This window comes from Pyrgilauda ruficollis, unplaced genomic scaffold (assembly GCF_017590135.1).
Source record: "Pyrgilauda ruficollis isolate IOZ18807 unplaced genomic scaffold, ASM1759013v1 scaffold39, whole genome shotgun sequence".
NCBI lineage: Eukaryota > Metazoa > Chordata > Aves > Passeriformes > Passeridae > Pyrgilauda > Pyrgilauda ruficollis.
In genome coordinates this window covers 709-72,797 of record NW_024525378.1, presented here as the reverse complement: position 1 = coordinate 72,797, position 72,089 = coordinate 709, and the positions used below count along the sequence as shown (strand labels likewise).

At 43.0% G+C, this 72,089-nt stretch overlaps 1 protein-coding gene across 1 annotated transcript; it reads right to left on the bottom strand.

The window, feature by feature from the left end:
• Positions 1 to 35,327: 35,327 nt before the first annotated feature.
• SCGN (secretagogin, EF-hand calcium binding protein) lies at positions 35,328 to 62,116 on the bottom strand. Its single transcript, XM_041476720.1, has 11 exons — positions 61,813 to 62,116; positions 61,428 to 61,498; positions 52,075 to 52,167; positions 51,427 to 51,516; positions 50,481 to 50,537; positions 49,536 to 49,613; positions 39,904 to 39,959; positions 38,398 to 38,443; positions 38,227 to 38,286; positions 37,284 to 37,352; positions 35,328 to 35,930 (listed from the first exon to the last, which is right to left on the bottom strand). The coding sequence occupies exons 1-11, from the start codon at positions 62,114 to 62,116 to the stop codon at positions 35,802 to 35,804; spliced, it is 1,053 nt and encodes a 350-aa protein (XP_041332654.1). The 3' UTR covers positions 35,328 to 35,801.
• Between the last annotated feature and the right edge of the window lie 9,973 nt (positions 62,117 to 72,089).

The following is a 72,089-nucleotide window of genomic DNA, read 5'->3' as shown; positions in this document are numbered from 1 at the left end:
CAGCAGATAGTGCAACTTTCTGGATTATTTGTATGAAGGCTGATATAGAACCACAAAAGACTTTGTCTTGCCAATGGCTCTATTGAACCTAAACACTAAATAACTTTGGCTCTGCTAATGTCCCTTTTGTCGTTCTGATTTATTCTTCCCATTTGAAAATTACAGTAAAAAAGCAAAGTTATTTGCAATTTCTTTTTACTTGCTCTCAAGCAACCTGACTCTCAAAATCTCTTGGTGGAGTTGCTGCTCTTAAAACACTTTCATCACCAAAAAGAATTGATGTTTAATTCAAACCCTGCTCCCCCCCAAAAAAATTGAAGAAGTCAGGCCACTAGGTCTGAAAGCCAGATTTAGAGGTGCAAGATAAGCATCCAGTGCTGATACCTACTTGTGTCTTGATAAACAAAACCAGACTGTGTGAGATGAAGAGAACACAAGTGTTTTCACCTCTGCAGCAATGTATGCTACATCAGATTTTTTTAGGTTCATATCTGTCTATGACTATGCACAAAGCACAGAGTGAAGCAAGTGCAGTTTGCTCATTAACTATTTTTATCTCATGCATTTACTATTGGTATCCCAGCCTTTGTCTCAGGATGTATCATATGCTATCAAGTGCTATTGTGCAGGATGGCAGTGGATAGAAAGGGCCTTGAAAATTTTTTTCATCTTAAGGACAAATTGCTTCCACCAAAGGTCTTAGAGCCACATTTTCAATAAGCACCCAGCGCTGCAAAAATGCTAAGGCATATTCAATGGGACCAAAAAACTCCCTAAGATGGTTCCTCTGCTTTTGCTAAGCATAAAGTATTTGTCCCTGATCTGTAAGAGCTACACACACAGTTTCCACAGCAGAAACTGTGAGCAAAGGCATTGAACAACACCATATTGACCACAACTGCATTGAAGCACAAGGACCCACCACCTCCTCAAGGTTCACAATCCGCCATGCACATGTGCACCAGGGGAAGACAGAGGAGTGAAGGAGGATTTAGCTATCTATGCTACACAAGTATGGCAGGAAAGCCATTTGCAGGGTGTGATGCTCTGTACTCATGGCTCTTCCATACTGGGTGAAATCCTCCCATACACCGCTGTATTTGGGAAATGAAGGGGTTAACCAAAGCGGTGACACTTGTCACCCAGCCATGCTTCCCAACCAATACTGATTGCTGACTGCCATCTGGGTAAGGGCACCCCTTAGGTGGTCCATGCTGAGTAAAACAAGGAGTTTCTCTTGGCTTCCCACTGCCCATGTTTGGGGACACAAGTGTGGAGCCAATGCACACCAAAGACAGGGGTCATTTTCCCCTCCTGAGGATATCACGGGGACAGCAAAGTGTGGGAAAGCTTTTCCTTAAGGCAGGTTTCTGTCCAGCTCAGGTGAGCCTTGTGGGGGTGTGTAAACCCCAAAAGGCTGGAAAGGAGGCTGGAAATACTTAGTCAATGGGGACAAACTGATAACACTCAATGTCACAGAGGAGTTTTCTGTCCTTTTACCTAGGTGGCGAGGTTGGATTTTGAATACCAAGACTACATACCTAACGAACAATTCACAGGCTGCAATATTTTTATTATTTGATTCTAAACTCTGAATAGTTTTAAATGCTTCACTAAACTCAAGTAAAAACTAGATGCAACAATGGCCAAGCAGCACAAGCTTGCACAAAAATTTAGCTGTCTACCTTGCTCTGCAGTTCTGAAATGCTTTAGATGGATGTTCTTGTGCAACACTAGCCCCGGCTTCCACGGTGTGCATTAGGACTGTAATAAATAAATTGTGAGTTACGTGGGACTGACATGGTATTTATGAAAAGATCATATTTACTCCTTTGAAACAGCCACCCTGTAGAAAGTCTGGCACTTGTACAAAGGCATTTATTCAGTGCATCCCCTTTAAAGGTCAGGAAAGAAAACTGAGAAGACGGGTAATTGCAAAACTGATTCTGAAAATGTGCTCTTATCTGCTGGACAAGAGGGGAATGTCAAGAAGGCAGGGAGGTGAGCTAAAGCAGGCTCAGGGAAGATGCAAATTCCAGGACCCTCACGTAGGCAGATGTTACAAAAGGAATTCCTCCTGCTTTTGCCATCTGAGGAGTGCTGTGCTGTCTTCAGTCAGCAGCAGAGATATCCAAGGGAGGAAAGAGTCATGTGTTGTTTACCCCGCTTACCAATTTTTTGCAAGGGTGGGAACAGGGAGGAAAAAAAATTCTATTTAACAAAGCATTTAACATGGCATTTGGGCTTCCCTGTATTGGTATGGAATGCCCTTTTAAATCCCAAATCTACCTTCCTATTCAGACATGAAATTTTCATCTGGCAGACATTTCAGTGACAAACCCTCTTTTCTATTGACTTAAGCAGATTTAAGTAAATTTTTTTATTAATGCTGGTCTTAATTTCAAATAGACATGTGTCCTATTTGGTAAATATCGACTTAGAAAACAACCTAGTATCATCCTAGTCCTGCTTTCTTAGAACTTGTTCCCTGAGACTGACATTGCCCTGTTTTGCCTTCTCTGGTATTTTCTATCCATGTTTTCACTGCTCCCAGGTTATGTCCATTAAACACTTGCTGCACTTTGTTACATGAGAGTGAAGATTGGTGTTTCACTATGAAATGTATGTAAGCACATGCCTTGACTTTGTTTGGATTTCAGTCTCTGATGAGTAGAGTTACTGCCCACCTGGAGCACAAGCCTTAATCCTTTTTCTTTGTCTGGGCTTACAGTGGTATGTTGAAGGTCTCAGAGTGGTCCATCCTCAAGCACAGTGCAAGCTTTTAAACCAGGATTTCTGGGGCAAGTTCAAATCAGGTACTACAGTGCAGGAAGGAAGGACAGGCAGGCTGATCGCCTTGCACAGTGAAAAGTCTCTTACACAGGAGCAGGTGTTCTTGTTGCAGGCAATGCTTGTTCTAGTAGGCATAAATTACCATTTCTGAGTTTCTGGCACTGGTAAAACTCACTGAGCAGACAGAAAGCCCAGCATGCAGCAGGAGCAGAGAGGCACCGGGTGTCACTCAGTTTTCACCGAGACTCAAATGGAAGAAGTCCAAGGACTCCTGAAGCAGCAAAACTTCTTCTCCAAAAAGACCATATGAAAATGTTGTTCTTTTGAAATCACAAGATATGTAATTTCTCTATACGCATCAGCTGTTTCTTCTGTTTTGTTAATCTAGAAATAACAAAAGGAGATGTCAGAGCTTGTCTGGAGTTAAGTGACAAGTACCATGTGATGGAGGTCCACTTTTCTGGACTGTAAAATGAGACAGGCAGCGTGCCAGTGAGACCACGAAGCAAAGTAAAATAAATAACCACTTGTGGTAGCAGCCTAAAACCCCCTCAGTTTCATGTCTCCCTTTTATTTATAGTATTGATGTGTTGGAAGTGCTGAATCTGAACCAGTGAAAGAAAGCAGAATTAAACCCCAAAGTTCTTGTTTGTAAACCAAGGTGGCCGTGTCACAAAGAGCAGCACGTACCCTGTGCTCTGGTCAGTGGGAGCAGTGCTGAGCCAGGGCAGAGGTGACTGAAGCCAAGTCCTGGAAGGGAGAGCCATAGGCTTTGTCACTGGCATTGCCCTGACCCGTTGTGACCTTGGGAAGCCTCTTGGTCCCACCACCATTACTTCTTTTATCACCCTCATGAAGGTGTTAATTGCTTCACGGTTCCAAGGGATGCTCTTTTAGTAAGCTCTTTTAGTGGCTTCATTCACTCTGCCAGCTGGAAACACTGGGTTTTGCTGGTGTTTGTGCCAATGTAGCGGAAGAAGAGAGCCAGCCACAAACAGAGGAACAAAACATGGTGTGGGGTGTGCAGCTGTCTCCTGCCAAGTGAAGGAAATATTAACTTTATGCTCCCCATCCTAAGCCCAAAAACACAAGGTAAAGACAAAACATGTATTTAAAGCTTTGTACAACAGCCACCAGGCCATAATGAGATTTATTCTGTGGTCTCATAGATATTTTGGACTGATAGGCCCAGCAGCTCACAGCATGCGGTTTATGCATATCAGACTTAGGGCATGCATCTGGAAGAATGCACTTATGGTGGGTAAAGGTGAGACACTATGTCTCCAAACTAAGATTCTAGTCTAATCTAGACTAGTCTATTTTTCTGCCTTCCTGTGTCCTACCAAAAAGCACGCAGGCATGATCAGGTCTCGTTTTTGTCCTTGGAAAGGTTACAGTAATTACTAAATTATGAATTTCCTCTCCTCTCCTGTTTTTAAACAAACCCATAGGAAAAACAATGGAATTAAGCAAAAGGAAACCTAAATGCTGGGATGGCTACTTCAAAAATGTTTTGGAAAAATGTTCATTTGTGGATGAAAAGATAGGTACTTCTACTCATCCCTCTGCACCTGGCATAATAATGTAACCATCACTTGCAGCAACCACACAGGTTTGAAAAGCAGAACTCTGACTGAACTACCTGTTCCATCTAACAAACTGCAAATAATGAACAGGAAACTGGGGCTGATGTATATGCCATCTGTTTTCCCACTTAATTCTGGACTTCTGCATAAGCACACATTGGTGCTTCACTTCACACAAACCTTATAATACTGTGACACCAGCAGTGGTGTGTCCGTGTTGTTTCAAGATAAATGCACAGCTCTCAAGAAACAGGTCTGAGCTCCACCAACAGAGCACTAGCAACTGCTGTGATAGATCCTCACACCCTCCAGGCATTCACTTTCTCCTATGAGTTACACTCAATGGAGAAAGAGGAGCAGGGAAGACATACAGCTTGCGCTGCTCAGAGCAGTGTCCCCCACAGTAATTTCTAGAGCTCCTTGTGGAGCTATGTGATGAGGAAGACCAGTGGTATTCATCTGAGTACAGTTAGCAACTATCACTTTATTCTTTTAGATTTTTAACTTACAAGTAGACACCCACAGTCCTCTCTGCCCATCACTGAAGGTCTCCAAGGGTCCTGTCTTTATCCAAAAGGGGAGACTGGATCCTTATTTTACTTATGAAGGGCTTTGAAAGTATTTTGAAAGTATAGGAAAGCCTGTATTTGATGCTGTCAAGAAGTGGGATCAGTGGTAGGGATGCAAAGAAAGTAACACAAGCCTGGAGGAGAACTTTAGGAGTTTAGAGAAAGATGAATATTTAGATACGTGTATGAGCTGAGCAAGAAGCTGTGCAGAAAATTGGCATGATTTAGACGCTGCCAGTGTCTGAGGATATGAAAAAAGAGTAGCAGGTCAAAGTAGCAGTTCATGAATAAGCTGTAGATGTATGAGAGGAGCATTACAGCCATGGTGTCTGCAGCAAGCAAGAGAATTGATATCACACTCTGCTGAAGAACACTTTTATTCAGAAACAATCAAATGAGAATGCAGAGCAGCTGCTCCATCTAGATTAGCTTACTGTCTATAGAAACTACTCACACATCTTTAAAACTTTCTCCTTTCAGCCTTGTCATTCTCTTTAATGAGTATAATTGAGTTGGTCACTATTTCTCAAGGCCGCTAACCTCAAAATAACATCGCTGAAGGCATAACCAAGAACCACCTGGAGGCTGACTGAGAAGAATATCTGGGCTTTGCAACACTCCTGCTCTGAGGGGGCATGTAGTGAACCACACCAACACATCAGTGAAAGTCAGCCTTACTCAAGAAGGTGGCAGCAGATTTAATTCAGAGATTGCTTATGCCTGTGGTGTGAGCAGCTTCAGTGTCTCTGGACAGAGGTCTTTTTCTTTGCTTATTCTTAGTGTCCACTGTAAAATGCCTGCTAGTGTCTGTCTCTTGATTAGGTTGCCTTTTCTACTGCATGCCCTTTGTAATATTTTTCAGGAAATAGATTCTGAGCACTATCCCCATGAGAATTTGGGGACTTTTGCTCTGGGAACAACCTTTCTGGCCATTGATGAACAAACAGGTTTACACAGGTTTAACACAAACTCAGCACAAAGCAACAGGATCATTCTAGGAAAGACTTGGCTTGACATGCAGCTGACAGCCAACTTCTGAGGAGGAAGTAACTGCTGTCCTCTTTGGCTTAAATGTCTAGAATATTTAAAAAACAAAGTTTCTTTCTCTTAAAAGATGCTGGATGGACAATGTCCCTTCATTTGTCAAAATATGCTAAATATATATCTATGGGTCTGCACCAAAGACTCCAAATTCGAAAGTGCTGGCTGATATTGTTGTCTCACTGAGTTAATTCCTGCTGGCCATGACTTAAAATGGGACATAAACCTCTTTTCACTCCTCTCAGTCCCTGACGTGTCTGGTTCTATAAGCACGTGTAACAAAGAGCAGAATTTGCACCACCGGGTGGTGAGGGAAAGTTAAGCCCTTGCCACAGGTTGTGCTTGTTTATAATGAGTGTCCCTGTGCATGCTCTAAGGTCAAGATAAATTTCAGGGAATTTGAGTTGATCAGCTAACTGTCTCTCATTGAGGGGTAATTCAATCAACCTTGGGCTAAAGAATGCACATGAGTAATTACCACAAATTACATGGAGCAATGACTACTTTGGGTACCTTGGATCCTCTGTTCTCCTCCAGTGTGTCACTGAAGGACTGAAGTGTGTCACACCATGGACTAGGGCTGGATTCTGGCTCCACTGAAACACTGGAGCAGCTTCAGTGTGAAAAACAGTGAATCCAGCCTCATGAATAAGAATATTAGTCTTGTCCCTTCCTAAGTACCTCTCACTGCTGCTGAGGTTTGGTTACATGCCGAGATGTCTCACGATTTGTCATGCTGTGCATTTTCATGACAAGCTTTCTTTGCTCAGTTCCCTGTTAGATCTATCCAAAGTTTTCACCTTGCAGCCTTTTATTGACTGAAATGATGTCTCACTTAAAAAGATGCTAAATAGGGCAAATGAGCCTTATTTTTTTCCCAAATATGTCTTTGATAGGAGTAATAGAAAGTCCAGCTCTGGTGTTAGACAACCATAGGCTGGCTCAGAAGCTGGGACTTTGGTAAGAGCTGTGTGAAGTAAGACATTAATTTCTATCTTACTGAAAAAAAAAACCCCAACCAGACACCAAAGCAACAGGAGAGTTTTGTTCCATCTGTTTCTCCTTCCTGTCACCACTGTAAAGTGCTATTGAATCAGACATGATCAGTATCCAGTTCCTAACAGGAAGCACTTTTGTGGCCAGGCAGGTTTATATTTAGGATGGGAGTGGTTTAAGATGAGGGATGGGAGTTGTCTCCAAACATTGCCATTACTTCTTTAATGGAATATACAGCTTGCCTCCCTCTTTAAATAGCAAAACAGGCCTCTGTAACCAATTGTTAGAGCTTGCAAGCCTTCCTCAGGCCCATAGATGGCATATTTCAACTATTTGTGTTCTGTGAAACCAGCAGTGGGCCGGAGAGCAGAACAACCTAAAAGGCAAGATTGAAACCGAAATGTTTCTTCACAGGCAAAAGAGCATAGCAGAGTTTTTTATCTCTGGAATTCAAAAACAGAGAAGTGAGGAGCTCAGAGAAGACTCTGTGAATGCTCACAGTGGATTCTCACCATTTACCCTTTGTCTAACTATAGACAAAAAATGCAATGATGGCACAAATTGTTTCTGTTTTCCTGAAAACAAAAGCAACTGGGAAATGAGGCACTAAATGTAATGCAGATGGGAACTATGAAAAAAAGCACACCGCCAATGAATTTGGGAAGAGTCACAGACTCTCTTCCATGCCTACTTTATAGTGATCTCAGCCCTTAAATTGTCCTTGTCACACTGGTGAAGCTGTCAAAAGCTGATCCAGTGTTACACCAGTGAGTGGCCTTCCTACACAAAAAAGGCAACACGAGGGAAAGACAAAGGACTCAAGTGTGTTCTTTGAGAGAGATATCTGTTAAAAAGCCTGAAGAGGATAAAAGATGTGCAAATTAAGTCCGACCACAGTTGACCCTTCTGGGACTTTGGTTTTGAGCTTCCTATGCCAAAGTCACATCCAAGAGTTTGAGTAAAACTAAAATTGTGTCTTCCTCTCCCATCTCAAATTCATGCAAATTATGCATGCAGATTCTGTATAAAGGGTTAGGTAGCTGGTGACAAATAGTGAAGTCATTTGGGAATTAGTAATGGATTAGTAAGTTGATTTGTGTGAAGAGAAAGAAAGGATTATCTCCAAGCATTTTACAAGCAGACCTAATTAGCCCACTGTGACCATCAGTGCTGTGTTCTGGTACTGAGAGGCTCACATGTAAACATGGGATAAACCAACCCAGCCTCCAGCAGGAGCAGCCTGGAGAAGAAGGAATAAGGAGGATGCCCAGAACATTTATTTTTACCCGTGTGCCCATCATAAAAGCCCAATTCACTTCTAGCCCAGCAAAACTGATACTCAGGGATGTTGTGTACTTCACCATGCAGTAAGAAGGAATAATGCTTCTTGTCATCACTGGTGGAGAAGTTTTCAATGTCTTCAGATACATCCCTGCAGCCACAACATCTATGGCAGGACTTGTGTGGCCAGGCCAAGTGGCACAGAAAAGGTCTTATCCATGCTGCTCGTGGCAGCCACCCCCAGGGCAGCCTAGTTCCACCTGCCCTGCAAATTACGTGACCTGGTTCTATTGTGCCCAATGTGGCACCCCAAAAATACCTTTGTTTTTTATTCCAGTGCATCTGAAATGGATGTATTGCAGCCAGAGTGGGGGTTTTAATGGCAGGAAGCTGAAGTTTGCACGTTGCATACTAACCTGGGGCACAGGGAGCAGCCTGAGAGTACAACCTTTTGTGTCAGTGAGTGGGACTAAAACCTATGTAGTTCCAGTGCTGTTCTTTAGAACACTAATCATTTAGTCCTTTAGAAGATGAACTCCAAACATTGTCCTAAAAGAAATCAAACAACTTAGTAAAAAGGGATCCCAAGAACGTCAGTGTCTCCAGTGCAGTGCAAATGGCTAAAAGTTGCAGGCCAGGCAACAAAATTACCTGGCATTTTAAATTTACTCTGACCATTATTGGTTCATAGGTTACTCAGACCAGAGTCAAATAATCTTTTGGCTCCATGCTTTTGAGGAAAATACTCCAGAGATCTGCCTGTACACTTCTTGGAACATATCTGTTAGCAGAGAGCTCAGCAGTATCCCATTTTAGTAAATGTATGCTTGTGTGCTATGCTGAGGACCTTTATTGAGGTTTGTCACACTTTCTTTTGTGTGTGTGTGTGTATTTTGGCACCCCTGCACCATAAACAAAAGAAAAACTTATGTTTTACAGAGAAAAGTTTGCTGTTGCAGAATTAAAAGTACGTTTGTAATCCAAACTGCAATCCATGTGCAGCAAACCTCACCAAAACCTAATAAAATAAACAGTGGATGGAAAAAGTTTATTTTGGAAATTATATGAATAACAGCATTAGAAAAGCAGGCCATATTCAAGAGTGCTGAGAATTCATCAGAAATTGTTCTGATGATCCTCAAATAACAAAGGCATATTCTTCTTTGTTTTTGTAACACATGCTATGGTGAATTTTTCAGTGTCCTTGAAGTCTGCCAAGAATGGGGGAAAGCAAAAGAAAATTAAGGAAAGAGAGGGGAATGTACTGCAAATATGGGATGACAGAGGGCAGAAAAATGTGGAATGAACTTTGATGTGGAGCAGATGTACCCCTGCATTCCATAGGCAAAACCAGTGCTGAGGTCACTCTGAAGATAATGAGGAGAGAAACATCTCCTGTCTCCATTTAGCTTTAGCACAGAACCATTTCAAAGATGGGTAACAGAAATGTTTCTAATAACCCCCCCCCCCCCATTTTTTTCCTGTGGAAGAAAAGGAGCAGAAAGCAGGCAGAAAGAGAATTACACCCTGCAGCAGCACTTCTCCAAATTGTTTCTGGATTCAGACACTTTGCAAAGTGCCCTATACTACCCTCAACCTGGGGATATTTGCTCTGTCTCCTGGAGATAAAGCTAGAAGGACATATTCAATGTGTTGTATAAAAGTGCTCAATTGACATAATATGCAAATACAGAAATAGATCTTTTTATTTTTATATTGCAACAGCAGAAAATGTAAGACAAACACATAAGCAACAGCAAATTGCATTATTCAAATATTTTCTTTTTCTAGTAACATTAGAGATGATCCTTTCAAGCTGCTAACAGCACTCAGAAAGGGAGGGGGGAGGGGGTCTCACAGATTATTTGATATTTGCGCTGAATCTAAACGCATGTGGAAAGCTTGTGATGTTAACGTTTCTGTTAATTTGATCTGGGCAGAGATTGGAGTGCAGTGCTGGCCCTACAAGGAATGAGTGGCAGAAGCCACACTGACTTCAACAGAACTAATGTTTAACTCTTTGCATCGTTCTGTTTTATTAGAAACATCTGTCAAAGACCCAAAGAGCTGTCAAGGAAATGAGAGGATTTTCCTTGTGGTTTTGCTTTTAGAAGTATATTGAAATATGTATTTATATGTGTGTTATAACAGATGAACTTACTGTATATGAGGGTGTACATATACATATATACGTTTATATGTAAAGATATGGTGCTTTGAGGTGCCTTTTCCGTGGGTCAGAACGAGACTTTCAAAATTAGTAGTAAGATGCAAGAAACCCCATTGAATTAGATTATTAAGAAAACTAAGTAAGAGCCCCAAATTATGCAGCATCAGTTGTTTTTTTTTAAACAGAGGCGGCTTTTTCAGATAATGAGTTGTGTGTCATACATTACTCTCTTTTTGTTATTTATATGGTTGCAAGCTAGAAGTGTTTGCAATCTTGTATGCAAAATACTCTTCCCTTTCTTCAGCCTAGTCTGTTCAATGGGAACAAAAGAAGTGTTCCAGTAATACAGCAAATTTGTGTATATTTCTTGCAATATTTAATAATTTCTATTGGGTGTGTTAAATAAGAGTCAAAAAAACCACCAAAATGTAAGAGAACAATAAGGATGAAAATAGTTATTGTGTCAAAAAATGCTCCCTACATTTGGGGCTCCAGTGCAATGTGCTGTTACCTTTCTGTGCCCTGGTGCACAAGGAGTCACACAGGACAGAGATTTTGCGAAGAGGACATGTTGGCTAGGCTGGACTCACACAAGAGAATGTTTGATGAATCAAGCAGCCAAGAATGGGCCACAAGCATTCTTGTATTAGCATACAATACAAAGCATGCAGCACCCTCAGAAACTTCCTCTCTTGGGAACAGGCAGCATGTTGTTTACTTCCATCTGAAACTCCTGATGGTGCCTACAGTCAGGAAAAAAAGTGTGGGACTTTGCACTGGCTACATTGTGGTTGTGCTCTGGAGCCCCAGTCAAACAGCTCAGAGGGCACAAGAGGCTGGTGGCATTTTTCCCTTCAGCTTTTTTGCTAGCATCAGCTCCTGGAGACCAGGAGTGAAGCTGTGGGTGAGTCTGCACAGAAGGAGCTGAAAAGATCCCTGTATCAATGGAAGAAACCATGCTGGGACAGTGGGCTGTAATGGAGAAGTTCCCAGCAGACCTGTGGAGGAGGTCTTTTAGGTTCTGGGCAGAAGGGTTTTGTTGGATGAGTGCACAGAGATCCACCAGGCTTTTGCAGCCTGCTCTGGAAAATATTTCCTTCACAGGAGCACGGGTGGGGAGCAGGATTGGCCTGAGAACATCAGTTAAGGATTAAGCTGAAATAAAACCTGCCCTATGGCAGTAAGCAAAGTATGATCTTTTATTTCACACTTGCTGGGGTATGCACAGAAAGGGGCTCTTTGGAGTCCCCAGTGGCCCAATGAAAGTGATTGAAGTGCAAAAAAAAGGTGAGTATCAAAAAATCACTGATAGCAAAGTAGTTGCTTCCAGATGTTTTAAAATTGCGTTCAGAAATGAACAATCAAATCCTACGCAAGTAAGACACAATAACAGAGGCAGGGAGAGTCAGGAATATTTATGAAGAAGACAGTAGACACCTCTTCTTTCAGCAGGGACATAAAAGACTTAGCAGTCAACAGCACCCAAAAATCTGTGTTTTGGATGGTGGCCTGCTATGGACTTTCAGACTGGCAGCCAGTTAAGTGGACTGGATTGACATGGCTAATTACAAATGAACACAGCCATGACAAGTGTTGCTGGCCACAAGTTTTTCAGGCCTTAATTAAACGTGATAAGACACACAAAGCCTTGGTTTATCGAACTGTCAGCATGAGGCCACTGCCTGTCATTCATCTTTGTATGTGGTTTTATGACAAACAGGAAGGTGAACTTAGAGCCTTATTTCACTTTTGTTTGATTCTGTACATGAACTATTGGGTATCCTCTCACTCTAATTCAAAATTAAGATTTATTTCTGAAGTCCATCCACATATACATTTTTTTAAACTCTAAATCCTGCACATCTTCATTGTACTTTAAACTCTTACATGTCATGGCAGAGACCTTGGTCTGATGCCTGCAAGCCATCCTCCACCTCCTGACCTTTGGAATAGGTCCCAGGCTCAGGTACCAGAGCTCTCCTCTGTGCCTTTAGTCACACACTTGGTGTAAAAACTGAATTGTCCAACAGTACATATTAAAAAAGCCCTAAAAGCTGTTCAATTTACTAATTAGGATATTTGAGGGACAGTGCCCCCACTCAGCATACAGGAGCCTGAACTGAGTAGAACTGAGTACCGGAGAGTACTGTCTTTACATCTGCTGTTCAAATGAAATTAAACAGAGCTGTTTTTCAAAACAGAGCTGGTTTTTTTCAAGCTGTTTTCCAAGAAAGCTGCACCCACTATGAATGAACAATTTAAAACATTAATCCATATCCGTACCAGCAGGTACCATACTGACTTGCGTGCAGTATGTAAATAAATTAATGGAGTATTGAAGGAAATCGAAAAGATATGGCTACAGGAAAAATATCAAATACAGATTTTTTAAAATAACATTTACACAATCTGTTTTTTTGTGTTGTGATTGTTTGGTTTGGTTTGTTTTCGTTTTTTTAATGAGGTGCTGTATCTAAGTATTCTTCAGCTTAAAAGACAAGCAGAAAACAGAAGGCAGTATAGTTGAATGTGGTTTCTGTACAGGGATCAATGTGATTGAGCACAGCTAGCTCTTCCACTCTAAAATGGGGTTGGAAAGGTAATCTGCCTCCCTCTGGGGTAGATGTTTGTAATTAAGACAACATGCCTCATCAGCACACAGCATAAAGAAAAGGTGCTTTGTTCTCTGTGGTTCCAATAGGCAGCTGAGGAAAGGAAGCGAGAGATTAAACCAAGCTGAACTGCCAGAGGAATTGTTTCTGAGGTTGGACCTTGCACTTGCCCACCCTGGAGCTCAGCAGCAGGTTCCTCTGCACAGCAGGGAACTCCCTGAGCAGCAGTGAGGGGAAGGGGGTGGGGGTGAGGGGTGAGGACACGAAACATCTCCAAGCTCTTGCTCTGTGTCTTCACTGAACTGTTCCCCTTTAGCACCACCCCGAAGCTGGTGTGAGGCTGTTCCCTGGTACTGCACTCGCATATTGGCATGCTGCAGCCGCACCACTGGGAGGTGCAGCACAGCAGATCTGCAGAAAGGAGAACAGAGTGGAGGGGCTGTGCCAAGAACTCCTTTATTGAGCTCACAGATCCAGGTCTCTACCATTCTGTCCACCTTAGGGTCATTACTTCTGATACAGGTTATGTACAAGATATTCTAGGTCTATTTTTTAGCATGTTGCTTCTCTTATAACAACGTGAATGACTACTGCAAATGATGAAGCTAAAATGTAGACCCTGGTCATGCCAGGCAGTTTTGTCCCAAAAGCTCAGAAAATTGCTTGTTCCTCCACCTGCCAATTCAGTCTTTGCTATGAGTGGGGAAAAAGAACTTGCGTTTAAGTAACTCACATTTCTATAGATTATCTGAAGCAAAAGGAATTTTTTCTAAATGTCTTTATGACAAAACTACTACAATTAATTTTTAAGAAAAAAATAATGGCCCAGCTTCTCTTTTACTGGCCATGAATTCATTAAGATAATGAATCTAAATTTGTTGACATCATCTGTATCATTTTGTAAAGGATCCTTACATCTGACATGTCAAGGAGCAGCCAGGACATGTCCATCACACTAAATTCACAGCTACACTGTTGGTATCTGTCCAGTGCTGAGTATGGTGCTTCCTGATGAGACTGAAAGGTGACCAAATTCTGCAGAAGTTGCCCCCATGGTTGGCTAATGATACTTATGGTGGTCTACAAAAGCCAAATCCTCCAGGGTAAGAGACTCCTAATTCCTAGAAGGTGGTTTTTCTCTATGGGAAAAAGATGTAGTCTGGGAGCAGCTTGGTCTGTGGCACTGCGTGTTCATGCTGAGGATAAGGTGCCTTGGTTTTGGGCAGCCCTAGCCCAACCGTCACCTACAGAGCTACCCAGCCTCTTGTTTTTGGCAGTCTGATGATGCTGGCATTACATCCCCTACTAAGAAAGGGGAGCAAAATCAGACATCAGTTTTCCCTCCTCATCTTTAAAGTTTCATGTCTTCCTGTCACCAGATTCCTCTCTGTACCTTTCCCTGACCAGAAGGACACAGGTTTCAGGCTCACAGCCACCAGGTTGTCCCTGGCTCTCAGCTCCTCACTCAGCCCTTTACACCAGTTCCCCATCCCATCACAAAGCACTGAATGCAGGTGCTTGGCCTGGGCATTTGTGGTCACTTGTGGTGGAGAGAAGGGCAGTGACTTGGCCCGTTTGTCCCAGGGAGGAAGACTTCTGCTTTGAGAAGGCTCATGCTGAGTGGATAAGTAAAACTTTCAAGTGACAGAAGCCCAGTGTGTTATCTGATTTAGCAGAATAGCTGACATAAGACAAAAACTAGAGGACCCCAAAATTTAACAGACACCATTCTCTCCAGAGGAATTAAAGCTGATTCCAGGCTTTTCCCTATACCTCACCCTCTGGCATTCTGTCAATACTCCTGAGACTAACCACAGCAAAGTCAGCTCCATCATGATCTGCTTTCAGACATGCTCAGGGGTACCCCACTGGTTGACAGCCTCTGCAGTTCTCGATTTCCCCCCACTTCTATTAACATAACCTGTGACTGTCATGTGTTTTCCAACTAGTTTTGTGTTATATCAAATAAATCATGCCAGAAGCAACCATTTCATTGGCCTTTGCCTCCCTGTTATGTTGCAGGCAAAGTGCCTGGGATCCTTCCATCCAGAGCCAAAGGCTTTGACCTTCTCCCACCAGCAGTCAGCACTAATGCAATTGTGTGTCTGCAGCAGCTGTGTCACAGGAGAAAAGGAGGACTGAAAACACCCTGTAACTGAGCTTGCTCCTGCCTCTTTGATGAGTTTTTCAATCTTTGTGATACAAATTCTCTCTCAAATAAAATGTTGCTCTTTTAAACGGCTCATGCTACACTCTTAAAAGCAACATTTGAAAGCAGAGGCCAGGGAGATGTACAGCCGGGCTTCCCCTTTAATTGTTCAGAGTTTATTTCATGTCTCATCTATGCTTGGACAGTCTCATGCCTTCAAAGGCACTTAGGAGAGCCAGGACTGATAGCAAGAGGAAGGGCAAAGCTTAATATTGCTACAAAGCAGATAAACACTTCATTTTCCCTGTCTGAACAGCTCTCCTGATGTCAATTGGAATAAAATCTAGAGCACGGTTAAATATAATGTTACATGTTTGCAGGATTCAGACCTTAAGCAAGTGATGGTTGTTCCACCTAGAAGGAATTATTCTTGTTAGTCTTTCAGGGATGGCAGGCAGCATTGAGCAACACAAGATAAAGGTTTTGTGCAGTGAGATACAAGCCATTATCAGCACAGAATTATCTGGAAAAATGATAAAGATAACAGTGATTTTTCTGGACTCAGGATTGACTAAATTTCTATGAATCCTGCACAACAACTCTTTTGACAGATTAATTAGTGTGAAGATGTCTGCACAAACAAAGAATATTGATAAAATGAAGACATAACCCATACAAGAAGTAAAATTTACCCTTTCTCCTTAGAATAATTTTGCTGCCTCTCAGATGCAGAGCTCCCTGTGCATTAGTCTGTTAATTGTAATATAATATTTTGTTTTTCTCTCCAGATCACAGTGTATAAGAGCAGAAAGAATTTCCACCAACACCCTGGTTGATCAAAATGCTTTTTCACCATAAACAGTGTAAAAGAAGGACCACAGGGAAACATACATGAAAAAGAAAAATAAACCCCCAAACCTCACTTAGATTTACTTTTCATAGGGGTACTTCCACTGTTTAAAGATTAGGTGCCACAACCACGTGCAAACTGAATTTTTCAAGGAACTTTGCTGTTCTAGAACTGTGGCCTAATGTTTCCATAAAATACCTTATTACACAGTATAGAGAAAGCATAAAAGATGACAGAAGCAAAAAATACATGATATAAACCTCCATTCTTTCAAATAACTACTATTTATTAATGTAGATGGTCCCAGTTAGTTATCTGGAAGAGATAAACAAGAGAAGAAGGTATATAACTAAGGAAAGGGGAAAAGTCTGCCAGAAAATTATTTTCCTCATTCCTGCAATGAGCACATGTAACACTAAGAAAATCCCCCCAGGAAAGGAGATTGATTTACTCCTAAAGCCTGTAAAGAGTAAGTCTGCAAAACAAAAACCAAAACCCAGGGAGAGAAACAGCATGACTTCCAGCTGTTCAGTGCCTTCACCAATCTTTGAGACAGTTGTAAAGACAGAAAAGCCTTTTCACAAGACAGCAGAACAAGGTCACTTTGCTTTAATCTAAGAGAATTGCTGATCTCCTGATGACACTAAATGATGAGCAGAAAGGAATAATTAGACTGGTCATTCCTGCAAGCTTTGCTGTTTGCTGTCACTGTCCAAATTTCTCATGTGGTATAGCTGAGGACACCTGATGTCCTCCTGCTACTTTGAAGTCAACAACCAGCAGCTGCTGAATCACCAGCAGCTCCATCTGGACCTCTTCTGATGATTAATCTCCAAACTCCTTGAGAGGTCCATGTTATCCAGTTAATCTGTTTTGAACTTCATCTCTTTCAGGTGAGTTGAAGCCTTGTTTTTTGTAGAAAAAGCTCTTATCTATAACTCTTCCTTCCTTTTGTGGATATTTTTCCTGTTGCCCAGGTGCAGAATATCCTGGGCATGGTTCCTGCCAATTCTTTATTCTAGTCTAGGTTTACTCTACTCTCCATATGCTCCTGTGGTGCTGCATATTGATCAGCTGTTTCCTGGTAACAACTGTAATTTTTTATTTACATCAGCTGTGCTTTGCAGTTTGAAATGCCTTGTTTTCAGTGTACACAACATGAGAAACAATGGCACAAATACAATGTTGTCAGCAGTTAGACTGTGGTATCCAAGGCATGATTAAAGGATACCCCTAGGCTAGAATATTAGTTGGCAAAGGCTGAGTTGTCAGCCTCAGCCTTAAATACTAAGGAAAACTGCATCATCTGCGTGCCACTGGAAGCCTAATTATGCATCTCCTACACATTTATCACAGCAAGAACCTTATCTCTATTTTACAGCCAAGAAATAAAATTAAGAGGTATAGTGACTTCTAGACCAGCAATATTCAACTGATAACCCCATGTGGCATTCGCAGCCTCACCAAGGGGCTCCTTGGAAGTGACATACTCCAGCTTGCCCTCCTTCCCAGGAGTGTCTCAAGACCGGGCAGGCTTTCCCAGCAGCTATCCTGGCCATGAGTGTGAGCAGACAGTCAAGAATGCCTAAATTGCTACTGCTTTTTCTGCCTGTGTCTGGCTTAAAATATTTGTCTTGAAAAGGGATACTGGAAGCTTCTTGAACCAGCTGACACCAGTTACTCACACTTAAGTATGTTAAACATCCACATTGGCATTAAGGCAGCAACAACATTATAATCTGTTTATTTATCAGTGTACCTCATTAAAAGTAAGCAAATAATTCTTTCTAAGGGTGTATTGCAGTCATTTACATACAAGGTGTGTTAATGACACCAGAGAGAGAGCTCATATGGACCAGGGAAAGGAGCTGTCTGGAAGCCACAATGAGCCTGAGCAGCGTAACCAGGTTACACAGCAAACCTACACTTATCAGCAAGGGTGCATTTGCTTCTGCTCAGGTGCTGGGGCAAACAGCCTGGCAAAGGCCTCACAGGCTTCTGCCTCAGTGAGGTTGCTTGGCAAGTTTTGACATGTGTATTCTGCTCTTGAAGGCTACCTGGCTGCGAGGAACCAAAATAGTTCTGAATGCAAATGATCTCCTTTAAATATCATTCTTGCTGTCCTTCCTTCAGAGGACTTCCAATAGCTGAAGCAGCACGTTAAGTCCGTCATACTGCCCAGAATAACTGAAGTTAGGAAAGCAATGCTGGCTTCATTAACTTTCTCGGTGAATTCATAGCTAGGTGAACAGCTTAGAACAGAGCTCAGAGAACTGGTGCCCTGCCCTACAGGTATGTATTCTAGGAGCAAAGCTATGACCATGTATGGAAACCTTCTCTTACAGGTTTTCTTCTTATAGGGATACCAACTTTTTGCTATGAACACCATATGTAGCCTGGATAGCTTATCATGGCCTCAACTTTAGTTGCCAGAACTGGGATGTCAGGGTGAGGGATTTTCTGCAGGAGGCCTGGATACAGCTCTTCCCATGAAAGGCAAGGACCAGGGACTTTGATAGAACTTGAATTTCGCCATATGATTTCACCCCTTCCTTTGCACATCTAAACATATTCCTGATGGCAGGGCAGTTTCAGAGTGTAGCTTAACTGAGAAATGTGAGTAACTGAAACTTAATACAATCCTGTCTTCTCAGCTGACACCACACAGCAGGAAAAGCACCTCAGCTCCTCTAAGAATATAGATAATGTGCATTCATAAATCCCTAAGTTAATAAAAAAATAACAGAATTGAAATGAGCAATAAATTACTTTAGAGCATTACCACGACCTGGGATTTAGGATGAAGTACAAATATTATCAAGGAAGACAAGCTCACACCGTCTTAAAATCTGGCTTAGGACCAGTGACTACAGTTATCTGTAAAAACAGTAATTGCAGTTAACATCTGTCACTTTTTCCTCCCCTGAGCCTTCTGCTCAGTGCAGTTTTATTCAGAGAGGAGACAAATTTTGTAAACTAAACTTTGATGCTATAGAGCCACTCACCTGCCATAGAGTACCTAGATCCAGGGCACCCTTTGCAGGGGGCCATTTTCAAGTAGAACAAATTTGTATGCCCAGCTCTCTCCTTTCCCTATATAGAAAGTGGGTTGTCACAGCTGTTTTCCGGGCATCCTTCTACAGGGAATTAACTTCAAAGCTACAAGGTTGGTAAGGAGTTCTCCCCACTATTACCCCACAAGGATTAATAGCATTCAAAGGGTAGGTATTAAAACTCCGTGGTGAATTCCTGCATTTGGAAACCTCTCATCACAGAGATAGCCCAGATAAAGAGGAAGAGATTTAGTATTTTGATTTTTGTACTCTGCACTGGGTATGTCTTTGTATTAGAGGAAAATCTGCACAGTGCAAACTGAAGGAAGCAGATCAACTTGCCTCCTTATCTCAGCAGTAACAGACAATAGATTAGTCCATGGATGATGTACAAATTATGCCTACTAATGTCCTCAAGAATTTCTCTTACCAACTCAGGAATAACAGTCTTCCATAATACTGTGGGAAAGGACCCCAGTGCATTAACATGTTTGGTAGCATGAAGAAGATCAAGAGTATAAAAAGGCATTTGCTCAGAGGACAAGAATGCTCTGTGCATAGAGGGACAGAGGACATTTCTTCTGGCCTAACGAATTTCCACTTGATATTTTATGAAGAGAAGTTGCATCATAACAGATGGAATTTCTGGTGCTGTGGCTGATGCTGTCAGACGGAGCTGACATCACTCTGTGTCCATCTTCTCTCCTCAGCAGACAGGGCTCTCTGCACTGTTTTAGTTGTGCCCTTAAAACAGGTTTATTTGACCTTCCTGGTAGTGGCTCTGGTCAGGCTAAGGTTGAATTTTTAAAGTGATGAACCATATGTGGCCAAAGGGAGTTTCTACCTCCTTAAAGCACCATGCAATTTTTCCCACCCTGTGGTCAGTCAGACACTGACAGTACCTACCACAGTCATCATCAGGTTTCAACAAAGTGTCTGAAGGTCTGGTAGGAAGAGGCTGAGAGAAAAAGGGTCCTCTGAGCCACACATCTATTTCTGTGCATGCACAGTGCCTGGCACGGCAGTGACCCTGATCTAATTTGGCCTCCCTGTGACAATACCTTCTAAATGTCATTACTTTGAAAATAAGGTTATTGATGTTTAATGAACAAATGATCCCAGGCAAAATAGGACAGTAGATTTCATAAGGTAATGGAAAGCTTTAAGGGAACAAGCCTGACATGGGTGTTTCTTCAGGGCAGAGGGTACTGGGACCTGCTGGGACCCTGTTTGTCTGGTTTGCTTCTGCTCAGGTGGGATTTCACAACTGCCCAACAAACACGCATCTCAGGAGGATTTGCCTTTTTATGATCTTTACTTGAAATTAAGGACTCAGAAGAGAAAGAGATCCTGATGCTAAAAGGAAAACGTTACCCGCTCTGCAAATGGCCAGCAGTACAGCAACCAGAGTGAGGACCACTCCAGCCCCAAAATGAGCTGCTGTCTATCCCAGTGGTGGTAGGATATGTTCTTTACTTAAAAATTTTAGTGGTGCTTTCTGTGATGAGAAAACATATCTAGACAGAAACAGATTAAAATCCTTTTCCTATTTTACACTGTACACTGCAATGATTATATGAAGATAAATTTGAATAACTAGTCCCCTGGGACCATGATACTGTGTTATCCAAATCCTGTCTTTAATTCACTCTGCAACTGCACAGAAAGAATTCCAATCAGGCTAAAGGCAGTGAAATGATGATTTTCATCTCTATGTCATCACTTAGTCTTGCTATATTTTGCTGCTATTTAATGCTTTGCACACTTTCTTTCAAAATGTTGGATGTGCTTATCCCTCTCCAGGCAGCTTTCCAGCCACTCTTTCCCAAGTCTGTAGCACTGCATGGGGTTGTTGTAACACTAGTGCAGGACTTGTGTGTATCTTGGTGGAGTAGAGCATTTCTGCTTGGATTGCAGATGCTTCATTCTGCTCCCCATCCTTGTCTTCCAGCTCAGGGGGCTGTGTACCCCTAGGAAAACTGGTCTTACTTAAACACTGAGGTAAAGGGGAATTAGGTACCTCTGGAGTTAAATCCAGTTTGTGGTCAGTCACAAGGGGTGTCCCCTAGGGCTCTACACTGGGGCCAGTCCTGTATATTATCTTTGCTGATGACCTGACAAGGAGATCGAGCATGCCCTCAGTCATTTTGCAGATGACACCAAGTTGAGTGGGAGTGCTGCTATGCTGCAGGGCAGGAAGGCTCTGCAGAGGGATCTGGACTGGCTGGATTAATTGGCTGAGGCCAAATGTATGACATTGTGTGCCAAGTTCTGCCCTTGGGTCACAACAACCCCAGGCAGCACTACAGGCTGGGGGCAGAGTGGCTGGAAAGCTCCTGGTGGAAAAGGATCTGGGGATGCTGGCCAACAGCAGCTGAATGTGCCAGCATGTGCCCAGGTGGCCAAGAAGGCCAGGGGCATCCTGGCCTGTATGAGCAAGAGTGAGGCCAGCAGGACCAGAGGAAGGATCATCCCTCTGTACTCAGCACTGGTGACGCCTCAACTAAAATCTGGTGGTCAGTTTTTGGTCCCTAACAACAGAACGGACATTGAGGTGCTGGAGTGTGTCCAGAGAAGTGCAACAGAACTGCTGAAGGGTCTGGATCACAAGTCTTCCGAGGAACAGCTAAGGGAGCTGGGGGTGTTTATCCTGGAGCACAGGAGGCTCAGGAGTGGTACTGTTTTGCTTTCTGCAACTTCCTGAAGGGAGGTTGCAGAAGGTGGGGGTTGATCTCTTATCCCAGGAAACAAGTGCAAGGATGAGAGGAAATGGCCTCAAGTTGCACCAGGGGAACCTTAGGTTAGATATCAGGAAAAATTTGTTCACTGGAAGGATGGCCAGCCATTTGAACAGGCTGCCCGGGAAGTGGTGAAGTCTCCATTCCTGGAGGTATTTAAAAAATGTGTAGGTGTGGCTTGAGGACATGATTTAGTGGTGGATTTGGCAGTGCTGGGTTAATGGTTGAACTCAATGATCTTAAAGGTCTTTTCAAACCTAAAATATTCTATGACTCTATGCCATAATGTGGAATGCTGCCTCAAGATTTTTTTTGTAAGGCTTTTTGCAAACTTCTTTCTACCAGCTCACCTTTGTGAGTCATGATACCCAGTGCCTGAGTGGCACATAGTATTTGCAAGTGCTTAGTACAGAACTTCCCCATAACCACAAAGTTCAAAACATATTTTGTGGTTTGTTTTCTTCTTCTGGCCACACCCTGGGAACAGTCACCAAACAAGGCTTTAAGAACTCAGGGCAGGGACGTTCTTCCTCAGATGTATTTATTCAGAAGCTGGCACAACAAGGTTTTCAAGTGTAAGTTAATAATTGCTTGTTACTAATAATTACCATCTGTGCACTAATCATTATGTAGGAAAACTTCAACAATTGGTTAGTCCAAAAGATGCTGTTAATGTCAGGCACTCTGGTTACTCAGGGACTCTACCTAGCAGCCCTATGGAGCTCCCTGGCCATGTGGCTGACGGATGCATGCTGGCTATCCTGCAGTTGGGGAGAAGCCTTCTTTCCCTGGCAACAGCAGAAATTGGCTGCTGGAGCATGCTGGACCAGACTCAGTGGCAGCCAGCTATTCCCAGCTTTGCAGTGGCTCCACAGTTCCAAACCATTGAAATTAAATGTCAGTCTGGCTGAGTTGCTTACACCAGAAATGTTAAATTACAGTGTAAAGCAAACTTCCAGAAGACTTGAATTGCTTAGAGGGTAATTTTACTGTCTCTGGCATCCCATGCATGCTTCCATCATGGTTTTCCTAATAAGACATCCCTGTTGTTTTTTGTTTGATTGAAAAGTACATGCAGCCTCCAAATAAAATAAATATGCACGTGTATAGTTCCTGTACAGGAATTCTGGCATTTAATCTGTCTACGTTTGTTAATATGGACATGCGTATGCATGTTTGCATATACATGGCCATTATGTGTAGCTATGTGTGGCTGATACATGTTGACTTCTGAAATTTCGGATTGTTTAATTCAAGTTACAGCTGCATTTTGGATTCCTGTCTGTGAAGCCCTGTTGCACACCAAAGCTGCTACCAGCACTAATGTCTCCTTGGTACACAGGGCTTCAAGTCAGAGGCAAGGTGCTCTCAGCCCAAACTGTGCCTGCTGGAAAGTCTTCCTAAACTGAGCAAGGCTGGCAAACCTTCAGGTTGTGACTTGTCCTCATACCAATGTGAGCAGAAATATTAATTTGTTTAAGGAAAACAGGCTAAATAAGAGAAAAGAAACCATGAAAAATTCTGGAGTGCATAATTAATTTTGACACTACAGTTGGAGTAAAGCACATCTCGACTTTTCCACATTTTCTCCAAGACTACAAATTAGGATTTATCTACAGTGATGCTTAAGTGTCTTATATAAAATATTTACTCTGAGTTTGATCAGTTATGAGTGACTGGAAGGTATTCATGTGGCATTTGTAGCATTGAGTGAACATTCCAGCCCCAGTCCAGAAAAGAGCTTAAGGCTCATGCCACTGAGCTGTGATCTCTGGCCAGCCTGATATAAGATTTTTAACTTGTTTTGTGCCAAAAAATTGCTGAGCAGCCTCTGAGCTGAGGATGCAGCACTAAGGCTGCTGCTGTGCTCCCCATCACCCACAACTCCTTCGAGTGCCCATGCACCTCCCTTCCCTGTCAGGCAAGTGGTTGGGAGCACTCTGGGCAAGAGCTTTTTTGTGGGGAGCAGGATAAGCAGGTTAAAACAGTAAGCCTTGATAATTCTTCTCAAGCTCTCTATTGGTTTAACACTGGCTCCCAGTGTTCATGCAAGGTGGGACAGGAGCAATGAAAGCCTCCTGACCAAGACCTAATTCTTCACCTGCTGTAATTACCTGAACTCATCTCCTGGCTTTCACTGCTCCTTTTCCTCTGGTCATGAATAAAACAAACCCTTGCTATGGTTGCTAAGCAAAACTGCCATAAACACAGTTTTGTTATCCTTCAGCATAGTTTACAAATAGGAAACAAAGTACCTATTCTTACAGGAGAGAAGTACAGAAAAAAAAGGATGGGATGAGAAGGGACAACCTGTGACCTCAGAAATTAGGTTGAAGATGGAATACAGGGATTCCCTCCCTGGTGGGAGACTGGCATATTAGACTGAGATGAGGGAAGAGCCTGACTGGGCTCTGTGAGATTCCAGCTTTGTGCTAACTCTGCGTCTCACTGGGAGATATTCAGCCAAGTGCCATGGGCTGGAGGTACAAGCGTCAACTGATACTGTAGTCAAAATCATAAAAATATCACTCCTGGACAGAAACCTTCCTAGGTTGGTATTAGCAAAAAAGTGCACAGTGCCTGTAAAATAAAGGTTAAGAGAAGCTTAAGCTGATGCTTAGAAGTAGTTGTGGGCCATACCCTTCTTGGAAGACCTGCACTCCGACTGATACCTCAAAAACTCTGCTTTTCTTTATTCAAAGAACCCAGAAAAAAAAAAATCCTTGGAAAGTTATGGAAAGCTCCATGAGCACCACAGGCTGGAAATCTGGCTGAAGTTAAATATACTACATTTAACCCTAACTGGAAATCATAAAGGGATGCTTGTGCAGCCCACTGGAGGTACAGCAATAAATAGAAAATGTCCAAGAGTTTGCACAAGCCAGTCTGGGTGCTGTGTGCATGGGTTCTGCAAGTGACATTTTCAGCCCATCTTCCTCCGTGTTGTTCTGTGTGTTCATTTTGGCAAAACCTCTAATTTGTGCATGAAGTGGCCATTTCCTTGAATGCCATGAGACAATTGAATCTAATGTTCTAATTTGTAGTTTCAAATGCTTGTTTGCCTGAGGAGTCATGTCTGTGGGCAAGGGGGCTCAACCATGCAAGCACAGACTGCTGCACATCTGGACTGTGGGATTTGAGAAACACCAGCAAAACAACAAACCTCACAAAAAGGCTTATGAAAATAACATGACCTTTAAATGGCAATATTAGTAATAGAAAAAAACAAAGGGAAGGAAAGAGGAGTAATTTAATTCAAGTGGATTTTCAAATATAATGTAGTTCATTTAAAATTAATTTCATTTAATGTTAATTTTAATTAGCTCACATCTGTTGTAGATATCCAGAGGACTGATTTAACCTGTGAACTGAGGCTGCTTTTCCTTGCAGTCCTTTACTTCAATTACAAAATCCTACCACACTGTAATGCTACACACATATTTGCTTCCTTTGGAAAGGAGCAGGGAGAGGATGAACTGCACAAAATGGACACCGGTCATGTTGGTTAATGTACAGCAAAAAAGACCTATAGATTCTGCGCTGACAAGAAAACAGCTCTGACATTAAAAAAAAAAAAAAAAAGCCAACCCAAGGCTCTAATTTGTCTTAATATTAGCCTGTCCAAAACTTTCAGTAGAAATGTGAAAGCCAGAAGTACTGGCTGAACAATCATGGACCACTGATCTCTGTTCTTTCCTTCTTTGTATGCTTGAGACTAACTGAAATCTGCCTTTCACATCGGTTTGTGGTAAGCAAATTTTAAGACTGTGAAATAGTCCCAACTGGAAAATTACACTGAGAACCCAAAAAAGGGAGACTAAGATGATTTTTTGAAACCAGTTGTATTTTTCAAAGCTGATGTTCTGCATTGTGATGAGTTTATATGGATGTAGTATTGCAATTTTCAGAAATGTTAGAAGAACTGAGACCTGGATACACTGAGTACTATTAACTCTCAAGTGGAATGTGCAGCAATTTAAATTAATGAAACACTAATTTCCTGCTCTTTCAAAGAACTCCCTTTACTGCCATAAGACTCACAGAAACAAGTGCATGCATGCCTGCTTATTTAGTGGTGTGGCCTAAAAGTTTCTAATAGGACTGTTAAACAGACAAGAACAAATATCTGATGCATTTGTCCCAGTGATGAGCTTTGTTATCTCTGCACCCAAGTGCTGCATTTTGTATGCACTCATTTTTCAAAGCAGAGCACCTAGGCAGACTTACATGGCCGTTAAAGGGAAGGCTTTGACATGTAAGAGATTTCCATTTCTTCCTACACTGAAATCTAAGCCTGACAGACTCATGGGCTAAATTAATTCCTTAAGCCCTTGGCCCAGCGATAAAACTTATCTGAAGCAGAAAATGGAAATGTACAGCATGCTTTATAGAGCTGATCAAAGATCCCCCAGAAAGTGCTGAAGCAATCAGAAATGAATGATCTGCTCTCATGGATAGGAAAAGTGGATGTTTTAATTGCATCAATTATTCACCACCAATTATTTGTGAGAAGTCTTTTATGTCTGGGTGGTTCAGGAGCCTATCTACGCATGTTAAAATCAGCTGAGTTTCCTATTATTTTTCTGTGAAAACCAAGTTAGCTGTGCTGATGGTTCAAATCAGAGATGGAGGAGCCTGCTGAAATTTGGAGCTGACAGCTACTGTGTGACTCCTTCCCTACTGAAACTCAAAAGAAACCAATATTGTGGTAGGAAATTGATCCTTACTGAAATGGTCTTTAAAACAAGGAAAACCAGACAATCTCCTGAAGGAGACGATGTACAGATATATACTATATTTTAACTTACTAATGCATTATTATGCATCAGAAAATAACACACAGAGGATGCTAACACAAGACACTTCTTTTTGTTATTCTTCCACTAACGTAAGAAATGTCTTTATCACTGACTAACCCATCAGCCTTTCCTGATCCATTTCTACCCACACATGACATGGTTTTGTGGACCTGTGTTTTTGTTTAACCATTCATTGCTGCTGAGGAAAAGCAGTGCCTATCAAGTTAACAGAAAGGGAGCTCATCTCTCCTCAGTGCTTCTCCACCCTGTGGGGATGCCTGTGTAAGTCCTATGCTGCTGATTAGTTTTAAATGGCTCAGGAGGGGACTTTGTAGGCTGTTGCATTTGTGGTGCCCCTTACTGACTTGAGGCTGAATTTCTTCTTAGTTAACATTGATGGGCTTGCATGTGTTGACACGAGGACAGGATTTGACCTGGGAAATGTCCAAGTATGCGACCTAAAGGATGAATGGTGGTTTTGATCAGACAGCCAGCTTGATGACACTGTTGGCCATTAGTGAACCTGAGATATTTATGTGACATCTAGGAAGAGTCCCTGCTTGGCGGCTGCTTGCCTGGCAGGGACCATCTGCATTACTTCATATGGAGCTGATTCCTTCAGTGCATCCTACCTTGTGAAGCAGCCTGGACAGACCCAGTATCTCCAGAAAAAGCAAGATGTCCTTTTCCCAAGCTGTTTCCTGAAATAACCTGTATTTCCTGCAATGCTGCTGTCAGCCTGCTGTCCTAAAGAGGTGTTATCACACGTAACCCATGTCTGAACCCCAAATCCCCCTCAGACACAGTTGCCACGCAGTGATTTAAGACTCCTTAAGCAGAGCAGGAAGAGATCAGAAAAACAAGGAAAGCCTATTTGCAAATCTAAAGAAAGACATGGTGTAGCTGTGGAAGGAAAAGCAACAGCTGAGCAGCACCTGGAGGCACTGCCAGGCACAGGCACAGGACAAGTAAAGTGATAAAAAGTCCCAAGAGCAGAGGAGCTCTGGACCTCTGCAAACACTTTAAGGCTTGTCAGCCCTGCCAGGTGCCCCTGACCAAGGGATGTCCTTCCAACAGTGGGATCCAGGGAGAGGGCCTACATACAACGGCACTGCCTCAGTGCTGGCTGTTGGCACTAAAACGTCTCCACAAAGTTACAAGACTTTGTCTCAGTTTCTGCTTCCTTTCCTAATTTATCACTTTGGGAAAATCACTGACATTGTCCTATGCCAAAGTGATACATGTATCTGTGTGTTTGCTATGGCATTAGAGATGAATTGTAATGGGTTTTTTTGTATTAAAAGCTGCAGTTGGACTTGATGATCTGAAAGGTCTTTTCCAACCTAGATTATTCTATGATGAAATGGCAAAAATTGGCATCAACAAATAGATTTGTTGTGAATGAATTTTTGCTGCCATTTTAATGGAAAAAAAAATTAAATGCAGGGGAAAGCTTGAAGTTCAAGAAAGGAGAAATATCCCACTGATGTGAGCTGTCTCCTCGCTTTGAAGGGTTTTGGTGTTGGGCCATCAGTTGTGTACTACTGGTGCTCCTCTGTAAGGTACTGGATGTAAGGAAGTGTATTACAGAAAAGCTGCGTGACAGATGCCAGGGATTTTTGGCTCCTCAGCTACCTGCTCCAGCTGGGGCCACAGCATCTTTCCAGGCAGCCCTTGGGGACTCTGTACTTTGGGATGACGCATTTTGCATCTTCCTTTCCAAACACTCTCCAGCTGAGAGGCAATGCCTTCCCCACTCTTGGAGAATTTTCCCTGGATTGCTTTGAAATGCCAGAGGTATACAGAATTTCCTCAGCTCATATGCTGCAGCTCCTCACACATAGCTTTTGGGGATCTCGTGTGGCCAGGAGTAGCCTCAGCAATGTCATTTCCCATGACTGAGTCCAAGCAACTTCCACTCCTGCTTCCAAAGGCCCAGCAGGATCAGGAGGACTTTTAAAAATTAGGAACATGACAAACAGAATATATACTTAAGGTTGCAAAAGAAGACACCCCCAGCACCAGCAACCTCAAAGGCAGTGGAAAGAAGTTGAGGGGAAAGCCTCAGGCATCTGTCAGGAGCGTGCTTGATGCCATCCCTCACGCCCCTCTCTGTTGGACTGAAAAGCCATACAGCTCCCTGCTTCATTGAGCTTGAGCTCTGATGGCAGCTTGGTGAGATTTTACCCAACATCTCAGCAGCTCTGAGACATCTCCTCAGTACAGGGGAAGAACAGCAGTTCGTGACTCAGGTGCCTAAAAGTGTGAATTCAGGCAAGGATGCATGTTTGTGACAGCATGGCATATCCCTTGGCCTTGAACTGGCATACTCTCACCTTTCTTTTCTTCTTTCCACCTACCTAACTGGACTTCTCTGTCTCCCAGAACAGTAAATCAAGGAAGAGCAAAGCTTGTAGATGTGGCAGCCAAGAGGTTTCAGAAACAGAAGACAGGATAGAAAGAGTCCCACAGGTTCCTTTAAAAAGGAAAAACAAGGCAAAGATGCAGGGGGGCAATGAAAGAAGAAAAAACTAGAGATTTTACAGCTTTAAAGCCAGCTGCTCAGTCTGGTGCGGCCTGATTCATGCCCTCTGTTGGCAACAGCACTTTGGGATCCCGTCAGCCAGAGAGTGGAAGTGGTGGCCAGGGCAAATGTATGCTAAATTTCTTAGTCAGAAAGTCAGAAGGCAGAACATGCATGATAATTTATTGGAACCTAAAAATAACACCGACAAGACCCTTTAACATCAGGCAATTTCTAGTTCTTAAAAACTTCAAGACAGCTTTCTGTACATCGTTAATGGCAAGCCCATAGAATCTTCCATTGTTTAGACATGAAAAGAAATCTTTATTGTAAAGACAGAGATGCTTAAAGAAATTCTAGAATGAGTCTCTTAAATGCCATCTTGTCATTGTATCAATCATTTAAGGTCCTTGTAATATGCCACCTATATTAGCATTCCGTGCCTTATGATAAACGTATAGATAAGAAGTATCTATTGATTTGTTTAGAATCTCCTACACAGCCTAAACCCAAGCAGATCACTCTCAGTTTAGTGATCAGAAAGTGTCCCAGACTCATGTCCATGCTCCTATGCACATTTACTTATCAGGAAAACAGAAACAGTTGCCTTCTATGATCTCATTAATAGGTCTTAGGCAAAAAATCAAGTTATTGTGGCACCTTGGCAAGATCTGCGTAACTGTATCTAAGCCATCATGTGTGTTTTCTCTGCTTGCAGGAGGAACTGAAAAAAGAATGGGTTGGCCTGAATTTCATGTGCATTTGTGGGTTTCCTAATGATCTGGTCAGTGTGCCTGAAAAGGCACTGATCTTCCCCTAATCTGCAGCAACCAGCTGCCCTTGCTCTGTCTCTCAGCTAAATCAAGGATCATTTAAAAACCAGAGATTCCATGTTCCTCCAAGCTCTGCCACTCAGCTGCTGCCTGGATCCTCATCTAAAACCAAAAATTTTCCAGGCTTCTCCTTGACCCTGGCACAGAACACCCCTACATCCTGGCTCCTAATTTTAATATACTGGACAAATGAACCCTTTTCCTACATATTATCAATAATAAATGAAAACTTCTTGTTCACACCATCAAAGTAAAGACATATTGGCCAAAGTGACAGGAATCTGTCACTATTAGATAGGAATCTATTCAAACAGCCACCTAAACAAGACAGCTGAGCGCATCTCTATCCTCCTCTCTATGAGGCACTGGGAGTAATATTTGACATGAGACTTGGCAGGGAATCAAAAATTGAGAACGTGTTCTCCTTAGCTCTATCAGCTGCTAGAAGTCCCTTGACAACTCTGTAACAGCCCTCTATCTGTGTAAAGCAGACAACAGAGCAGGAGGTATTTCACTGAGGTGTCAACCTGCACAAGCCTTCATGCTGCCACTTCATACCATAGTCACTATTTAAGTTAGAAGCCTTCACCTTCAAAAGCTTTAGGCTATGTCTGGAAACAGAGCCACAGCCATTTCTCCTGCCATCCTGAGCTGGTCTTACTCCATTGGAGATAAGGGAGATCTGCAGGCTGGCAGCTAGGGGAAGCAGCTTGTGGCTGCCCCATGCAGCTTCTGTCACTAAAGCCCATCTCCAGCCTCACAGAGAGATGCAGGAAGGGTGATTTCTTCACACCATGTCAGCAGTGACCCTTTTCTCTCTCTTTACATTCTAGTGTTGATTACAAAACAGAACCATGGAAGAGATGGAACAAACATTACTGTGCAGGGATGCAAGCCATAGCTGAATTGAAAATAAATTTAGGGCTTAAATTCCCTGTATTTCCTCTGGAGATCCTTCCCTGAGTTTTGAATCCAGGGTGCAGTGCAGGAAGATTTCAAAGGGGTGACCAGGTTCAGAGTAAAGTGCAACCCGTGCAGTCCCTGACACTGCCTGTGGGCACTGGAACCGTCAGCTCTCCTTTGGTGGGAACATGATAGCTCTTATAATGAATGCATCCCTTGAAATTACACTTTCAAACCAAAATGACTCCTTTGAAATAGTCGTTATGTGCTTTCATCATCCAAAACAGAAGCCCTCTCCTGGTAAGCCTGAGCAGGTTGAAAACATTTCAGATTCACAGCCACGATGCTGGGGAGAGCAGAAACCCCAAACCAGGTCTCTCTGAGCCTGGAGCAGACACCCATTCTCCAGACATGTTGCCTAATGATATTATCTCTCATGGGCTGTGGTGCCTCCCTAAAATCCACTCAAACTAATTTTTTTCCTGAAACAGCTCATCTAAAGAGACGCCAGATGTCAGAGATGCAGCCTGAACATTTGTCCACACTGTGTGTGCTACTGCGCTGAGCATTTTTTCTGGGCAGTGACATCCTCTCTGGTTCTGTCATCATATGCAAGGTGTCCAGCACACCTGCAGGGTGTATTTTTATGGATGAGAACAACTTTGAAGGAGTGAATTGAAGTGCCTGAAGCCAGTGTAAAGGCTAAGCATATGGCAGGCAGCAAGCAGCATGCTTTGCCAATGGAACAAGTTTGTGAAAATCAGTGATTTCAAGCTATGAAAGAGAGGACAGGGAAATGTTTTTACCTCTGGAAACCAATTGGAGCTCCTTGTAGATGTCTCTTGTCATTAACAAACAGTTCCCTTATTTTCTCTCATAGTAGTCATAACTGCATTCTTTACTCCCCTTTTCCCGTGTGAAAATGTTACCTAAAATGAGACTCAAATCTCCATGGAAATACTGATAATACAGGTGCCAGAAAATGAGATCTTTTCATTAGCTGTCAGTGTAGCCCTCATACAAAATCCACTTTCATAGTTACTTTACCCCATGTAATTGCACAGCAAGGCCCTGTTTAACATCTCACTACATAATGGAAACTTTCTATTTCAAATCAGACTAATTTTAAGAGTTACTCAGACATTTCAAGAGACAATAGCTGTAATTAAAGTGTTTCTAGTGATGGGTTCCTATTATAACGTGGCGGAAGATTCTCTGATAGTCTTGCTGACTGCATTAATCACAATTGTTTTCATTAATATTGACACTATTCTCTTACCAGACAAACAGAAAAGGAGATTAATCAAAATACTGTGCTGGTTTCCTTTGCTCTGAACCCCTCTTTTGGACTGATGCTCAATTCTAAGCTTTCAGTTGGAATAAAGAGTAGTTTTTGTAAGATGTGCAGGCAGCTTCACACTTGTTATTTAAAGCAAAATTGTGAGAACAAAGAGAGATAATTTTTTTTTTTAATCTGAAAATAAAGCACTGATGAAATTTAAATGCTACGATTCCTAAACATCTAATTTGTTTCCAATTTGTGTGTCAGTGACGTGAGATTGCTGGAATGTGTTCAGACTGGGGAATGAGGTAAGCATGTATATGTGGGTTCATTTTTTTGGGGGAAAATTGCACAGACCAAGGCACAACTGGCACACGAGCCATTTGGGGTTGTGAGGCTGACTCAGGAAAATGGAGGCCTCCAGTGGCAAGTCCCCATGATGATGGTTTGGAACAAGCAAAGAGTGTGTTGAGTTTCACAATGATGGAAAACCATGAAAATACCAAGGGAAAACTATATTTTCAAATTCACTTTCTGATTTCAAATACTAGTTATGATGATGTAGCCTCCTAAAAACTGAGTGATAACCACAGAAATTGTTGCTGCTTTCATATATCTAATGCAAAACAAGTATTTTTTGTGTAACCCTTTAAATGTGAAATATTATCTTGTATTTTGTACATAGGAGTACATAGAAGTACCCTTCAAATTTGCAAAATGAAAACAGGTATACTTTATCAGATGCATTGCCCAGCTTTAAATCTACAGGAACCTAAAAGGTTGATATTACCAGAGCCTGAGACCAAAGGACCTGGTAGATAATTTGTTATTGAAGTGAAAATAATTTAAAAAATAAAAAAGCAAAACAAAAAAAAAAAGCTCTGCAATGAACAGAGCAAGAAGTCTGCAAGAAGTCTTAAAATGTCTGTGTCCTGCCTTAATGTTGACTTTCAGAGGCTACAGGTTTATAAAATGATGTCTCACTAGTGATTGCCTTGCTGACCTTTGCAATGTGGGCTCAAATCCCATTGCACCTCACATTCTGTTTTGCTTAGAGGGGATCTGCAGCTCACCGAGACTATAGTCCCACTGGGACACGGCGCTCCCTTATGGTCCTTGCAAAAAGACAGCAGGTGGGTCTGTCTTCCTGCTCTCTGGTTTCTGGCCAGGACACAATAAAAAACCAAACTTTTGCGGGAATGGAAAACTAACTAACTAACTAAAAAAAAAAAAAAAATAATCTCATTCTCTGAGTTCTATATATAACCTTGTAATCTATGATTACAAATTACTTCTTGCTAATGTTTTGTAAAATGCTCTTTTAAACTCACCTACTGGAGCCTATGCACTCGCTTATTAAAAACTAGTAAAACTAGTTGTGTGAAGCCTGTGTCAAAATCAGTATTTTAAAAAAATAAGTCCCAGACTTGTACAAAAGAAGCAAAGTACATTGCAACACTGACATCACAAATTCATTACTGCTCAGTGTCTGTTGAATAAAAACTATTAACTGTAGAGGATGTGAAAAGCATAGGGTTTTAATAAAGAGGAAGTGTTTTATAATTCTTGAAATGAGACCTGTGATTGTATCTAGTCTTTAAAAATAAATTTTCCCTTTAGGTTAAGAGTTGCTGTAGTTTTGGTGAGGCAGGACAGGATATGCTTCAATTTATACTTCAATAAATAAGAAACAGTTCTACTCATATAAATAGGATTAAACAGAGGGGGGAAAAAATAGACCTGCCATCACTGGGAAATACAAAGAGAAAAAAGAACCTACATCTGTATATGGAAATATATCAAAGGGGATGGTACACAAATATCTCCCACGTCCAAAGGAATAAAAACTGTAGTTTAAGAAAAGAAGAATAACAATTAGAATTACATAGACTGAAGGAAGAGAGAAAAGAAGAATATACTTAAAGGCATAACTTTTTATGCTGATCAGTCACATCCTATTTGAGGTACAATAAAACAATAGTTGTTTTACTCTGCTAGATTTGTTACAAGCTGTTCAAAGACTGTGATAAAGCATGAACAGCAGTGTGGGAGACTTCTCTGCTGGTGGTCCTGCACTCCTGACCACAGCTCTTCCCTTAGAGAGGTGTGAGCATCCACGAGTAAAACTGCAACCCTGCTGGCTTGAGGAGTTAATGCTAAGGCCTGATTCCTTGTTTATGGTTTTTTTGAACCATTGTAAAGCTCTGTTATTGTGGTTGTGATTTGTGTTGCTGCCAGGGTGATAAAAAGCAGTTTCAGAATTTAAAGGCCAAGCTCTGTGCTGGGGTTAAACAAGCATTTAGCACTTATTTGGTCTGTGAGATTATCATCAATCAAAATAGAAAATAAGCATAATTTGAATATGTTCTTAAGAGCTTTATATAATCCATGTTAACACCTCTATTCATGTTGATTGAAGGCAATCTCTGATTAATTTTTACAAAACTGAATATAATGGGAATGTTTCATTGTGCTTCCTGGCACAAAAAACATAACCAGAAAGGCCCTAGTAGTGTCAAGTGTGGGTCTGTCCTATGTTAGAGACAGAAATTGTGAAATGTGAGGAATTTTTGCCAACAATCCCTCCTTCACAATTTTCTCGTGGGAAATGAAGAAAGAACTATTTGGGCATGATAACGTAGGCATGACACTTTCTGAATATTCAGACAAAGCCTTTGGAGTAGGGAAATATGTGGCACAAAGGATGCTGTTGCCATTGGGCTCTGGGACTACACTCATGGTCCAGGAGTGATAGGAAGCTTTAGGTTCAAAAAGGGTGACAAGCATCTACCAACTCCAACAGATTTGAAAAGAAAAATATGCACATGTAGGAGCTTTGCTCTCATTCAGTTTTCCAGTTTATTGAAACCTTGTAGGTTATTTCAGTTTCGGTCAGAAGTGTCCTCCAGAAGTGATGTTACTCTGTGGCTTCATCCTGAGGGATACACACAAACCACACATGGTGTGTCTGGTATTCCCATGGAAAGGATCTACCACGTTTCATTGCAGATTTAAACCCCACAACTGACAGGTATCACAAAACCTCTTGCCATTTGATGCATGTTATATAAAAGGCTACTGTGTACAGTCTGCCAGCCTGTGGCAGATGGCTTTCTGTACATAACACAAACTTTGATGTTACTGAATTTTTGTAATTGCCATTTTATTTCTGCACAAATACACTGTCATCCATCCAATATTTTAAATGCACAAGGCACAATGTTCACCAAAGTAATGACTTCAACATATAAAGTGACCATCAGAAACACCTAGTAGCTGCACTCTGAAAGCACTGAGGGGATGTTTTTGAGGAGATGCTTTTTCCTATCCTAGGAGAATGGGCAGAGCAGCATTTCATGAGGCCAGAATAACAGCAACCTGTCCTCTGAGCAGCTCATCTGCTGGTGGGCAGACATTGCTTAGGGGACCCACAAGAGGCAGCAGCAAGCAAACATCACAAAGGAGTTGGTGGAATGAGGAGGCCACCGTGCAAATCCCGCTCTCCAGCCTGGCAGCATGGTGCCTCAGCTGCCCACCACTCCCACAGCAGCACAGAACACACTTCTACGAGGAGCAGCAGGCAAATCTTTAAAGGGAAACACAACCACAAGCACTTTCCCAGCTATGGGTTAATTTTCAGCCCGAGACACAAAGCTAGTTCAGATTTCTGAATTTTCCCATCCTTGTTCACATCGCAGTGGTTGAGCAGGATCTGGCGGAACTTGTCCAGGTCTACCCCACTAATGCTGGGCTGCAGGCAAAGAGAAAAAGAATGCTGAGAGAGAAAATTACTCTGGATTTCCCCAGCTAGTAAAGCAGCCCACCATGCAGCAACTGGGAAATTCACCCAAGGAAGAGTGACCAAAAGGCCCCACATCTCATATGTCATGGGGAAGTGAAGAGAAGATGGGGAAAGGGTGCCCTGAAAAAGCAGAAGGTGCATGGAACTGTAAGTGACTGTATGGAAATACACCATGACTTTTGTGCTCAGCCAAGGCCATCAGTATCTGATCCATAAAAAAGAAAACTTCAGAAAGTTGTGCAATGCAGATCCCTGCTCTCCCAGACCTGTGCTTTCATCTGGTTTCCTCTCTCAAACCTGCTGTGTAAGGACTAATGTGACATTACTGTCAGCTTACTGTTAGCCTTTTACAGGCTAGTCAGCAATGAAAAAATACCTTTTGTGGATCAAGTCCATGTTGAAGACACATTTTACAGGCTACACAGTTTCTGTATGCTCCTAATGCTGTACTGCTTGCTCTGCTTCCCACATTCTCAAGAGGGGATCAAATTCACATGCACAGCTTGTGGTGTCCAAGGGCAATGCTGATGAAGGCCCTTAGGCAAAGTACAAATTTCCCTTCTTTACACACACTCAGACATAGCCACACAAATCCAGCATCCTGCCTATCCCCACACCCTTTCCTGCACACTGCATGGCCAGAACACACACACACACAGCCATCAGCACAGAGCTGCCATTCTCTGCTCTCTCCTGAATAGACGTGGCAGCACAGATATCCCACACTGTGTGGAAATGCAACAGTTCAGGCTCAGAGGAAGCTAAAGATCAGATTCTGTTTGGGTCAAAAGCTCTATCTTGGACTGCATCTGGAAACTCGAGATAATCCAATGAAGACAGACTCTTCTGTCCATCAGGAGCTGAAGAGACACACCAGGTATGGTATTCTTGATTGCAGACAGACCTCAAGTAATTTTCAATTGTAGCCCTGAGATGAACTAATGAACCACGAGGTCATTCTGGTGAGAACCACATTCACAAGGAAAACAGAAGAAAGAAATTGTGATGACCCATCCATATCATGTCATGTTGTAACGCCTGCCTAATTCAAAGTATGAACTAGAATGGACCTTTTAAAAACAGAGTTCCTGCGGGAAGCTGTATTGATTTGTGAGGTAGAATTTCTGTGGTATGGTGAAATGCTTTACAGTATACATACTGACCTGGTGACATTGCCTTCTGCTGATGATCAAACTAAAATTTGTCTCTATGTTCTTACTACTGTCTCTGTGAACACAGCCTCTCCAAAAGCACTGATCTTTAAGAAATACAGAGTATTAACAAACAGAGCCATGAAGATACCTTGACCAGTTCCATCATGTCTTTGACAAACCCATCCACTTCTGGGCCTTCAAGCGCTCCTGTTTTACTCTGAAAGAAGGAATAGACATCAAAACTCCCCAGTGAGTCAAAACCACTACAGTGTTTACTGGTGAGCACCAATACCTTGTCACCATGCTTTCTACCATAAAGTTCACAAAATCATGAAATGGTTTGGGTTGTAAGGAACATTAAAGATCATCCAATTTCAACCATTCCACCATGGCCAGGGACACCTTCTACTAGCCCAGGTTGCTCAAAGCCCCATCCAACCTGGCCTCAAACACTTCCAGGGTTGGGAAATCCACAGCTTCTCTGGGCAAACCCGTTTCAGCACTTCAAGACCCTCACAGTAAAAAATTTCTTCCCAATATCTAAGATCCCATTGTTTTTCCCAAACCATCTCTTCCCACCAAGTGGGAGCAATGTATCCCACCATCCTGAGGGAGTTGTGACTGCCAGAAGCAGCACTGAATTCCTGATGTCTAACACGCAGTTAAGTGGTTACATCTGTCCTGAGCCAGACTCCCTAAACAACCATGGATTTCATATGGGAAGGGGGTTTATTTTTCAACATGGTGGTGATGCAGGTCCTGAATTGCCAGAGACTGTGAGCGCTAAAGCCACCACCTTCCTCTTCTTCCCTTGCATCTCCTGCAGGGAAACTGCTAAATCAGCAGCAATGGCCACAGCAGTGGAGAAAGTCAAAATGGGTCCTTGACACAAGATCTCTGAGCATTGCTCCTCTCTGTCCCTACCTTACCCCTCCCAGTCTGGCATCTGGGCTCATGGGCCATGGGCTTGGGCACAACTGCTGCTCCTCAGTGACTCCAGCAGCACCCAGCAGGAGGAAGAAGTCTCAGCAGCACATGCTAACTCTGTCATTTACAAACCGCAAGGGAATGAACTGACTCATGGGACTCACAACGTCATAGTGTGAAAAGATCTTCTCAAAATCTCTTCTCCTTTCTTCTGTGCTGCAAGCCTGCATACAGAGAGGACAAACAAAGAAAAATTAAAGCAAAAATTTCAAGTTTGGGCCCAGGTCATCTTAGCTGGAGACAGGATCAATGTATCAAAAATTAGTGCTACTTACATCCATCTTGAATTGTAGAAGGAAATTTTCCTGGAGTGCCAGAATCCTGAATGGAGAGATTTTAATTACGATCTTTTCGCTTTATCATCTGCACATGACCTATTCTGAGCTCTCCTTGTTTGCAAAGCAAAGGGATGTTAGATTAAAGGCCTATAAAAGAGAAAATTGCCTGTGGGGTTATTTACAGAGGGCTGTTGTGGGAACACACACCTTCCTCCCTGTCTGATGGGGCACAGAGGGTGCCCTTTGGTTCATCACAGACATGCCTATTTAGCACCATTGCTTCTCCCAGAGCATTTCTGGTGGTCCTGCACAACAGAGGGTGTCAGCTTCTGAAGCAAGTGTTATCAGACAATCATTCCTTGTAACTGGGCTGCTGTGCTGCATTAAAGAAAGAGATTTATGGCTCTCTCTTGGAGGGAGGATTTGGTGGTTGTAAAAGTAAAGGACAAAGTAATGCTGGCCTGTGCATCAAGACTGGCAGAATTTCTCTCTTTTCATCTCCTAAAGCCTGTAAAGCACTAATAAAACCTTTTCTCTCTCCAACTGCTCTGCTACCCCCAAAGTTTTTAGAGCCCATGGCACAGGGCATGATGAGCTGTGTCTGCCCATGGAGGGATTTGGAGTCTGAGGAATGTTTTCAGATTGGAGGAGAGCCTCAAATGGCTTGGCTCCCAAAAGGAAACTGTATTTAAGAGAAAATTGTAACAACAACCCCCTTTAGATATTCTCCATCCTGCCCCAGACTCTCCTCCTGTATTCATAGTCAAAGGGAACTGCTGTATGCACTGCAGTTATTTGTGCTGGCATTTGTCGGGATTTGAAGCAGAGAGTTACAGTGGCAAACCAGACCTCTGTCCCCTCACCCTCTAAACAGGTCTTTTAAGGCTGTATCTGCAAATTTAAAGTCCCATCTAACCAATGCACATTGTTTTACAGAGAGAGGCATGCTCTCTATCTCTAGGCAGTGAAAATAATCTATAAGCCTCTGAGGAATCAGGGACAGAAAAGAGACAGAGGCCCATGACTGAGTCCCCAGCTTTATTCACAAGCATCTCACCTTGGCCCTCCAAATTCTTTCCTACTGCCACTGCCACGTGCTTTTGTGGTGGCATTTTCATTATTCAAAATGCAGTATAAATTATTTGCAATTTCTGCTGCACATAATGATGAAAAATAAATGCATGTCTGCAACCCTGTTGAAAGGATTGTCATCCTTCTTTTGGAGAAACAGAGCCATGGGTTGTTTTGCCACCTCCTGGGAAGCACCTCCGATTATGCCAGAGCACATTGATGTTGTACAGACAGACCCTGGCATTGCTCCTATCCCTGGCTCTAGATTCTCAGATTATTGCAATGGGGATCATGCGTTGGAGAGGTGGGATCAGAGCAGATCTAATTCAAAAGCTGGTAGAATTCAACTGCACATGCCTAGAGGGAGAGGATCACCTTGCATGGATTGACCATTGTGAGCTGAAGCACCCCATCAACATTATTAAATCCTACCTTGCCAGGTCATTCAGGTCCAGTCGTCCATCTTTGTTTTTGTCAAAGATTTTCATCTATAAATCAAGAAGACAGAGATAAAGCACATGGGCCATAAGTAGAACACACACATATAAAAAAAGGGCAATATATATTTTTCTCTGCCCTGTGCCCTTCCCTCTGCTTGCTCAGGGTATTTGCCCAGACCCTGGGAAGCATGGCGTTCTGTGTTAGTACCAAGTGCAAGGGTGGCACAACGGAATAGCAAAACCAGCCAACTTTCTGACAGCAACAACCCGAAACAATCAAATAGCAGTACCTCTCCCTTCCCACCTTACATGGGGATAAAGCAAGTCTGCAGGAAAGACCTTCAGAAACTAAATACTGACATTGCCCTGGTCCTGAAAAAAAAAAAAAAGAAAGCCAGAAAAAGGGAGAAATTTCTAAACACTTCCACCTGGACTCCATCCTTACCTTTGACTGCTGCTGCGGCTTCTGAGAGGCTGAGGTGCAAATGCCACCTTCTAATCACCACTCAGGTCAGGATTTTACACCACTAAAGCTGTGGGGTTTGCTTGGCTCAAGGCCTGCTGCTAGAATGGACTAAGACTCGGAAGAAGGTTCAGGCTACCAATATCAAGAGGTTAAATGTGATTTCAAAACTTATTCTTTTCTTTTACTGAATAGCATAATTTTGATGAGCCATCACAGAAAAAAAAAATATTTATTTGCGGTATTTGGTTCTCCATTTCTCTTCAAGGCACAAAAAATGGACTGTTACAAAGAAGGGGGTGGGGGGGATGTTTAATGAGTTGCAAACCTGAGTATCTCATGGCTCAAAGTTCTAGGAAAAAAAAAAAAATCCACATTGTGTGTGGAGGGAACATGAACATTTTACTATGACAGATTATCTTTCTTTGTCAAATGCTCAGCTAAGGAATATGCATTAATCTTACCTTAATAGATCACATTTGCTTGTTTACTGGCTGTGCAGAGTAATTGGTTCACTACAGATCTTTTGTGCACTGCACAACTGGTGAGGAAGGCCTGAACCAGCCCCATCTGACAAAGCTCAGATGGACAGGATTATCCCCTATGACATAGCCTGAACACATGGGAGCCAGCAGCATGTCCTGAGCACTTCTCAGCAGTGGAGCCAGGGCAGAGCCTAATAATCATGTGAGAAAAAGTAGCATCTGGAGAGCTGCCATTTCTCAGGGAGATTTTGCCTGTTTTGTCAGTGCTGCCTCTTCCCTGCCCATTGCTCAAGGGGAACAAGGACAGCAAGTCCATGGTAACCCTTTACTGTAGCACATTTAGACTGAGATTCTGCAACAGACTCTGTACCATTAATTATTCTGAGTATTTCACACTTGTGAGATTTGAGTGGAATTTTTGATGAGGCATTGGTACGGGCTCACTTTTCCTCCCATGGAAAGAGAGCATGAAAGTCCTACGAATGATTGAAGGCCCATATTGAGATATTTGGAAAAATGGCATCACAAGAACCACGTGGGTGTTCAGTGGCACAAAGAAAGCTATTTTTCCATTTAACTGCCCTCTGCCAAACATATGCTCTGTGCAGAGCCACTAAATGACAGAGGAAAGACTTCTGAACTCTAGAACTGGGGAGACAAATAAAGCTGCCAGGCCATCCTGAGGACATCCCCCTGGTTGCATCAGTCCAAGTTGTTCCCTTCCAGCTGATCTAATTTCTTACATGCTGCTTCCTGCCCCATTAGATCTCCCACAGCAATATGGCACTTTTCCCTGGTCTCTGCTGGAGCAGCAGTAGGACACGGCTAGAGGAAGGGATGGGAGCAGAAGCTCCCTTTGCTGGTGCCACCAAGGGGAGAAATGTCCTTGCAATGACAGCCTCCCACTGCCATCAGAGAGATAAACTCAAGCCTTCAAGTCTTAGCTGATAAAGGAGTTATTCTGCAGGTCATAGAAAATGATTAATATTCTTTCTAGAAATAAATAAGCCCAGATAACATTTTAAAAGCCTCTCTCCAAATGGAACAACAATGCCTAACCTGGTTTTGTCTGTTGTTTGAGGAGAAATACCCCTACTACTTTGCTATGGCATACTCTCCACCACTGGCGACGTTGCTACATCCAGCTTACATCATTGCTGTAAAATATGCTGCCTAAAGGAAGCTTATGGAGACAACCCCTATGTAGCTGGCTAGAGAAAGTACCAGCATGTGGGTGGTGGGAATACCATAGTCCTTATGGTATTCCATGAGGGCTCTACAGTAACTTCAGTGCTTTTGAAAATGCCACTCTAAATCCTTTGATTTAGGCCACCAAGGAGCATTAGTTACCCACATGATCTGTAGGTCACCACAAAGCAGTGCAGCTGGTGGGGTGAGACAGAACAGCATTTGCTGGGAAAGGACATTTTTTGGCGGGAAACACAGGGCCCAGATTTCAGGAACTCTGCTGCCAGGTCAGGGCAGCTGTGGCTGAAGGCACTGGTCTTTGGTTCATACAAAAATACAGTATCTTTAGCAAAACACACTAAAACATACTGCCTTTAGTAGTCTTAGTACTTCACTTGTACTTCACTTTATTTTCTCCCATTTCTGCTGCATTTCAGAATTACTGTCTTGAGACTAAAATTCAGTGCTTCAGCCTAGACTTCAAACTCAGATGTGTTTTTCTCTCTGTGATGCCTCAGAAAAGCAAACACTGAGTTTTTCAGGGAGAAGTTCAACTCTGTGATCACCATGTCCTAATCTCCATATGAGCTTATGGGACCATAACAGAACTGGTGGTTTTCTGTCCAAGAGCCAGACTTGGGGCACAGTTCTCATTTCACATAGGCTTGCCTGGTACAAGTCTCATGATTCTTTTCCAGTGAAACATCTTCAGCCTCATGTTCTTTTCCACGGCATAAATACATAAGCATCCCAGCATGGCTGTCCTTGCCTTGGGACTTCATGTATCCCACCTGCCCTGCAACTGCTCTACTTTGTGGGTGCAACATATTTTCATAGTTTCAGAAGTCGCAAATAACGAGGGAGAATTTTGTGCACTCTTAATGAAACAGACTAGATGAGAGATGGTGGTTTAGATGAGAAAGGCTTTCTGCTTCATTATCAATTTTGTGAGCACATGGTTTTCAATCCTACCAATTTCTGAGCCCTTTACAATATTCCTGCAGCAGTACAGATCCAGAAAAACACATTTAATAGAGAGGTAACAAACTCCTTGGTGGATTTCTTAATGAAAGGAAACATTCTTCTCCTGCACCCTATCTTTCAGCTTGATATTGAAATTTCAGTGAATGACCACATCTACTAACAGCTAACCAACTCCCCTCCCTGACCTCCTTCACTCAGCTCTGCAAGAGAGAACCTTTGTCTTTTCTATCTGTTTGGCCTTTTTCTGTCACAACTGCCCTGAATACAATTATCAAACACATGCAATATTTTGATCATCCATACCAGTCAACAGAAAGAAAAAAAGTCTGGCTGGAATAGCTATGCCAAGCTAATTCTTGCCCAGCGACTAACACATGAAATATGGAAAACATGAGGGAAGAAGGGCTGGTGTTCACTGAATTAGTTCAGGTACCACAGCTAATAAGATAGACCTAATCCTGTTATTGGGACAAGTAGAGCTCATGCATACCCACTACATGGCAGTCGCGTGCTGCATTACTCAGGGAACAGCCTGGGGAAATGTTTTTTAATCAAACTTTCAAGTTTCAAGCACGTGAGTGTTTGATCTGATCTGCTAATTCTGTGCCTGAGTACACAAAGAATGACAGAGGGTATCCACCCCATATGACAAAGCATACATAATGGGAGAAGGAGATAATTGAAATGGTTATGAGGTTGTTTCTAATTTAAACTTTTGCCTTCACACATCATCTTGACATATTAAATTTGATGGATTTTCAGTTTACTCTCATGAAAGGTATATTTACACTGCCAGGTTGATATGAAACATCTCAATGTGGTTTAGGACAAGGTCTCGCATGTTTAAATAGCACTCAAATTTACTAAAGGCTCTGTTGCATCTAGCAGTATGCTTTATAAAATGATGCATTTCCATTACTGTCAAACTACCCCATGTTTTAAAGTGTTTGCACAAATTAATTTACTGACATTTTAATGGCAGTGCACCAAGGGCACACCCTGTTTGTTTGAAAGTACTCTGAAGCACTCTGAGACAGACAGAGAATATGTAAGAGCTTGGTTTGCAAATAAAAGTTGTTACATCTCCATTTTTTAAAAGTGCAAAATCAAAACTGCCATCAGCTTTTAATTCAGCAAAAGAAATACTTCTGCTTTCTCAGTCCAGTGTTCTAAAGGCCACTGAAGCACCACAATGTGACAAACACACACATTCTTTGAAGAGCAATATAAATCTGAATTATTTTCCATGACAGAGATAAGGAAAGAAGTAAACAATCAAAATAAATAGTTCTGTGATCAGCAGACTCAATAAAACCTGCTTTCATACCTTCTCTGGCTCTCTTTGTGTGTAATTAAGTGGGACACTAAGAGAGTCAGTTTTACTTGACCTCCTACTCTCACAAATATATTTTAATGTCTATATCATGGTCACCTATGCCCAAGAGCTGAAACAAAAGTCAGCCAGGGAGTACAGAGGTTATTGAGACTGTATAAAGACAGGCATCAGCCCAAGCTGCAGGACTGCCTATGGCCTCTTTCTTTAGGGAAGGATGGGGTCACAAAGGCATGTGCAGAGTGACAGGAGAGCCCAGTGGCCAGCAAGTTACCCTCAGGACAAAAGCTCAGCGTCCTGCCCAGCCAGACTGCCCGTGTCACATAAACAAGTTCTTTAGCACAGGATTTCTAAGAGTGATTTGATTCCTAAGAGATCAAGGCATTATCTGTTAAGGTGTTCAGAAGCCTGCAGGCTCCTGAGTTCTGTTGGTTTTGATCTTCAGAAATTAAGTTTGAGATTAAATCGTATTTTCTGCTTCCCTTGGCTTATGCCACAGCAAGTGTGGTGCTGGAGGTGACAGCACCCTGGCATTAAATTGAGAAGGGACACAGGAGGCAGATTTGTGTTCATCAGCTGTGTGGGTCCTTTCAGACACCTGGGAGAGAAGCCAGCATGGACCACTACCAGGAGGAGAAGGGATGACCATAGACTGCACTTTGGGAACCAATCTTGTAGGCTACACTCTACTCCTGTAGTATTTCTAGAGCTTTGGGAAGTTTGCTTGGTGTGTTGACAAAGATAATAAATTCTGTTTAGGCTTTTTTCAAATACAGTAAATATTTGTCTTTCCATTATTACACCTTTTGTTTAGTGATCACAGGAGACTTTGTTAACAAAGATATGCTGCCTTGACTAGTAAGATGTTAAGGGTCTAAATCACCTGAATTTGGCTTTTATTTGCTCACGTGAGTACATTGGCATCAGCACTGAACACAGATAGACTTTCACAGCCATACAACTGACCACAGTGAAACTCTGGCACTATCCTTGCAGAGGGGACAGGCAGCAGCCACAAAAGCACCGGAAATCCCCCCAATGCACAATAAAGGTAGTCCACAGTGCATACTCATGGACACAGATCATCCTCAGGGAGAAGACAACCTTTTCCCCTTTGCACTGAGAAGATGAGGAGCCCTCAGCTGCAGGCTTCTGCACTTGAGGCACATAGCTCAGTGCCCAGGAGAATCTTGGCAAATAAGCCCAGCAAAACCCTCGTGTCATTACAGCTGGGGAAAATATCTATTCTGACTTCTCCGGGGTTAGGATTTCATCCTCATCATCATCATCCACAAGCTTTCAAATGCTGTAGTTCATGACCAATACTTGTTATTAGCCACTGCATTTACATCACTGCCTCTCTAGAGTATTAAACTATGATGGGCAAAGATGGCATGTTGGCTGGATAAGAACTGTCCTTTGCATTTTACTGAGATATAATAATGCTCAGATTAAAGGAATTTTTTATGCTCCATCTGACATAATCAACATAAGTCAATTAAAAAAGTGAATGTCAGTGTTGCATGTGTGACTGCTTCAGCAGAATAAACAACTTAAATTGCTGAAATTTGACTCAGAAATGAGTTTGCCTTGCATGCAGCTTGTAGACATTTGCATTACAAACTAGAAGTAACATCCTGCTATCTGGGAAGCTACAGACTATCAGAAACCATATCTTAAATCTAGTTCATACCCTGGCATTTACAATATTGTGCTTAAGTGCATACACAGGTAATGGAACCTGTCACTCTTAAAAATCGTTGTCAAATGCATATGTGAGACAGGTATTTCTGAGCTGAAACTTCATCAGGACCCAGAAACCTACTAACAGCTTGATCTTGGGGTCTGAGGGGAGGTGGGAGGGATTGAAAACGTTGTTCTACTGTCATCATCCACAGTACCCTCACCATGAAGTATCAAGGGGGCCAGTCTTCATCTCTCCAGCTTGTATTAATTCAGGAAGGCAGAAAATTTTCACCATGCTATTTAAACCCTCCATCCATTTTCAGCTATGCTCACTCTGTCTCCCAAAGTACACACTGCAGGACCCTTGGGGTCTTTTCTCAGGAAGTTCAGAGCAATACCAGGCTTCACATCAACCTCCAAGCCACTTGCTCCCTGCCAACAGCCTGTGGGAAGGCAACAAACCTACAGACTGTTTTCAAATACTAAGAACTGCAAGGGGGTGCATGTAAATAATTATTAATACACACTAAATTCATTATTATTAATACAAATATGTATCTATGTAGGCACAGAAGAAAAAACAACAGTGCCTACAAAGGGGCTTCCTTACCACAGCATTGTCACTTCAATTCGCCCATGAAGAGTCTTGAGAACTGCAGTGCTCTTCTATGATTTTCCCCAGTGGCTTTAGTGCTTTTTAAGATTTGATTTAGCAGACTCACAGAGTTTGTGCAATGCCAGTGTGTTCACTAGCTGTTGTCTTTATAGGAGTTCATCACTTGTTCATCAAATCCCTGATCTATACCAGTGTTTTCTGAAGAAAGGATGTCAAGGCCATAAGGAAACAGAATAGCCTCTTAAGAAGTGGCTGCTAAGCAACCTGATAAAGTGATGTTCCTTTCCAGAGATGACCAATCTCTTCCAGATGAAATACTCTCTCCCTCTTCCCAGCATTTTTTTAATGTTGTATGAGATCATTCATAACAGCACAAGGGGCAAGAATTTAACATGCCCTGGTTGGTTGATATCTGCTCACAAACTGCAAATACCCAGCACAGAACCATAAAATGCTGCCTTAATTTTTTTCCTCAAGCCTGGGCTAGCTTCTTTTAAATTACAATTTTTGCCTTTTCCCCTTTATCTCTACCTCCAGAAGGCCCTAGGGTCCACTCAGGATACCAGTAGCTGCTTAAGATGTGTGCAGGCAGCTGTGATGTACAGAAAAAAGGGCAGAAATCTGTATATTCCTGTGGAGACAGATGGGTTTACAGCTCCTTGAGACACAGCTTATTTCAACTGAAAAATAATTACATTGGCCCTTGAAAGCCCTGAGATGAATAGATGGGCTACCCTGCGAGATCCTGTAGCTGTGTGCAGCAGAAACAGGTCCTGCTCCCAAGGACTTTGTGCTCTAAAAAGATAAAAGGGTGGGAGCAAAGCAATAGGAGAGAGAAATGTAAGTATGTCCAAACTGCAGAAAAGGAATCACTGCTGCTGGTTGTCAAAGACAAAACAGAGTCAGGGAAAAAATGGATGGGCCACTGACCTATTTGTCCCAAACAGTGGTGATGGTGGCAGAGTCCAGTGGCAGTGGGACTCTGCACTCCAACAGCTCCTCACTCCATGTGGGAAAGGAGAGAGAAGAAGTGAAGGGTTGCCATTACTCTGGGCCTTGACATCAAACCTTTGAGTCACTTTTCCCTCTTTAATCCAGCCCTGCAAATGCAAGGCTGAATCTTTCTTCCCTCCTTGGAATTTTGCCTTCAGATAGATACTTCGGATAACTTCATATGCAATCATTTGTGGAGTGTATCTGATGCTATAGGATACTGCCCATGTGGATAATTTGCTGTTATATACAGACTTCACATCCTCTATTTTATTCCAGGATAAGATTATGCCAGTGATAATGTCACACCTTGCCTTAGTTTTTGGGATCAGATGTGTTTATAAACATCCTTGATCTTCAGTTTGGAGAAAAGAATTGCAAGGTAAAAATTAATCATCTGCCATATTCTTATTTTCCAATAACCATTAACATCCCTGAGTCTTTTGGCATTGCAGCTTGGCAACCCTTTGTCCTCAGGAGCCAGATTTGCATTTCAGATCATCAATTTCCCTAGATATACAAAGCATCCCTTTTCCCATATCAAATCTTATCTTCCAACATAGAGATTAAACTGCCTCTCTGAAGATACAAAGCCCTTCTACAAGAAACCATGGGAATAGAAACCAGATCTCCTGGCTCTCAGCCCTGGGCTGCATTGATACCTAGCTGCCTTGGGGCAGCAGAATCACAGATCTTTCTTGGGAAATTAGAGGGAAGGGAAATTAGCTGGAGGAAATGAACCACCGACTGTCTACAAGCTTGAGATCACCTACTCCCCAGCACTTGATCAGAGATTAAGCATCAGGGATGGAAACCTTAATGGAGCAGAATGAAAGATATTTGCTACCAGCAAATGCTCCCAGAAATATTTTTGTCTTAGCTGTAACTTCTGGGCTTTTTTTGCTTTCAAACTCTGCCAGTTGGAAAATAATTTCTGCAGCTGGCATTCCTCTCTCTTCACTGTCTTATAAATATGAAAAACAAAATATACACTCTTCCATAACAGTACAGTTTCTCACATTGCTCTAAAGGGTCACATTTCTGGGCACACAGACATCACACATACATAACATGTTATTGCAAAATATGTAGGCAGCTCCTTGTTTGCTTGCATACCAAGCTGGTTTTTAGGTACAAACACAGATTTTGTGTCAAGAAACAACGCAGTCCCATCTGAAAACCATTTAGAAAATTACAGTGATAGATGTCTGCTAGTGGAATTCAAATTATACCCTTGAAAATGACATCCAGAAAGTAGATTTTTTTCCTTTCTTGTTTTTAGATGTTTAGATATAATAAGTTGCTCTGAAATCCAGGTGACTGATGCTAAAACCACACCAAATACTATGTTGTTGATTGCAGTATAAAAGCTATATTGTGATAAGCCAGGTGGAGAATTGGAACTTTCAACCTCTCAGTCTTCAGGGAAGCAGCAGGGAGCCAGCAAGGCTTGCTGGGCTTTGAGAGCAGAAAAGCCAGATACCTGCATGTCTTGGGAGAAAAAGGATTTGCTAGGAGGAAGAGTGGGAAGGAGGAAGTGAATGAGCTGGAGATCTGCCTGAGGCTGAACATATCCTGAATAAGGATGTGCCTCACCTGTATTTAAAGGGGTTTAGAGCTCAGCCTGCTTTGGTGTAAAGTTGAGCTCTTTTCTCAGAGGAAATAGTTTGACTCTCAGCAAAACTATTTGAAATGCATTCACAGCTGATGCCCAGTCCAAAAACTGTTAGCACCAGTGCATGCTAACTACCCCCAAGGATCTCTAACACACCTTTTAAGCATCTTGCAGGGTTTTTACGGTCCTGCAAACTTTGACCCTAAAGGAGATTTTAGGCTGTACTCAGATCTAAAAAACATTAATTCTATGTTTTCTTACCATAGTATCAGTATATTCTTCCAGCTTTACCTCAGCAACTATCTTGTTATGCTGCAAAAAGAGATCTCGCAGGAAATCCTGTAGTAAGAAAAGAGAGAAATTTTACTCCCTAGTGGAAATTCAAGAAATAACAGTAGGAAATTAAATTCAAATTCAGCAAGGTTACACAAATCTAGTTTCACATTCCTGGTTAGTACTAGTGTCTTCAGTTTGACAAAGTTCAAATTTTTTTTAGCTGAAACATGGTGTTTTTTTGAATAAATTAGAAAGTAACTAAATTTCCCCAGAATAGGTATACTGGAGCGAGTCCTAATAGACTCATGAAATAAGCAAAAGACAACATAAGTCCTGCAATACTTGTTAATTGATCTCAAATACAAATATTTGCATTCAGTAAAATACTCATGCCTCCTCTAACATCTTTGCTGGGACACAGGCTGAGGCCACACACTGAGACTTCAGCACATGATGTGCAGCCCAGGGATGGACTTTTTTGACTGCTGGCTCAAAGTGTTTGAGTTATGGTTTCTGAACAGGCCTCTTGCCTCAATAGCCTGAGCTTTAATGAGAAATCAGTGTTCAGAAAATGTGCAGGTTCAGGAAGAGATTGTGAAGAAATTCCCTTAATAAAACACAACGGCTTTGGCTCTGTTTAGCTGGGAGAAGCACATGTGCAAAGCCTTGTGGGGCTCACTGGATACCTCAAGTCACCAAGACAACTGGGGTCATGAGACAAGGCTAGTGGCAAGCAGGAGCAAACCATCCTCCCTCCAGTAGGGCCCCTGAGACCATGCCAGAAGGCACAAGTCCTCAAACTACCTAGGAACAACCCAGAAATGCCATTTGTCACTCACACAAAAAGACAGCAAGTTGGTAAAGCTGATGGAAGGGCTCCCATTGACATCAGTGAGGTCAAGCCCAAAGAGATTTGTTAGAATAACTTACTTTGAGTTCACCAGCTGAAATAAATCCACTGCTGTCAGCATCGTAACTGCGCCAGATCTGAATGGGGATAGAGTGATGTGAGCACATAAATACGGCAGTTACTCATCTGCTCTGTGATAGATTGCAAAGATTCAAAGCAGAACTTCCATAATGAGCAAGTTGTTGCATTAGCCAACATTTAATTAATTTTAGATTAAATAAAATAAACTTTTCACACAATAGCTCTTACTCACACTTGGATGCTGTACATGCTACATGCTGCTATCACATGTTTAATGCAGACACACTGTCTATAAAAGGAAGACAATACTAAGAAACTGTTTTGCAATTCTTACCTAATTTGTACATGCAGCTTATTTTATTGCTCTGAGTCAAGGCCATATACAACAGGCCATTGATCTGTAGAAGCCCCCAGCTTGTACGTGAAATAAAAGCAACTGCATGAGATTTTGGAAAAACTGAAATTCCCTGCTGGGATACTTAGAGGCAGAGATGAGAGGAAGACTGGGCAAAGTTCTGTGGGCTTATTGACCCAACTTATGGAGATTTCCTCTCCATGCCCTAACAGTCTAATGTTTCAGGATAAAATGGGGCTTAAAATGTACCTGCTCTTTGTCTTGGTCTATACTGTATTGCAGGTGAGGAGCTGTAGGGGTGAACTGATGAGTGGGGACATTTTGTCTGTAGTGGCATGACTGATAGGTGGCTGAGAGTGTTTGTGAAATGTAGTGAGTTCTCTGGGTACCCTTGGTCCCGTCCTAGATACCACACCTCTGTTTTGCTGGTGTAAATAATGTAAAACCTTCTTTACTTGAACAGGTCAGAATGTGTTTTGCTTCCACAATACCCATCTATTTCCCAAGCTGCGTTTCACAGGGGACAGAAGGGTTGGTGCTCAAGGAGCTGGTGGTGTGCAAGGGGGAGGAGGCAGTGTGGAGATACAGACCCGCATGAATTCCACGCTGTTGTCCAAGGGAGTTTCCCGTCGGAAAAGCAGTAGGAAATTCTCATCATCCGGCAACATCATATTTGCAAGCTGGATTGAAAAACATTTTAAAAAATCCCCACAACAAAAAACAAACCCACACCATGAAAGTAAAGAAAGGAAAAAACTTGGGCAGCTACTGATCCAATATGTGAAATACAGGTTTGGCATGGAAATAAACTCCGGACCAAAGGATCTGGCCAATGTAATACTCCGTGGGTCACCTCCTCTGCATCCAGATTCAATCTTCCAGATCTTCCAAGTTTGCCACAGGTCTTAATCACAGAATCGTTTGGGTTGGAAGGGACCTTTAAGGCCATCCAGTCCAACTTCCCTGCAATGGCCAGACACATCTTCAACTAGATCAGGTTGTTCAGAGCTCCATCCAACCTGACCTTTGATGTTTCCAGGGATGGGGCATTAACCAGCTCCCTGGGCACCCCCTTCCAGAACTTCACCACCCTCATTTAAAAAAAAGTCTTCCTTAATCTACCCCATTTCAGTTTAAAACCATTACCCCTTTTCCTACTCCTACAGACCCTATAAAAAGTCTTCTAATTCTCCATCCTTCTATAAAAGAAATCTTGGGCTGGAGCTGGGCAGAGATACCTCCTGGATTTGCAAGCGTCCATCTGAGGTGACATCATAAACAGACATGAATTGCTCCTTCATCCTCTGAACTTCTTCTTCTGTGATGGTGCTCTGCCATGGGGAAAACAACAAGTGCATGAAAATTGCTGAAGGCACCAGAAGACTCTCCTGGAATAAATCTCTCCTCACTCACAAATAATCACCAAGATCATTGCATTCTTACAGTTGGGGGTAATGCCTTCAAAAACCCACAGATACACTATTGTGGATGAATTGTTGGAATTAAGTCCTATGCGTATCCTTGCAGCTACTAAGCTTTCAGTTGGAAGATCAGTGTTTGGGAGCTCAAAAATATTTCAGTGACACCTGCTTCTTTACCCAGCTGTTCCCATTATATCACTGGGCTTTGGTTTTGCTCAAGAGTGTGTTACAGAACTTTCCATCCTGCTTGTTTCCAGCTTGTGCTTTTCAGGAAGATATCCTTATCCTTGAATGACATCTCTGCAGTTCATTAGATCAGCAGCCTTGAAAGGTGTCAGTGGAGCTAGATTGTTGCTTATTATTGCCTGTCAGCTGATTTAAGACCTGGCACCAAGCCCTGTCAGCGTTTCTGGGTTAAAAGCACAGAATTTCAAGCAATTGACATTCTCTTTGTATCTGCTCAACCCCACAATTGATTTATACCTAGTGAGGAGTTCTCCAGACTTGCCAGGTTACGTGTTTCGACAGGCATCGCTGTGACAGGTGAAGTACAAAGTTTAGGTTCATCGGGCATGGTTTCTTTAGCAGAAGCCATGAGGTTCAGAACCACTCTGACTGGACTACACAAAATACAACTTCCCCACCACGTGAAAAGGCTTTTGGTCATATGAGCTTAGTGGCTGGGCTGGGAAGCTCACCTAGTTAATCTTTCCCAAGCAATTAAGTCCTATGTTACCCTCAGCACCCACAGTGAGCAGGTTCTGGCTTCTCTTCCAATTATGTGGGAGGTGGCCCTCTCTGGGAAGGGAGGGAAGGAAGGGAGAAGGATAACCCACACTGCATTGTGGCATACGTTTGTAGAAATTTTACAAGACAATAAATTACCTTCTTCCCAATCCCTGAATAAAAGTCCTTCAAAGTTTGTATAATCTCTACAACCAGGTGGATGTGGGATAGCAGCTATTCCTTCCTGAGTCTTCTAACCCAGTTTTTCATTCTTTCCAGCTGCTATTGAAGCTCCATACATTGTACACTCCCTTTTTTATCACTGTGACACAAGACCATGAGTGACACTCCCAAATTTACGCAGTGCACAGCTCCACACAGTGCAGTCCTTGGGGTGCATCCTTGGTGTGTAACACCAAGGGTGGCAGCTCCCAGTCTGGGGATGAAACATCAAGCAGCGATCCCACTGGGATGCACCCAAGGTGGCAGGCCCCAGAAGAAGTGGCTGAGTAGGTCCCAGGGCATGGCTGCAGGATCCTCCTTTCCCATGGTGGTGTCCAGAAAGTCCTGTGGGCTCGGGTATTGAGGGCACAGCACATCACTAAACACACACCTTGGTTTTCTTTCCCCTTGGCATGGTAACTCAGGCCCATGATATTAAATTGCCTTCTGACAGCATCTTGACACTTTGAGACACCTCCAAGGAGTTAGGCATGCCTATCAGTTGCCAATTTCAACAGGCTTGCAAAGTACTCTGAAATGATCCTCCCTCAAGCCCAGGAGGATGAATTATTTACAAAATTATAATCACAACTGATATTTGAAATGTGTACTGTGCATTTCAAACTAGTCATTTGTTAAAATGCTTACTGCACAACCTGGTGTCAGCTATTAACCACCACTTCACTGAGCTGTCTGTGGCAGGGACACTGCTACCTGCATGAAAATAGGACAGCCTCCTTCTTTTTATATTCTGATTTTAACTATGAGATACATCACGTAAATGCCTGGAATATTTACAATATTTACACAGCTCTGAAAGATTTTAGTCCAAGGGGTTACACTATAGTAGATTTTTCAACCTGGACAATCTTTATATCTTCACAAATATTCTACTTATGAAACACAATTGGTAATAGTTCTACCAAAACCCAGCCTTTACTCACATAGAATAAAATAATAAAGCACAAACTGGCTTTCCCAAGATGCACGTTCAAGACAAAATTATTCCAATATTAAAAATTTCTACACGAAGAACAATAGACCTTGTGTTATGACCATTAGGTTTCAAAAGGAACCTTTCTCTTTACCAAAAAAAACCCCAGAAGACTGAAAAAGCCCTGATAGATCAAATAAGATATTCCAAACAGAAACTAAGGTTGGGAGACCTGGTTTTCAAGACTGACCTCTTGGTGGTGCAAACAAGTAGCTTGCTCTATTTTCCTTTCTATTCCAAAAACATTTAAAAGCCTGGAAAACCCCCATAATCTACCTGATCTGTTCCCCTTGTCCAAGCAAGGGAGGACATGATTTGAAGTCTCACCTCACCCCACCAGCAAGGAGGCTGGGTCTGTACAAGAAGTTGAAAGGGGACACAGCCAGAACAGCTGACCCCAACTGACCCAAAAGATATACCTTACCATATGGTGTGGGGCTCAGCATATAAAGCTGGGGGAAGAAGGAGAAAAAAAAAAAAAAGGATGTTTGGAGATTGGTGTTTGTCTTCTGCAGTCAGCATGATGGAACTTTGCTTTCCCACACATGGCTGTACAGCTGCCTGTTCATGGGAATTGGTGAATGAATTCTTCATTTTGCCTTGGCTTGTGCCCTTGGGTTTTGCTTTACCTATTAAAACATCTTTATCTCAACCCATGAGTTTTCTCACTTTACTTTTCTGATTACCTCTCCCATTTCACTGGGGAGAAAGTGAGTGAGTGAGTGAGTGAATGAGTGAGGCTGCCTGCTGTGTTAAATCATGGTGTAACAAAGAGCAGCATACAAAAATGTGCCTCTTGTGTCATAAGATGGATCAGGAGGAAATGGCTCTGCAGCAAGTGAAAGTCTGTAGCTGAGCATATCTTTATCAGAAAATGCTGTCTTAAATATGTTATCTGCCTCAAGCAACAGATCCTTAACCAGTTTCAAAGGTTTGCAAAGCTTTCCTTTTTGTGAGAGTTTAAGTGAATTCTGTTGCATACTTTCCAGTCATTCTGTACAGAGAAGCCTTTCTTGTAATTCCTTGTTTTCCCTGGTGCATGCACCTCCCTGAGTTTGTGGATGATGTGTGGTTTCCAAGGGCTGCTGCATGTTCTCACTGCAGTCAGGAAAGAAATCTATACTACTTACCATGAGAAGGCCAGATGCTTTTTATTCTCATAAAAGAACACAGTTTAAAATATTGCCGTGACTTTGTTCACACATTTTTCAGGGTTAACAAGTAAATTTCTTACTACAGGTGTTTTTCCACAGAGTTTAACAGAGAAAAGCTTCTGTGCTTCAAGTGGCCATAACAAATGAATTTTCTGCTTTCTGCTTTCTCCTTTCCATGTCCAGTCTCCATCTTCCCTGCTGTGAAAACCCTTTAGAAGTATTTGTACCAACACAAAGGTAATCTGGTTTTTAATAGCGTTTGTAATCACAGAAAGGGCATGATCACATTTTTTTTTTAATTTCTGCAGCATTTTATTTCTTTGTCATGGCTGGTTATGATTGTTTGGAAACCTGGCTGTAATCTTTGTTAATCCATTCCTTTTATATTGTTGCACTCCTCGCTTCATGCTGACTAATTAAATTTTTGTTCCTTAAGGGATTCATGTGCTTGGCAGAACTTTGTCTTGATGAAAACACAATTATGAGTCATTTGGTTTGGAGGGCAAAAAGTGAAAGTATGGAGCACTGCACAGCATTTCCTACTCGATGAAATGGGATGTCTCATTTAATTTCTGCTGGTTAAGAAATTCCTGTAATAAACTGATTTATTTTTCCTTCTTGACATGATTTTAGAAGCAAGCTGCTATATTGATTAGGGTATAAAAAAAGATGAAACTACATTTAAGTGACTGTTATACCCTGTTCCTTGAAAAAAAAACTAGAGAATTGTCTGAAAATCCTGGCTCAAACACGTGTCTTCAGCCAAATATGATAGAAAGGCCAAGGGTCCCACAGATATAGAGTTCCTACAAGACCTACGAAAATAAATTGTGTCTGCCAAGAAGGAGAGTTGGAAAAGAAAATCAACAACTATTATCGTGCCAAAAGCTACACAGTACAGATATGAGGCCAGCAAGTACCAGATGAGAGACATCAGTAAGTACCAAATGAGAGACATCAGTAATGTACACTTTGACTTTAGAAGAAGAACCTTTCATTTTTGGGCCAAACATTTCTTCATTGTAAAAACTAATCTCATTAATGACTTTGTTACGCCCATGCAGCTGTAGGTTGAATGGCCAGCATAATTGTGGGTTTTTATACTACATCTCCAGGGCCAATTTCTCCTTTGGGCCAATCTTTCTCACTTAATTTCAGTGCTATCACTTGAGAATTTGGCCCTGTACTTTGGTTAGGATTTACTGTACTTCTGCATGTGACAATAGATGAGCACTTACCCTGTCATCCTGCATCGTGTTTTTGGTTTCTTTTCTAATTCTCATCAGCATAAATGTGGGAAAGCTTCTTTTCCATAGTAGACACCAGCATCCAACAAAGGCTACTGCACAGTCTTCCCTGTGCCATCATGGTTTTGTGGTTAGGTTTTGGACAGGTTTTCTGTTCTGTCCTCTCTGCTAGGCTGAAAGTTGTTTGATGTGCATTTGGGTGATGAAAACATATTGTGTCATTTTTACCATGGGTATGTTGGGTAAGCATTAAGAAATACCTCGAGGCACTTCAATGCCTTAATGTGAAGGAACAGGATTAGGAGCTGGCCAGGGTAATCAAGGCTGATGGAAGCCACACCTAAAGAAAGAACTCTATTTGGCAATAATCAGAATGATAGAATGGTTTGGGTTGAAAGGAACCTCAAAGATCATCCAGTTCCAACATCTTCCCCTAGACCAGGCTGCTCAAAGCTCCATCCAACCTGAACACTTCCAGGGATGGGACATCCACAGCTTCTTTGGGCAACCTGTTCCAGGGCCTCTCCACCCTGAAAGAATTCTGTCCTAACATTTAAAGAGCCAGGATTGCCTGGGGGTTAGAATTCTGAGATATTCTGAATGTGGATGAAAGCTGATTGCTTTCTGCTAGGGATCTTCTTGATATTCACCTGCTGGTCACCATTGACCTTAGGTCTCCTGGGGTGATAAAGCACAGTGGAAGTCTGTCTTGGATGGCTTTGAGGCTGGCTGATATTTTGGCCATTAAACATTGTTTGACTAGCTGTTGCATTCCTGGCTATGCTAAATTATACACATTATTTAGATAGACAATGCAGTGTGCAAGGCAAGGATGAAGTGCAAGAGCAGCTGGAGGGTGTTTATATTCTTTGGAAGTAAAAAGCAAAGACAAATCCTTAATGGCTGCTAAGAGTGAGCTCCAAAGGATTAACTTCAGTCCCTTCCAGTCATAACTATCCATGTGGTTTTCAGGCAGGAGGGATTTAAACAAGACTAATACCTGTCTTGTCTAATCAAATCTATACTTCAACAATTGTTGTGGTCTTCTATACACTTACAGTTAGGTGAAGGCAACCATCCTTTATCTGAAAGTTTTCTATCAAATTTGAGCATAATTTAGGCAAAGTGAAATACATATCTGAGAAAGCCCAATGTCAATGTGCATTTCTCTCCATATCTGCCCAGATATCACTGGTTCTAAGGAAACTTTCAGTAATCCAACACCAAAATTTACAGCCATTCCTCTATAAAGTCTTATCTAATTATTATGAGAATATACATAGAGCTTCATTAAAACCATAGAAAAGAGGAAGCAAGGAAGATCCTTAGTGATCTTGATACAGAAAGAAAGATGTACAGGACTATAAGACAGAAATGCAGGAGCTATAGTTCCTGTTCTAATAAAATTACTTATTTGATGCTGGAAGTAACTGTCCTTTCCACTGGGCATTTGCCTCAGTATAAAAACTTTTAGAAAATGTATGTATAGAGTTGCCATAATGTAGAAGAAAGAGGTTTATGAAAGAGCAGAAGAGAGCTCAGGCTGCTCATGGCGGCTATGCAGTAGCAGCTTGGAAGCTGGAGGTTCAAATGGTTAGAGAGAAATTACAGCAGTGATAAGAGAAACAGGTGAACAGTGCCAGCAGCTAGAAGATATAATGCTGGCATGAGGATGAATTACACACACCTGGAAACTGAAGGGATTTTCTTAGGACTGGGATGGAATAGAATAGAATAGAATAGAATAGAATAGAATAGAATAGAATAGAATAGAATAGAATAGAATAGAATAGAATATTCCAGTTGGAAGGGACCTACAACAAACATCTAGTCCAATTGTCTGACCACTTTGGGGCTCAACAAAAGTTAAAGTGTATTGTTAGGTGCATTGTCCAAATGCCTTCAGCAATCACCCACTGCTGGATGAGAAGGGACAGGAAGCAGCATCTGGGATTTGGTTGGTTTACTACAGGTCTACCTTTGTTGCAGAGTTTTCCCTTTCCCCCCACAATTGTTGATGGTTCAATAAAAGACAATGAATTGGCCTCCATCGATGGATGCTATTTCAAGTTTCTTTCCTCTCTCAGAGTTGTCAGGAAAAGCTGTGTCGCTCAGCTTCCCGACAGGCTCATTTTTGCTTTGTTTTCCCAGCTGCTCCCATCCCCTGGCATTTAGTGTCAGCTGGGGATGCTGCAGAGTAACTGGGAAGAAAAACAGCTGAAGGACCACAGTGGTCATTAAGAAAAATAACAGCTTATAGAATGCAGGCTGAAAAAATATAATTATGAAGCCGCTCTCTATTCAAGCAGAGACAACTTCTAGTGCTGACAACATTATTTATCACTTGTGTAGCACTTCAGACAGAGTCACTAATTAATCCTTGTGACACATCTGTAAATTGTGCCAGCGTACTGCTGTCTCCCCCTTTTTCCGTGCAAGGAAACTAAGACATTAAGAACCCAAAGGAGTAAAGGTCAAGATGAGTAGTACAGCAGATGGATGCTCAGTCCCAGCTCACTCTTTTATCACACAGGACACTTTCTGTAGGATGGTAAAACCAATACAGAGGGGACCCTTTACCCCTCCTGCCATAATCACAACCCTGTACATTATAAATCATGCAAAAAAGAGAAAAATGGCTCAATGTTGTTAGACAAACTCATTGTACAAAGGTAGTTAAGACTTTTGTTTAACTTGGTGCTCAAGTGGCCCCCATAGTCGAGGGAGTGGGCAGAGGACTGCTTTCAGCCTCCCAGGACAAAAGTTCCCCTTGAGGTTTCTGCCACAAAGACAGCCTGCTTTGCCTGCAGCCTGCCATGTAATTTTATCACTAATATTACCAGAGTGGAAACACTGCCAAAAATAGGCAAGAAGACTGAGGGAAAAAAACCAAAAGCATTGAGAGCCTGTCTGAGCACTCTGAAAGTTAGTGAGCACCATCCTTCAGAATTAGCCTATTTGTTCTATTTAATAGGAGGAGAGTGAATTGGTTCTTTCTCCATTCAGTTTGTGTTAAACTATCTCTTTTAATGGCAAAACTTAGCTAGCAGAAGCAAAGGAGATGCAACTGGATCAGTGTGCTGAGTTAAGCTAGAGTCATCCAAACAGGGACTTCTAACAAGCAATAAAATATTGATTTTTTAAAGCAGGAAGTTAATTGCTAGAACACCCTCATATTGCAAGTTCTGTGTGCTGATAAATGACACAACGTAGTGGAGTTCACACTGGCAACAATAAGACTACAAAAACTGTAGGGGTTTGCTACTTATTTGGTGTGACACTGTCCTAGGACCTCATGTGAGGGATACACAAGGGCAGCTATGGGCTAGAGTGGGGCTTGGAGTTTCTCTTGACTCAAACCCTTAGGAAGCTGCCTTCAGAATGAGATCTCTGATTATCCCTGGATTTTATCACCATCAGCTTACTCCAGAGAGCCCCACTTGGAGGTCCCACTGCAGCACTGAGCTCTGCAGCCTCATTTTAAGTGTCTCCTTCAACATCTCATGTTTGCTGTCACTGAGTTTGTTTGAGCATGCTTTGTGTTGCTGTTTCAGTACCCCAAGACCAGCAGCTCCCAATTTCATCTTTTGTTCCTGGGTAAACAATCACAAAATTTCTGATTTCTCTTTAAATCAGCTTTTCTGTGTCCCTAAATGTTCTTATTGCTGAATCTTTTTTGATTCGTTTGAAGCCTTTTTACATGCCTATCTCTTCATCTAGCCATCCACGCTCTGAAAGACATTTCTGCAGAAACTGCCAATATTTCAATCCAAATTTACTTGCAAATTAAATAAAAATATGCTTGAAAAAATTACCCACAGCTTCTATTTTTTTTAATTGCAGCCCTAAAGATCTAAGAGTACTAATTGACTTGTAAGTACCACTCTGATTTTACACTTGATGCTCAGGAATTTATGCCTTTTATCAGCTATCTTTTCTGTATTTGTTAATTAATTTTTGCTTAAAGGAATTGTTTCATCTCTGTTTTTTGGCATACCCCCTCCTTCCATTTGAAAGATGTTTTCTCCTTTCCCTATTTGGGCAGACTCTGTGTAGTGAAAATATTACTATATCCTTTGTAAACTTCTGAGTGCTGGCCTGAGTGGCAGGATTTCTCCTTCACTGATGGTGACACTCATTGGCAAGGTAAGACCTGGAGCTGAGGAAAGCAGCCCCTGTAAATTGTAGTGCGACTTCTGTTTGTATGCAGACAATGAGAGAGGAGAAATGCTGCCAAAACCAGGAAAAGAAACCAGGGGAGAAGCCCAGAAACACTGTAGAGCCAGGTCTGGATCTTAGAAGCAACAGAATTGATGCTCATTTGGTTATTAGCCATTTGTGGCAATACAGACATAAGCCTTCTTCCTAAGCACCATTTAGAATTAATGACAGTATATTTGTTAAAAATTGACCTGTGAAAGAGACCTATCATATGAACAAAATTAATCAGCACAGGCTTGAACAAATAAACCATGAACATTGCACTCCCGCTCAGCTAGTCAGGCTGTATGCCCGTGCTTTTTCACTTGGTTCTATTCAACAACAGTAAATGACTTTCTCTCCACACTGCCAACCAGCCCCTTCAGCTGGTGCCAACTGCGATCTGCCCCTGACCAGCAGATGTTGGGCTGGAAACAACTGATCAAACTGCTTAGCTGACTGCACTTGTTGTACGTGCTTAAAAGCCACCCTGTTGCCAAGAGAAAAGCTCTTTACCTTGGAACTGCTAAGGAAGTCGGCAATCGGGGAACAACAAACACAAACCATCTCTCAGCATAACTTTTTTACTTGGACCTGATGGGCAACTAACGCGGCACAGTCACTTACTTCTGGTCCCAGTTTCTCCAGGAGATGATGAAAAAAATCGTCAAGCTCCTTCCCTTCTATGTAACCATTGTCTAAAAAAAGAGCAAATATATTAATGGTCAAGGGTACTGCCTGAGTTCCAGGAACCGTGCAGGTAGCTCAAGGCTTCAGGGTCAGGATCTCAGCCCTGCCTGCCCACTCAGGGGAGCCCCATGTTCTACTCAATTTCATCTCTTCACTTCTGTGTGAGGGCTGGGCACAGCTGCGGTGCTCCCTTTAGAATTTTTCTTACAGAAAACTTTTCAGAAACAAAACATGTCCCAAACTGGGACGAAAAGAGAGAGCAGCAGATGAAACGGGGAAATGATGAAAAGGCAAAAAATTGGGGGTTGAAAGGGTGATTTACAGCTATGATACTCATGGTGAGGAGGACGAGGGGGGCTCAAAAACACCGGCAGGACCTCGTGGGTGTAAAGCTCAGAAATATCGATCCCATGTGCGGCATCCCAGGCACCCACACCGCACCCACCCCGGCGGTCCCGCTCGCCCCTGCACGGACAGACCCCCGCACGGCACCCAGCGGGCCCGGCACCCACGCACCCCTCAGCCGGCGCCCCCCACGCGTGTCCCCACTTGCCGTCGGCGTCGAAGCGCCGCCAGGCCCCGAGGAAGGCGGCGGCGTCCAGGCGGCCGTCGGCGCCGCTCTCCATGCTGCTGCTGCTGCTGCTGCTGCTGCTGCTGCTGCTGCTGCTGCTGCTGCTGCTGCTGCTGCCGGCCCTGGCCCTCACCCTCGCCCTCCCTCGGCGGCACACCCTCTGCCCCGCACCCCGGCGGTCCCGCTCGCCCCTGCACGGACAGACCCCCGCACGGCACCCAGCGGGCCCGGCACCCACGCACCCCTCAGCCGGCGCCCCCCACGCGTGTCCCCACTTGCCGTCGGCGTCGAAGCGCCGCCAGGCCCCGAGGAAGGCGGCGGCGTCCAGGCGCCCGTCGGCGCCGCTCTCCATGGTGCTGCTGCTGCTGCTGCTGCTGCTGCTGCTGCTGCTGCTGCTGCTGCCGGCCCTGGCCCTCACCCTCGCCCTCCCTCGGCGGCACACCCTCTGCCCCGGCCCCGCCGCCGGGCCCGGCTTTCAGGGCGGCGGCCCCGCCCCGGGGGCGGCCCCACGGGGGTCGCCGTGGGGAAGTCTGCCCCTTCCCGGAGCTCGTCCCACCGCCCGGCCGGATCCCTGGCGGGTGTGCTCGGACACGGGCTGTGGCGGGATGGAGCTCGGCCGTCGAGGTGGGCTGGAGCAGCCCGACCCCGCAGCCCCCGCTTCGGAAGAGCGGCGCGTCGCTTGCATACGACCTTTAAAGCTTCAACCCCCCCCGAATGAAGGCAGAAGTGCTGGAGGGAAATGTGAGGCTTCATAGAAGTAGTAGAGTTTAAGGGGAAAAAAAGGAGTTTTCTGAAGCTGGTAACTCTCCTCCTCGGTTTGTGAAAGCAGAGCTGCAGCAGGCAGAGGTCTCTCACCTTTTCATTCCTCACAGCCATCGGGAGGGTACCCCTCGCCAGAATCAGTAGCCAGAGGACAAAGACAGACAGAAACCTGCATCGTCTTCCTCCTGTAATACTAATCAAATGGAGAAACCGCGGGGTTTAAGGTCTCTGTGCTGGTAGAGCATTATATTCATGATGGACCAGCTTGGGAGTAGATTTGATTTGAATGTCACTGGGTATTCACCTGCAGTGATTTTAGGCACCTAGGACTGAGCTGGTCTCCATGTGTGCTCCGAGAATCATTATTATCTCCTTTGAGACCCTTACAGTTATTTCTAAGTTGCCTTTGATTTGATATATACATATTTTTGTTTTATTCACGTAATGATTGCTTTAGAGATGCTCTCAGAAGCAGCAGAAAAGGCTTTTAAAAAGTATTTAATGTTCGCTCTGAGAAGGTTCCTATTTGATCTGAGGGAGGCAAAAAAACCCTGAAGAACTGAGTTGTGTTTTACTCAGGAAATACTTTCAGGGATAGCACACAGCAATGTCCAGCTTTTCCAGTGTGCAAAGAAAAAGGAGATGCTGTAAAGCTGATGTGTTTAAACAGCAGCATGGGAGCATCTCAGTACAGGGATTCCCTAGACAGCAGCCTGGGATTACCTTTGGACCTCAAAAAATTTATTATCAAGATCTTGATGCAACAGCAATGCCAGAAGCACTCCTTGACTGTGCTCTGGTGGGGAACGCCAGCATGGGAGAGGAACTCATTAGGTAATGACATGGAAAAGTCTAAATTTTTAGGGGATACCAGCTCGCGTCCCTTGCAGGCAAGAGTAGAGTCACTCCACAGGTTTCTCTGTCATCTGTCCTTGCCTCATGGCCCAAAGTCAGGCCTCACCGTAGGTTGAGGGCTCCCTCATGGAACCCCTCCTTCAGTCCCCTCTTCCCACATGGCTCCCTGGTAGTGGTGGCCTTGTGCTCCATGGGAGCTGCCTGATCTCCTGTGTTAGATGAAGTCACCTGGCACTGCTCCATGGCATGAAGGTCACTTTTTAGGGCCATCTCTCTTCCCAGGACCCAAAGCCCATCTACCCCAGACAGGGAGCATACTGATCCAGGTGTTTAGGAAGAGATGTTCATCAGTTTCTAACATGCTTTGCAACCTGGCTTTGGAAACCACCTCCATGGCTGATAACCAAGAAGGTCCCCTGGTATTATGATCATGACAACTGGTTTCTTACTAAAAAATACCTTTAACAAAACTAATTTAAGAGAAAACACTACCCATGTTTTGAAATATTTTGCAAGTGAAAGCACCCTGCCATTTGGCAGGGATGGAGACAGCAAGATTTTATGGGGTTGGATGCAAAGCTCAGGAGACTGAGAAGAGCTTCCCATAGCTGGTTCTCCCCTGTGCTTTCACAGGAGGAAGAGCAGGCAAGAAGTGACACCTTATTTAAACTACCTGTATTTATCCAGCATCTCACACAACTCCATTGAAACCAGGTGCAGTTTGGAGAGAAAAAAGGATCTTCATGCTTAAAGGGCTCTCACAAGAGCTCATTGTTACCTGTACATGAGTATGTGGATGATATGTGTCCATCCATCTGAGCATCCTTGTCATCCCGGACACTCTCAGTGCTTGACAGAGAGGGATTTTGATTTCACACAGCACCATACCTGCAAAGGGGGAAAAAGGAGCAGAGATTATGGATTCCTCTTCTAACTGCACCAGCTAAGCCTTTGCTCTCCCCACAAAACCCTCTGCTGAAATACCCTATAGATGCGGGGTAGATACCCTATAGATGCACAGCTTAGATGCTCTGCCCCACCTCAAGTATTGCACACAATGGATTTAAGGTTCTTAGGAGAGGAATTGCAAAATTTAACGCAAAGTGACTGGAAGCAGGTAAATCCCAGCCTGCAGAGAGGATATGGCTGTCCTGCTGCATGCCTGAAATGTGTTCATCTTCTCCAATTTCTTTAGGTGACACAGTAAAGCCTGAATGAGAAGAAAAAAAGCTTTAAAAAACAAACAAACAAACAAACAAACAACCAAAAAAAAAAAAAAAACCAAAAAAACCCCAAAAAAAAACCCAAAAAAAAAAAAAAAAAACCAAAAAACCAGCTCAGAACAATTTTTACTCATCCAGTTGGACTTTCTGTGGAACACTATAAATTTGAGGAGCATATTGAACTGTGGACCTATTGGCATTAGTATTAAAACAACACACTGAAGATAGCTGCTGTGTGTGCAGCTCATGTACCAAACTCAGCAACCACTCTGCCTTGGCTTATTTCCTCAGAGGAATAAATAAGAGTTAGAGGTAGGCAGTATTTTAAAAAGTAATGAACTCTTTTAAACAAGGACTTTGGCATCAGCTTTGCACTGTGCAATAAAGTTCAAGGCTGAAGAGCTCAAACCTGTGTTTTGAAAAGCTTAAAAAAATACATATATATATATAAAGTGCTTCAGTAGGTCCCTAGAGGCTGGAAGCATTTGCACAACCATTGCCTGGTCCTGCTGTGGGTCAAGGAACCCTCCAGCTGAGGACACCAGCAATGCTGTTTTATTTAACTGATATTGATAATAAATTAAGAAATGGCAATTATTGCCAAGTAAAGAGCAAAATAAGGAGCTTGTGGCCAAACCCCAAGCTTTGCAGAAAGGCTTAGTCAAACTGTACATGGGAAAACATGGATAAAAGTGCAGATTGTTCATCTGGAAACAAAAATGAGGGGCAGCTGACAAATGCCTCATTCTTTGGGCCAGACTCAAAGTATTGATGTGAAATGAAATATTTGGGTTCCCATGAACAGACTAGAGAACAAAAAAACAAACCAAATATTTGGATTTGTGGTAGGACTTTGCTCCTCACCTTTATGGAAGAAAATTTCAAATACATGCAGGCACAGTTAAATGGAAATAATTTTCCTCATCAAATGGCTTCAGCTTCCCTTCAGCTTTGCACTGACTGGAGACACTGAGGAAGCCAACACCAGCCATCAGCATTTCATCTTTCACTGGGCAGGTGTTTTGCATGTGGTTTGGGTCCTGCACGGGTCCTGCAGAATGCCACAGCCTGGATCCCCAGTGTTCCCCGTTTTCCCCAGACCCTGGTTTGTATCAGGGCAGTGGAAGGTGGGTGTGCTGGCTGAGCTGCTATGCACTGCTCGGGCTGCCAAGGGTGGGGATGATGCATTCCTGCCTGGCAAGGGGTCTGTGAGCATCCCAGCAAAGGAAAATGCTGCAGGAGCAATGAGAGACAGACTGAAAGGAAATCAAAATGCAAATAATACAGTCAGTAAAGGCCCCTACTATTCATACAATTTTTTGGAAATCAAGTCAGAGATGAAGCTGTCTGCTGCAGAAAAGAAATAGACTCTTCTTTCCAACCTATCCTCAGATGGGTACAAGCTGCTTGTTAGCAGTACACCCCCACCTTCCAAGAAGGATGGCTTTCTCTTGCCCCTCCTTCCATCCCGCTCCCTCCCTCTGCCCAGCAAATCCCACATTCCTGTGCTGGGCTAGATCCGGGGTCCATCTTTCTGGTTGATGTGGTGCAGAGTGTGTGGGTTCAGGGTGCAAAGAAGGGCAATGACAGTTCAGGTCAGGTACTGATGGATGTGGTGTGACACAAAGACTACCATCTCACAGACATTTCCATCCACAGATTCCCACTAAAGCTAAGTTTCTCCAGCCTTCCCAGCCAGCCCTCCAAGTTGAGGCTTCAGTCCTCTGTTGTCTTCATTTTGGACCAGCAATGGGATCCCTTGAGTGTTATAAGGAAGCAGACAACCTCTTCCCACAAGGATTCCACTAAAATGAGGAGTCAGGACATCAGAAGGTATCTGAGATTTCCCAAAAGAAAAGCTGATATTTCCCCCAGCTACATGCTGCTCATTGTTACCCAGGGAATGCAGCCTCAGTTACAGTTCGTGACTTTCATGATTTTAGTCTTTGGCTAGAATTTAATGTTGTCCAAATAAAGCCTGGGCTGTACAGCCTCCACAGCACTCTCCTCTACCCTCTGTTAGGTCCTACTCACCTAAGCAAATGGGAAGGGAAGGAGGCATTCCTGGAACGATGCTAAACAGAGATTACAGAGTTAACTTGACTCTTCCATTCAGTGAAACCAAATTGGATTTGCCAAGCTAGCAGCCCCTCTCCTGCCTTCCCTGGCTGGTATCAATCTAATTAAATACTCTTTCTCCCATGCAGCTTTTTTATTCTCAGGTCAACTTACTGGAAAAGCAGAAAAAACAGGCTCTGAAGGATTGGATTCGGGGTCAGCTGGCAGAACTCATCATAAACAGTCAAAGCAGCATCAGCACAGAGGCATCAGAGCAAAAACCTCAACTCACAGCTGGGAGGAACAGTGGCAGCATATCTGCTTTTCCATGCAGGCTTCCCAAACATGGGCACGTGGAACCTGCATGTAATAAATCCCTAGGACAGCTGATGTAGGGATGTCAAAGGCAGAGCAGCTTTCTAATTAGGAAGAGGCTCGATCTTCAGGAGCCTCTTCAGTTTGCTGTGGGATATGGTATAAGACCTGTAATAACAGATCCCTCACAATGACACCATCTTCTTTGCAGAGACCCACAGATTGTTTTCCCTCTACTCAAAAATGCAGCTCTTCAGGTGTATTTTCACTCTTCAGCTTCTTGGTGCTGATGAGCATTGTTGCCCTCACAGCGATTCCTCTTTGGTACTTGGCATGGAAGGAATTTTTACCACAGGACACTCGCAGCCCCTGCTCCTGCAGGATCTCCCTGATGCAGCAGGAGCAAGTACAGGTGAGAGGGCCCAGGGAGGGGGTAAGCTGGCATTCTGGTTCTGGTTCCTGCTCAAAGTGCCTCATCCTATGGACCACCTTGTCCCTGGCTGCTGATTGAGAACTGGCAGCTTTGTCCTGGACTCAGAAGAAAAAGGAGCTTTATCAGGAGCTCAGCCATTGCCCTGCACCAGCCTTTCTCCATCAGCTGGGATTTCTCTCCTTACCACGTGACCCTGGAACCTCTAGGGCATCTCACAATCCCAAGGGGCACTTGGAGGCAGGCCCCCACTAGGCTGCTTTCTAGTGACTTGTCATCAGCCAACAAATCACTATTTGATTTGTTTCCCTGCCCTGCAGATCACCCTAAAGCCTCACTTCTGCATTTCTTCACCCATTCAGATGTCTGTTCCCCAGGTCTCTGAATATGCAAACTCTGTGCAGCTCTGGAAGACTGCCCTCCAGAACTGGAGAAATCTCAGTTTCAGGAAGGGAAAAAAAGACTTCCACATGCAATGATAAGAGCAGCATTTTAAGATGCCAGTCACTAACAGTGCCTGCTGAAACAAGGTGCCATCGTGGCCTGAGGAACTCCAGGAGCACTGTCTGTTTAGTGAAGCTAATTGCTCTCAACCAAAAATGGGCACATCCCTCTCTGTCCCCTGGGGAAAACACCCCAGCTGCTGTGAAGTCCTGCCCTGCTGTGGTGAGGAGGCTTTGGAAATGCTGGACATTAGTGCAGGACAGCTCAGGTGGCTCCAAAGGCACTTGCTGTGGTGCTGGCAAGAGTCCCCTGTTGGGAGAAGGCATGAGGAATTGCAGGAGGATGGGCACAGAGATGAGTAGGAAAGCTGTGAAGGTGCCTGGCAGATCTTCCTGTGATCCCTTATTTCTGGGATGGGGAGCTCATACATTAGAAGGAATGGTTGGCACTTTGTGTTTATGTTGCAATTTTCAACAACTTGAAAATTTGTTTTCAAGAAAATTGAAAATTGCAATTTTCGATTGCATTTTATTAGGATGGGGAAAGACTGCTCTGTTTTCCAGGCCTGATCAATAGGAGACCAGCATTAAATGATAATCTTTACTCAATCTGTGCTGTTTGTTACTCCTCTGGCTCATGGCTCCAGGAGAAGCAAAGGACAGTGTTTCTACCGGAAACCTTCCCCAAGCTTCAGCACGAGCAGAGGATAATCTCCAGAGGTGGGATTGAGGCACAACCCACCCAGTATTAGCATCCCTGGGCATGAGGAAAGCAGCACAGCTCTCATGCGTTTCAAACAGGAGCACAGCCTTCTGGTATTTGCCCAAAAATTATTCTCAGTACCTTATTTCGTTTGCAATAGGAGAGAGAAATCACCTCCACATTAATCAATTAATAAGCAGTGGTGGTGAAAAGTTGTGCTGGTGGGAGCTCTCAGCTAAGTGTGGTGGGTTGCACAGATTTGTGACTAATGGGCCACATTAATTCCCAATTTGTCTCAGCCTGGATGGCTGGCTCTGGCAGAGGGGGGAAGATTTAGGAGGATTACAATTCCCATCTTAGGAAGCAGCTATCTACTGTTATTACTGCACATCAGGGAATACTTTAAAAAGCTCAAAATGTATCAGTCAGATTTTAACCTCCTTTAGCAGGGAGTGGGAAGTAGGTCCTGCAGCTGCGGTACAGAGCTGTCTGAGTTCACACTGGCACACAGCCACAGCCCTTCTTCAGTGCCTCTCAGAGGGGGAGGTGCTCCCACTATGTACATCAGAGGTGAAATTCCTTGCCAGCAAAACCTGAAAACCAGATTTAAGAGCAGAAAAGAGAGGAGCAGCTCCCTCCAGAAGAGCTTTTTGCCCCCATTTCCTAAAGGTGGATCAGTTAGGTGCAGTTCTGAACTGAGATGCTCATGGTAAGACCCCTTCCAGGGCAGCATTTCTAACTGGGTGACCAGGACTGCTGGTCCTTCCCTCTGGTATGCTCATACTGAATGTACACATGCTTATGTGCATGGGGCGAAGCAGACGGCCTTGCTGTCACCTCAGATGCTGCCTCCCCTTTGCTGTTATCCCCTAAATATGGTGAAGGCAACTGCTCTCTTGTCTGACAGCAGTCATGGCCCAGGGACCAAGCCCTGGTGTCACACATAACCCCAGCTGGGGCCTCTGAGCCCTTCCTGTGTGACCAGACTGTGCAGCACAGCACTGTGGAGATGCCCTCAGCTGCAAGGGGAATGAATGCTAGCAGCATGCCTGGGAGGCAGGCACTTCTCCCATATCAAACTTTGCTTCCACAGCTGCCAGCAAACTGCCAGCACAGCACCAGTGTGTGACAGGAAGGAACACAGAGCATTTGTGATACTCAAAGATATTATGGATGCCCTGGAAGAGCAACCCTTTCCTTCAGTGGTACCTCTACCTGATCTCTGTTCAGTCTCCCAGGAACTCCAGGAATCCTTGCCACTGACAGCCCACTAAAGCAGCTGAATGTGGCTTCTGGGCTCTGCCCCTCACCCTCCCAGGGAAGCACATGGGCCAGGATAGGCAGGGATCACAGGAGGCCACCCCCAGAGCAGCTCAAGCAGCAGAGAGGAAAATGAGAAATGAGGGTTCTGCCACCAATGCACCTGCTTGGAGGGCCCAAAGCTCATGGAAAAGCAGCACCTTCCGTGCTCTGCAAGAATCTCCTCAAACCTCCTGGCTTGGCTTGGAACCAGGGGACAGTGGTTGTACCTTTCCTGAAACACTTGCCCATGGTCTCTATGAGCTCAAGATACTGAAAATAAAAGTAATTATTTCTTATATGTCGGGGTTCGCTGTTATTTGTCTCTGCCCCGACATGGGAAAAGTGGTTCTGGGTGGCTGCGATTTCGAAGGATGAGCCTGGACTCTCAGGTTTTCGGTCTTCAGTCTTGTTTATTAATTCTTATCTACAATATTTTCTCTCTGCCCAGCCGAGGTCTTTCAGCAGGACAGTCAAGTGCACTCTCCCCCGCCCACGGGACGGTTGTGTCTTTTATAGTGAAAATTACGTATATCATATTTACCTTTAATTCCCAATACTTTTCACCCTTATAGACAAGTGTACCTTCACCATGAATCAATCCAAATGTGCCAACATTATCACACAAAATGGAAGACATGAAGAAGGAAGAAGAACTCAGGACTACGCCCTGAATCCTCCATCTTGTCTTCATGACCCCCATGTACCTAATTTTCTAAAATCTATATTTCATCCCGTAAATATACTATTGACACCCTAGAACTTCTCATTTCCTCATACACAGATATTTCCTCTCTAGATGGATCAAAGTCAAGCCACCAGACACTTTTGGCAACATTCCAAGGTCTCCGAGCCCCCCAAGTTCTCTCGGTGACTCTGGACATTCAGAGTGATGTGTTGAGTTCCCACACTTATACACAGAAGAGGTACAAGAAGGGTGATCTGGACGCAACATTAATTCTTTTCAGTCAGGCTGATAGTGCTGGACATGCCAGGCAGAAAGAAAGTAAAGAAATTATAACTTCACTCCTCCCCACCTCCAAAGCCACACACACAAAAAGCCAAACCCCAGGTCTTCAAGACCTCTCACTAGCACTCCTTTATAGTTGTTTCTCTACCACTCAGCCTGCCCACTACACAGTGATGGCTGGAATAAAGATGAATGGCTTTCCATAAATAATATGGAAAAATACTGAATGAAATCCTTATACTTCAGCAAACAAATGTTAGCACTAAAGCTTTTTTTTCTTCTTAACAGCACAAACACATGCTTTGTCTACAGCATTTGTGACATCCGTTTCTTTGCTTTACTGATGCCAGGGTGCTGTGGCTTCTCACAGAAGGAGCAGAACACTACCTCAGATAACTGATGAGAAGAACATCAAGCACAAGTAAAAAATCTTCAGCAATTAACTGCTCTGGAAGTCATAAACTATATTAAATTTTTGTCTTAATACCAAAATCCTTGGTGTAAATTTCTTCAATTCACAAAACCAATAATTGGAGAAACCCCTCTTTCATACTTATGATCTTCAGAATGTTGTTTTTTTCAATGACCAATAAGAATAAATACTGCAGTTTATTTATTAATAAATGAATTTTCATTTATGCTACTGGTATTTCAAGTTTTCCTTTGCAATTTGTCTTCTGTTCTTACTAATGGCAAATAAACCAAAAGTATATATGTGAATATGACGACACTTTGATAATAATTTCAGATAAATGCATAATTTGATATCAGGGCAAACCACAGGAAAGAAGATCCAGCCTTAGTGACCGCTTACCCACCACCTTCTAGCCTACATTTGATAAGTAAACATCAACCAGGTGCATTACAGATGTTCCGTTTCAACTTAGCAGCCTTCTATAAAAGAATAAAAGCTTCCCTTCCCAGAAGGGAAATTAAATATTATGATTTCATAGGGATCAACTGGGCAATC

Bases quoted from the DNA above. Each gene is read 5' to 3' on its own strand.
- SCGN (XM_041476720.1), bottom strand. From the start codon at position 62,116: ATGGAGAGCGGCGCCGACGGCCGCCTGGACGCCGCCGCCTTCCTCGGG. The intron at 50,538-51,426 runs GTCTGTATCTCC...ATCCCCATTCAG, and splicing joins ACAGCGTGGAATTCATGCGG to ATCTGGCGCAGTTACGATGC. The intron at 35,931-37,283 runs GTATCTTCATGG...CTTTGCCTGCAG, and splicing joins ACATGATGGAACTGGTCAAG to CCCAGCATTAGTGGGGTAGA.